The sequence below is a fragment of the Vitis riparia genome, chromosome 7, assembly GCF_004353265.1.
Source record: "Vitis riparia cultivar Riparia Gloire de Montpellier isolate 1030 chromosome 7, EGFV_Vit.rip_1.0, whole genome shotgun sequence".
NCBI lineage: Eukaryota > Viridiplantae > Streptophyta > Magnoliopsida > Vitales > Vitaceae > Vitis > Vitis riparia.
This window is the reverse complement of record NC_048437.1, coordinates 17,279,642-17,339,798: the sequence shown is the minus strand read 5'-3', so window position 1 is coordinate 17,339,798 and position 60,157 is coordinate 17,279,642. Positions and strand designations below refer to the sequence as shown.

At 37.2% G+C, this 60,157-nt stretch overlaps 2 protein-coding genes and 1 pseudogene across 3 annotated transcripts; 2 read left to right on the top strand and 1 right to left on the bottom strand.

Moving 5' to 3' along the window:
* Window positions 1–9,559: 9,559 nt before the first annotated feature.
* LOC117919004 (G-type lectin S-receptor-like serine/threonine-protein kinase CES101) lies at window positions 9,560–15,551 on the top strand. Of its 2 annotated transcripts, none has more exons than XM_034836013.1 (7): window positions 9,560–11,050; window positions 11,255–11,350; window positions 11,436–11,635; window positions 11,751–11,961; window positions 12,082–12,319; window positions 12,394–12,550; window positions 15,161–15,551. In XM_034836013.1, exons 1-7 carry the CDS (start codon window positions 9,904–9,906, stop codon window positions 15,200–15,202), a joined length of 2,091 nt encoding a protein of 696 aa, XP_034691904.1. In that variant the 5' UTR covers window positions 9,560–9,903; the 3' UTR covers window positions 15,203–15,551. The 2 variants fall into 2 exon arrangements, with proteins under 2 accessions (XP_034691904.1, XP_034691903.1); XM_034836012.1 differs by lacking the exon at window positions 15,161–15,551 and adding an exon at window positions 12,669–13,109.
* Window positions 15,552–26,452: 10,901 nt separating this feature from the next.
* Window positions 26,453–39,032, top strand: LOC117919005 (annotated as a pseudogene).
* Window positions 39,033–54,201: 15,169 nt separating this feature from the next.
* Window positions 54,202–55,650, bottom strand: LOC117918102. Its single transcript, XM_034834625.1, has 3 exons — window positions 55,061–55,650; window positions 54,514–54,985; window positions 54,202–54,408 (listed from the first exon to the last, which is right to left on the bottom strand). Exons 1-3 carry the CDS (start codon window positions 55,648–55,650, stop codon window positions 54,202–54,204), a joined length of 1,269 nt encoding a protein of 422 aa, XP_034690516.1.
* Between the last annotated feature and the right edge of the window lie 4,507 nt (window positions 55,651–60,157).

Below are 60,157 nucleotides of genomic sequence, written 5' to 3'. Positions count from 1 at the left end.
TGCGTTGTAAGGGGGGGGGGGGGGGGGGGGCATCAAACATTCACTCGACAAGCAAGAGAAACACATAGGCTGCACCGTTCTCCAACAAGATACAACAACATACATTCTTGAAGAGAAGAAGGCAGATAGAGGCAAGCAGTGGGGTTTAACATGAGAAGCAGAGGAGGGTTTTTGAAACAAATTGGAACTCTTTACGCATCCTATACAACTTATCAAATTCAAAATGGGTTTCTTCATTCGACTATGGCCAAAACCCCTTTCTCCTTCATCTGCCCATACTCCACTGAATTGCAACCTCAACTTTCCTCTGATCTTATTGGGATTATGGAACAAAGGCTGTCAACGATTGAACACAGGAGTGCTTATCTTCAAGATTTTATAAAGCGGACAACCAGAAGCCTCACCAATGGAGTATGCTAGGACTAATAAGGAGCTTCGGAAACTCAGAAGTTTAATCAAACATATAACTGAGTTGAGGAATAAACAGAAGGAGATTGATGGTTTGAAGTCGCTTATGGTCGAATGTTCAGAAGATAAAGATATGCTTAACATGGTAGCTGAGGAATTGGGTCAGGCCATAGAGGAAGAGAAAAGGCTACAGAATCTACTGCTAAAATCATTACTTCCCAAGAATGAAGCTGATGAAAGGGACTAGCAATGGTGGTGAAAACCAGCTCGTGTCGACGTCGCTATACATCGGTGGCCTAGAATCAAACGTATGATAGGTCCCAATCAGTACAAGCACAACAAACACAAAGAAAGTATCCTCTTTGGGTGAGAATGAACCACAAATTCATTAACTTCTCATCTCCCTTTCCCATTCTCTTCTTTCCAAAGTTATACATCAAAGAAACAACTGAAATGAAGCTAATGGTGTCCGAGTTTGTAGGAGACTCATTCACCCACTACCCATGAATTGCAGTCGTGCTAATAACTGCCCTAAAACAAAAGTAAACCAGCAAATATTAAACCAGCAAATACAATAAAAGGAAATGATGCTGAAGTAGGAAAAATGGGTTTGGCTTCTGAACATGGACATCAGTCCATATAGTGTGAGTTGGGCCTCGGGGTCCGACAGGATCTTCTGGGCTTATCATTGCGCACCCCATGAAGAGGATGCTTGTCCTCAAGCATCAGATGAGGAAACTAGTGGCAAAGAGTATCCGTGGACTCCCAGGTGGCTTCTTCGTGGGGTAGATGCTTCCAATGCACCAAGCTTTCTTCCATGAAGGTGTCGCCCCGCTTAATCCATCGTGTATCAGGTATCTGTTGAGGTTCAAGGGTTATGACGCCATTATCTGCAAGTGGAGGTAAGTCAAGTGGAGTGACAGCTGGAGCGCCATTGTATGGTTTAAGTAAAGAGACATGGAACATGGGGTGAATTCAAGCTGTAGGTGGCAATTGCAGGCGGCATGCTACTGCTCCGATTTTCTCCAAAATAGGATAAGGTCCATAGTAGCGGCTGGATAATTTTTTATGAGCTCGTTTGAAGACTGTTTGCTGACGATATGGACGGAGCTTTAATAAGACTTGATCACCAACTGCGAACTGGATATCTCTTCGCTTGGAGTCGGCTTGTTGCTTCATTCGGTTCATGGAAATCTCTAAATTTGTCTTGAGTTGGTGGAGCAGCTCGTCACGATGCAGGAGCGTTTGATCCACTTCATGAACTGGGGAAAGGCCCTCCGGATAGGCTGGATAAGTGGTGGAAGGCGGCCATAAAGAGCTTGGTAAGGTGTCATTTTTGTTGAGGCGTGGTAGGTGGTATTGTACCAATACTCTGCCCAAGCGAGATAAGTACTCCATTTTCGCGGCCATTGGTGAACGAAGCAGCGCAAATATTGTTCAACACAGCGGTTAACAACTTCAGTTTGGCCGTCTGTTTGTGGATGGTAAGCTGAACTGAGCATGAGTTTGGAGCCAGAGAGTTTGAAGAATTCTTGCCAGAATTTGCTGATGATGATTGGGTTGCGATCACTGATGATGGAGCGTGGCATTCCATGGAGTTTGACAACTCCCTCAATAAAGTTTTCTGCAACAACTTTGGCTATAAATGGGTGAGTTAAGGGAATAAAGTGGGCAAACTTACTGAGCCTATCGACGACCACCAGAATTGTGTCTTTGCCATGAGAAGTGGGCAGCCCTTCAATGAAGTCGAGGGTGATGTCCTCCCAAACCTGTGTAGGAATGGGTAAGGGCTGTAATAATCCCGCCGGTGCCTTGGTCTCTGGTTTAATGCGTTGACATACCTCACATTTCTGGACATACTCTTGAACAGCTTTATGCATCTTTGGCCAATAAAATTGTTGCTGCAATCTTCTATAAGTTCGAAGGATCCCCGAGTGCCCTCTAACTTTAGAATCGTGAACTTCATACAACAATTTAGCCCTTAAGGAGTGATCAGCAGGCACCACAACCTTCCTTTTGTAAAGCAGCAAACCATCATGCCAAGTCAAGTTGCCATGAGGAGGATCACCCGCCTTTTTTCCCAAAAGCTGCACATAGGAATCTGATTTAGAGGCCTCGCGGATCTGCTTCCAAATATCCGCTTCCGAAAAATGAAGAGCAGCCAATAATGGGCTTTCTTGCCGCCTAGATAAAGCATCTGCAGCAGAGTTTCACGACCTGGTCGAAAGATGATTTCATAATCGTACCCCAGTAATTTGGCCACCCATTTTTGCTGCTCCGGAGTTGCAACACGCTGATCTAAGAAAAATTTGAGGCTTCGTTGATCGGTTTTGATGTAGAATTTGCGGCCAAGTAAATATGGTCTCCACAATCGTATTGCTTCCACAATGGCTAGCATTTCCTTTGCATAGATTGACCAAGTTTGCTTAGTGATTCCCAAGGCTCGACTCATATAGGCAATTGGTCTATTCTGTTGAGTTAGAACAGCGCCAATTCCGTTTCCCGATGCATCCGTTTCAATGGTGAAAGGTTCGGTAAAGTTTGGCATGGCTAGTGTGGGTGTGGATGTCATGGCTTGTTTCAAAGCTAAGAAAGCCGCTTCTGCTTCGTCATTCCATTGAAACTTCCCTTTTTTGAGGAGGTTAGTTAATGGTCGAGCTATTAATCCATACCCTTGAACAAACTTGCGGTAGTAGCCGATGAGGCCTAAGAATCCACGGAGCTCGGTAATGTTGGAGGGTCTTGGCCAAGCAACCATTGCTTCAATTTTCTTTTCATCAACTTTGACTCCACGATGTGTAATTATGTGGCCCAAATACTCTAGCTCTTGTTTGCCGAATGCATATTTGCTCATCTTGACGTAGAATTGGTGTTGTCGAAGGATGGCTAATGTAAGTTGGACATGCTCCAAGTGCTGCTCCCATGTCGGACTGTAAATTAAAATGTCATAAAAAAACACCAAGATGAACTTCTGCAAATACGGTCGAAAAATCGAGTTCATTATTGCTTGGAATGTAGATGGTGTGTTGCATAGCCCAAATGGCATAACCAAGTACTCATAGTGGCCATTGTGAGTGCGGAAAGCAGTTTTAGGAATATCAGGGGTGCTAACTCGTATTTGGTGGTATCCTGCCTTGAGATCCAGCTTAGTAAAAAATGCAGCTCCATGTAACTCATCAAGCATATCATCTACTGTTGGAATTGGGAAACGATCCTTTACGGTGACAGCGTTTAATGCTCGGTAGTCTGTGCAGAATCGCCATGTGCCATCTTTTTTCTTCACTAGCAGTACTGGAGAAGAAAAGGGGCTAGTGCTTGGTCGAATCAACCCTGCATTGAGCATGTCTTGAACCTGATTTTCAATCTCAGTTTTTTGGAAATATGCGTACCTATATAGCCTCACATTAATAGCTTCGGTTCCGTCTTTGAGTGGTATTTTGTGATCAATTTCGCGTGCTGGTGGTAAGCTGGTAGGCGCAGCAAAGACATCTGAATATTCCTCCAGCAATGCCTGCATATCTAATGAGAGTTCCTCATTGTTCTGTTGTCTTTTGAGCTGAAAATATAAAGCAAACACAGCTTGTCGTTGTCGAAAGTCCTTAGTGAAGCCCTGCAATGTGGTGTCTTGGATCGGTGGAATTTCAATTCCCTGGAGTTTCTTAGGCTATTGCTCCCAGATGAAGTCCATGGTTCGCTTTTTCCAATCACAAACTACTGAACCTAACGTCTCTAACCACTGAATGCCTAGCACCATATCCAAACCATTTAAGGGCACAGAAAAGAAGTCGAGGTGGAACTCATTACCTTGTAAATTAACCGTGAGCTTCTCATATTTCCTTTTACAAGATAATCTTTCCCCATTGGCAACTTGGACAGTAAACGGTGTTGTGGGCTTCACGGGCAAACGAAGCGTTTCGGCTACTCGATCACTGATGAAATTATGAGTGGATCCACTATCGATTAAGGCAACCACCTCATGCGCTCCAATAATTGCCTTAATTCGCATTGTTCTCGGTACAATCCATCTAGTTAGTGCATGTAGAGTGATCTCGGGCTCCTTTCCGTTGTCATCTTCCTCAATCTTGGATATTTCCCTTGTCGTGTTTACCTCTCCCATTTCCTCTGGTGTTTCATCTTCCTGTATACAGCCCTCTAGGAGCATCAACTGTGGTGCTTGACACTTGTGTCCAGGGGTGAACCTTTCATTGCAGTTGAAACATAATCCTTGAGCTCTACGTTTCTGCATCTCATCCCATGACAGCCTTTTGATTGCCACTTGTGTGGAACCCTTGGGAGGATTGGTGTTACTTACAGGAACAAAAGCTCGCAAGGCACTTGGCCGTGCGAATCACCTCTGTCTCGCAAGCTGATCGTCCCTCATTTTCGCCAAGCTAATTGCCTCTTTCACAGATTGAGGCTTGAACATTCTTATTCCATCAGCTACCTCTGGTTTCAAGCCTCCCATGAACGTACCCACAAGAGCCTTTTGGGTCCATCCACGAACTCGATTCCCAAGTCGTTCAAATTCCCGTTGATAGTCTCGTAATGTTCCCGTCTGTCTCACTCGGGATAGTGCTTCGTCGAAGTCTTCAGAATCAGAGGGTCCAAAACGAGCCCTTACTTCATCTTCGAAGGCTTCCCACGAGATACTCCCCTGTCCTTCAACGAATGCTTTTCGAAACCACTGCCATCATTGATTCGCCTCGCCTTCGAGGTGGAATGAAGCTAGACGCACCTTTTGATCAGCAGCTATCTCTTGAAACTCGAAGAACTGGTCTACACGATTGAGCCATTCCGTCGGGTCATCTCCAGAAAATCTTGGAAATTCCAACTTTGCAATCTTGGAAGAAAATGGTCGGATGTTTTCGTCGATATCTTGGTTGGTTCGGTGGGATCCTTCTTACTGATAATTATTATGGCTAGGTGATCCTCTGCTTGAGAGGAATGCTTCAGATAGTTTTGCCATAGTTTCTTCCAGTCGTTGGATCTTGTCGGTGATTCCCACCTCCATTCGCTGCATTCGTTCTTGAACTCCTCCAAGCTTCTCCTCTAAAAGCTCGATCCGTTCCTTGTTTGTTGTCATGAACCTGCTCTGATACCAATGATAGGTCCCAATCAGTACAAGCACAACAAACACAAAGAAAGTATTCTCTTTGGGTGAGAATGAACCACAAATTCATTAACTTCTCATCTCCATTTCCCATTCTCTTCTTTCCAAAGTTATACATCAAAGAAACAACTGAAATGAAGCTAATGGTGTCCGAGTCTGTAGGAGACTCATTCACCCACTACCCATGAATTGTAGTCGTGCTAATAACTGCCCTAAAACAAAAGTAAACCAGCAAATATTAAACCAGCAAATACAATAAAAGGAAATGATGCTGAAGTAGGAAAAATGGGCTTGGCTTGTGAACATGGACATCAGTCCATATAGCGTGAGTTGGGCCTCGGGGTCCGATAGGATCTTCTGGGCTTATCAGTCACTGACTCGCATCTCTTTGATTTGTTTGGTCAACTGGGTCCGGTGGTTTCCATTTAGGTTTGCCGCGACTTGAGCACTTGAAGATCACTCAGTTATGGTTGTGTTAATCATGGCAATCCCCAAGACATCGCAAGGGCATTGGATGTGTTGAATTTCACTCCTCTCAATGGAAAGCCAACTAGGATTATGTATTCCCATTGTGACCCTAGTGTCCACAAAAGTGGAACTGGGGATATATTTATTAAGAATTTGGATAAAAGGGTTGACCACAAAGCATTGCATGACACTTTTTCCGCATTCGGTAACATCCTCTCATGTAAAGGTAGCCGCTGATGCATCTGGATCATATAGTGGGTTGTGAGGAGATTCTTTTTTTGTTTTTTTAGAAAGAAAAGTCAACATGGTAAGGATCTAATCACTTACCAAATAAGACAAGGCGGCATCTTGAGTGAATCTCCAAGTGAGTCACCATGTATGTACTTTCCATATATCGATGCGCATTAAAAAGGAAATGGAGAATTCCATAAAAATGGTGGGCTGCCATATAAATAGGAACATAGGAACGGGTAGAGGAATTTTTTTTTTAAGGAGAGGATCCAAGCATAAAGCAGAATTTTTCAGAGGGGAATAGGCGGAAAGAATTTTCACGCGGAACTTTGGAGGAGAGCAAGGGACTTCAGGCAGAGACCGGGCTATCACCTTAGTCACCAAGAGAGGATTTTCTCTTTCACTTCACAGGTTAGTTTTCCATATAATATTTTTATTTAGTCTAGATTTTTTTTAACAAATTTCAGTTTTTGATTAATTCTTTGTGTTAAAGTTTATTTTGTTTTTTAAATTCTCAATTAGTTTAGTTCTAATCCACCTTTTAATTTTAGTTTATGATTTAATTTGAATGTGTTAGTGACTTTTATTCCTTAGTTTAAGTAATTTGTGAAGTAAAGTTTATTTTTTAAAATTCCGGATTAACTTAATTTTAGTTTATGATTTAATTTGAATGTGTTAGTGACTTTAATTTACTAGTTTAAGTAATCTTGTGAGATAAAGTTTATATTTTTAATTTCGCATTAGTTTAATTTTAGTTTGAATGTATTAGTAATTTTAATCCATTAGTTAAATAATTTTATTAGATAAAGTTTATGTTTTTAAACGAGTTTTGATTTTGTTTTGTCCCATCTTTTTAGTTGATGTATTTTTATAATCTTAGTTTAGTTTATTAGATTAATTAATTTTATTGATAAAATTTATGCTTCTAATCTTGTTTTAGTTTAATTTCAATTTATTTGTTTGGTTTGTATTTTCTTTTTATATAATCTTAGTTCATTACTTTAATCAATTCTATTGATAAAGTTCATGTTTTTAACCTTGTTTTAGTTTTGTTTTAATTTATCTATTTAGTTTAGGTTTCTTTTTTAGAATTTTAGTTTATCAATTTGGTTGATCCATGTAATTAATCTCATGACTTTTAAAATTGTTTATCCTTGTTTTGATTCATGTTATCTAGTTTAAATGGTTTTAGAATTCTAGTTTATTAGTTTAATTGACCCTATGCGATTGAATTTATGTTTTTAAATATTAATCTTATTTTTTATTCATCTTTTTAGTACATGAGTTTTTAGGACTTGAGTTGTTTAAGTTGATTGGTTCCATGTCATTTTCATATTCTGAACTTGTTAATTTTATTTTTTGGTTGATCCACTTTTAGTTTATATGTTTTTCAAAGCTTTAGATAACTTGTTTAATTGATCTTAAGTTGTATTCTTTCTATCTTAAATATATAAATTTTCATTCTTGGATTGATCATAATTTAGTTCATATGTTTCTCTAAAATTTTAGTTAATTAGCTTAATTGATCTTATGTTAGTTTTTGATTATTCTTCTGTGTTCGATTCCCCATTTTTAATTCTTGATCAATATCTTCTAATTTTATTTGATCTAAAGTCATTTAGTTTATTGCTTTGATAGTTTTTTTTTTTGTTTTTTTTGTGAAGTTTAATTTTTAGAGGTCATTGGAAAATCATGAAAATTGGCTTCTACCCTCACCTTTATTAGTCTTGTTGATTACTGAGAAAATTTTACTTTGTGATTTTGTTTTATTTTGGGTTACCTATATTTGATTTTTGTGAATTGTTTGTTTGTGAATAATGTCTTTCCCTTTAAAATAAAATATTTTTCTCAAAATGTTCCTTATACAAATCTATTTTAAAAATTTATTTAGAGTCCTTAGAATCAAAAATCTCATTTTCTTAAATAATATGCAACCATTTTTTTTTTTATCGGTTTGCATTTTTCTCGGTTTTTTAATGAAAATTTTGGTTTTAAATCAAACACAAATCCAAACTTGTGGTCCCACATAAATGGGATAATTCCATGTTAGATTTGTAAATGCATCATATTAAGCTTTGATTGTCTTCCGCATGTGAACTTGATTGAATCCTCACAAAAACATATATTTTGATTGCATCCTGTTACTTGTATTAAATGCCCACGTCATTTATGTTGTAAGACCTAGTTCTCTATAGAAGCTCATAAATTCGTAATCAGCTGTATAATTATTAACCAAATACATTTTTGATGACCCTTTTCTTCTATTTGATCTTTCAATAAATACAATTTGCCAAAATATTGATCAATAGAATATAAATTATATATACTATACCCTTGTAATAACTTTAATACTCTATAATACCCTCATTAACATATAAATTTTCATTGCTTAGCTTGGAATTGAAAGACGAAAATAGATTTTTGCACAGAGACGGAGCAATATCACTTCCCCTGTGGTTTTGTTGGTTTTTAACCTTCTTAGTTGGTGGTGAGGTTATTGTTATTACCTTGTATCATTTCAATGAATTTTTATCAGAGAGTTGAAACCCGGTGCTAGACCAATTGCCTGCACGGAACATGATGACGTTGCTGTATGTGCTGCAGATGATCGTCTAACAGCATTTAAATCTTTTGAAGTTTCTCTAAGATTTTGGATTAAGGTATTATCTATCGCTTTGAATATTTGTGATATGACGCAACCCACCGTCATTAATTGTCAGACAGAAATGGAGACTTTTTATCTTTTCCAGCTATGCATCATTAATACTTGAAATCACCACGTATTTTCCTCCCTGCAACTTTCGGCCTTTCAATTATGTCGGTTTGTCTGTGTCTGTGAATTGTCTTTTCCATTTGTCCTTAAATGGAACCAACAAGTCAACAATTTCACATGCCTAGTAAATGGAGGAGATTGTACTACAAAATAATGGCCCAAGAAGCCAAATCATTGACTGATTTATGATACTTTGAAGCTTTTTATTGGGTCCAATTATTTGTAGATGTTTTGAAATGAGGGGCAATCGGCGCTTTTCATAATACCTATTTTTTTTTTTTTCAGTAACAAAAATAATAGCGGCCAAGATGGTTGAGGATATCTGACATGACAGACCCATTTGAAATCTGCTATCATGAACACCCTACGCCCTCTTTTTTCTTATTTAAGAAAAAGAAAAAGACTGAAATAGAAGTAAGAGCAGATGTGGCCCTTTTACTGTTTCTCCATTTAACTTAAAGGTTACACTGAACAAAAATAAAAAGTTTAGGATATCAGACGCGGGACTATATATTTATTTATGTTTGGAATCATTAGTTGTAGCAGCCTTGCTTCATCTACAACCTAAACATTGTGGTGGTGTTACAATGCAAAATTCACCAATCCTTCAAACTTTTTTGAGTTTTCCCTTGACAATGCTGTGATGAAAAGTCCAAGAAAGCCCAATGAAAGGAACAGAAATGCTCACCCTTCTCTCAAGTCTCAACTGCTGGTCCCCACCCAAAATCTATGCCCATACTTTCCAAGCAATATCCTTAATTAGTCTGGTAGGCGAAGAAGACTGGGCTCCAAAAGGATGCTGTGAGATATCTGGAAGATCACCCATAACATTTTCAACGTACTGTGCGGTTGAAGGCCGAAAGATAAACACAAAGCATGAAAGCATGGACATGAGAAACTTGGAATAGGAGAAATGGAAAGCAGCATGTGCCTTAGCAGTGCAATTTTGTCTCTGTGTTTGTCATGTATGTGGTTGGGAGTAGTGCCTTCCATTTCTAGTGCACAGACAGACACCATCAAACCTGGGGAAGAGCTTCAATTCTCGGAAAAATTACTGGTTTCTGCAAAAGGGACTTTTACTCTAGGCTTCTTCAGCCTGGAATCTAGCAGTTATTTAGGAATATGGTACACAACTGATGCTTCTAACAAGAAAGTTTGGGTTGCTAACAGAGACAAGCCTATATCCGGTACCGATGCAAATCTCACGCTGGATGTCGATGGCAAATTGATGATCACGCATAGCGGAGGTGATCCAATTGTCCTGAATTCCAATCAAGCAGCCAGAAACTCAACAGCTACTCTGCTTGATTCTGGAAATTTTGTTTTGGAAGAGTTCAATTCGGATGGATCTGTGAACGAGAAACTATGGGCGAGTTTCGAAAATCCTACAGACACCCTCCTGCCTGGGATGAAACTAGGCATCAACTTGAAAACCGGGCGAAACTGGTCACTTGCTTCATGGATAAGCGAACAAGTGCCTGCTCCTGGGACTTTTACTCTGGAATGGAATGGCACACAATTGGTGATGAAACGCCGAGGGGGCACCTACTGGAGCAGTGGAACCTTGAAAGATAGGAGCTTTGAGTTCATTCCTTCGTTGAACTGGAATAACATCTACAGTTTTAACAGTGTTTCGAATGCAAACGAGATTTACTTTAGCTATTCAGTTCCAGGAGTTGTTTCACACTGGGTATTGACCTGGGAAGGGGAACTTTTTGACACTAGTAGACCCGTATTTGTGCTGAACGATCAGTGCAATAGGTATGAAGAATATCCAGGGTGTGCAGTGCAAAACCTACCCACTTGCAGGACTAGAAAAGACGGATTCATGAAGCAATCGGTTCTCAGATCAGGATCACCATCATCAATGAAAGGAAATTCGAGCTTGGGCCTTAGTGATTGTCAGGCTATATGCTGGAATAATTGTTCTTGTACTGCTTATAATAGTATACACACTAACGGAACTGGATGTCGGTTTTGGAGTACAAAATTTGCACAAGCCCTCAAGGATGACGCAAATCAGGAGGAGCTCTATGTTTTATCCTCATCACGAGTTACGGGTAAGAGTCTCTCTGTATTTTTGCATTCCTGAAAGTAACCAAAGCAAAGTAGTTGATGAATCCAACATTTTTATTGAATTTACAACCCTAATAGGTGATCAAAAATTCAAAATACCATTAGAGGAGCTATATCAAGACCATAAAAGACCCTCTTTCACTCAGTTCTGCTCTAACCACAAAATTTATCAACTTCTATCTATGCAGGGAGCAGTTGGTGGATATGGGTCATTATTGCAGGAGTGGTACTTGTGGTCTTGTTACTTACGGGCTCCTTATACTATTCAAGGAGAAAATTCAGAGGTAGTATTTTATTTTAACTTTTGTTGATGATAGTAATGCCATTTGTTAATGGGTTGGATTGAACTTGTGACTTGTGGTATAACAGGGGAGAGAGAAATGGAGGAAGCTGCGCTGCTTGAATTGACAACTTCAAACAGCTTTAGTGATTCAAAAGATGTTGAACATGATGGAAAGAGGGGGGCTCATGATCTTAAACTGTTCAGTTTTGATTCTATTGTGGCTGCCACGAATAACTTTTCATCTGAAAATAAACTTGGAGAGGGTGGCTTTGGCCCGGTTTATAAGGTAAATATTATTATTTCATTAATCCATGGCATGTAATAGGAATAGGACATTCTTTGTTTTAAGTACCCCAATTAAAGCTTCCTTGTGGATTGTGGATTGTGGATTATTTTTGCAGGGGAAATTACCTGAGGGGCAAGAAATAGCAGTGAAGAGACTTTCAAGGGGCTCCAGCCAAGGATTGGTGGAGTTTAAAAATGAGATTAGACTGATCGTCAAACTCCAACACATGAATCTTGTTAGACTTTTGGGTTGCTGCATCAAGGGAGAAGAAAAGATGTTAATCTATGAGTTCATGCCCAACAAAAGCTTGGACTTCTTCCTCTTTGGTTTGAATACTTCCCTTTTTTTCTTCCTTTTATCTGCATGACTTTTCCTTATGTTCTTATCTTTTTTTTTTTGCTTGAAACAATTTACTAGCTGTGTGTTGTGTTCACCCAAATTTTCAGATCTTGCTAGAAGAAAGATATTGGACTGGAAAAGACGTCACAATATCATTGAGGGGATTGCACAAGGACTTCTTTACTTGCATAAATATTCAAGACTAAGAATTATTCATAGAGATCTAAAAGCAAGTAACATCCTACTTGATCATGACTTGAACCCGAAAATTTCTGATTTTGGCATGGCCAGAACTTTTGGGCGAAATGCATCGGAAGCAAATACAAATAGGATAGTTGGAACATAGTAAGCATGACTTTTCTTTATCCATCAGCTTTCTTTTTTTGTCTAATGTACTAAACCTTCTACCATGGATGCAGTGGTTACATGCCACCCGAGTATGCCATGGAAGGAATTTTCTCGGTGAAATCAGATGTTTATAGCTTTGGGGTCCTACTGTTGGAGATTGTGAGCGGCCAAAAGAACAAAAGCTTTCATCATAACCATGGTGCCTTTGCCATAAACCTGGCAGTATACGTAAGTCTGCTATATCTCATATTTGTCTCTACATTATTTTCAACAGCATCCGGTGTATCCTTCCAAAATTTTCATACTAACCTCACAAGTAAATCAACCCTAAATGAACTGGAAACAGGCTTGGGATCTATGGAAAGAAGGTACTAGCTTGGAGCTAGTGGATCCAATGTTGGAGGATTCCTACTCAACAACCCAAATGTTGAGATGCATTCGTATTGCTCTCTTGTGCGTACAGGAGAGCGCAACAGATAGGCCTACAATGTCAGCTATTATCTCCATGCTCACCAACGAAACTGTGCCCCTACCAAACCCAAATCTACCCGCATTTTCCACTCATCATAAAGTGTCAGAGCTAGATTCACACAAAGGCAGGCCAGAGAGTTGTTCTAGAAATGTAACTATTTCAGAGACGGAAGGTCGATAAAGAAGAGAATTTCAAGGGGTGACAGGAAACCTAGAGAACAACAGTTTTTGTCCTAACCTATCAGCAATTTGTCTAGATTGATTTGTATTGCCACCATATATTTATTAGATATAGAGTCAACTAGGTTTCCCTCAAGGTAATATTTTTCAAAGCACAACAGAAGCTGATTTGGTATCATTTGAAACATAGTTTGAACCTATAGCCTGCAGCTCTGATTTGGTATCATTTGAAACATAGTTTGACCCTTCCAAAAATGCCCACTTTGATAGCTCTCCTAGTTGGATCACCCACTTGGAAAAGTCACGTAAGCAAGGTCCAAGTCAGCTACCTACTAAAGCTGATGACAAGGCTCATGTACATGTCATCATCCAACTAGACACTTCACATGAATTGATTTTTTAAAACATATTTACCCCCAAATGTCTTCTTCTCTCTTCAACCATACCCTAACACCAAAAACCCATGTTCTTTCTTCTTCGTTCACAAGCACAACCCATCACAAGGCGGAACGATCCATAAAAAATCCGGTAGCTTCTCAATTTGCCATAACCCATCAACCCCAAACGAACCTCCAAACATGATCCCTTATTTTATTTCTCCTTCATCACCATAAGAAAGACGACATAATCATTTTCCCACCAAACATCAATTTGAAAAGAAAAGTCCAAGTGTGAGACCCCTAACAAAGCCTAGGTAGACAAATAACCCCTTTCCTTCTTCTCATTTCAACATCGACAAAGTCATTTCTTCCCTTCCTATACTTCCTCTTTTGCTTTTACGTTGAAAAAGAGAAAGAAAGCAATTGAGAGAAAGAGGGAACAAAGCAATGAAATATTGTAGTTGCATTTAACTTTTAAAGTAAGGGTTTTTCCAGATGATATATGTATTTTTTTAAATTTTATAATAACTATTTATTTTGATTTGTCATTTTGATTCTCTGAGATTTGAATATTGTCATAGTTATGTGATTTTTGGAATTTTGTGATTTAAACTTGATTTACATTGCATATTTGTACATGTTGAATGTTCATTAATATTATTCAATTTTATATTTTAATTTATTTAGGGTTTATTTGAAATGAAATATGGTTTAAAATTTGATAAATGATAGGAAAATGAGATGGTGGTAAGCTATATTGATTTTGTTTTATTTTCTGAATTGTTGTGTTTGTGTTGTATATGGTTGTTGGGAAGAATATAAAAAAGAGAAGAAAAATATGACTATTAAATGAGAAGGGAATACAATTTTTATATGGGATTCAAGATGTTTTGTTGTTTAATGTTGTTTATATGGGATTCCAAAATGAGTAGGTTGAGTTTTTTTATATAATTGTTAATTGGTGAATTTAATGCATAGGAAAAGAATTCATGTTTAGTCATGAGTAGATGAGTACAAATTTTAAAAATGATTGGGAGTAAAGTTTGAATAAATTTCTTCATAAAAGTTTTGAATTTGTAATGAATGAGGGTTGAATTGAAAAAGAAAATAAAACAAATGTAGTAAAGCAAACATGAATTTATGTTGGAATTAGGGAAAATAGTAGTGGAGCCTTAGGTGGAAATTTGATGCTCACGGCCACAAATATGAAATTTGTTTTGTTTATATGTGTGTAATGCTCACAATAGGGGTCTACCCTTGGATGAAGGTGTTGACCGTAATTCAGGTAATGACATTTGGATGAAATAATTGTTTTTGTAAGAGGTTGCAGTAAGTAATTAGAGGTTAACCCATTTGTTTGGAGGTAGGCCCTTAGTTGTAAACATTGTTGTGGTCTAATCTAGGTAGTAGAAAAAAATAAAGGAAGACCTATTGTTTCAGGGGTTGGCCCGAAGATAGGGCCATTAGCACAATTTAGCTTGAAAAGTTACAAAAACAATGTTTGGCCCATGAATTGAGAGGTTCACTTCCCAACTTATAACATAACAAATTACTACCATATAAAATAGAATAATTGCATTGCTTAATGTTAAGTATACTCTATGCAAGTCCATATTTACAACATTAATTGAAGACCATGAAATGTAAATGAAGCTCACTTGTAAAGTTCCAAAGATAAATGATGTATTAATATATGATGGTCATAAGCATGATAATCAATTTTGTTATAAGTAATTTGGTTTAGGCAATGTTATTAAAAAATTAGTTAATTGTTTCAACTTGACTAAAGGTTCATGTTTCTAAACAGGGGCTACACATGATCGAGTATCATTTAAATGGATCCAAGTAATACAATTTACTATTATCTGTAGATTGGAAGAGAGCTAGTAAGGGGTGAACATGGCAGTGTGGAATATATGGGTAGGAGACGAGAGAGTATAAGTTTAGAACGATCAATGACATATAATGATTTTGTTTCAAGGATTTGTGGGAAAATGAGCATCGATATAGTGGGACTAACATTTTCGTACACTTTCCCATTTGATCTATATGCACTTCAACCATTGAAAAATGATGAAGACTTGACAAACATGTTTCAATTTAGTGACCAATTCACACGTGTATATATGTTTAGCATCAACAATTGAAGGCGATGAAACAGTTGAGAATAGAGGGCAAAGGTAAGTTATATCAAAAGAATATCTAATCTTAAACGATTTCGTGTATTTATTTATTTATTAATATTTATGCTTATTCATTAGATGATAAGTTGATAAATAAACATATTTATAATGCAGATTGAACGAAACAATGGTAGGGTCAAACTCACTGGTCCCATATTCAACAAGGGATGTTGATATTAATTAGAATGCAATCACGAGGATTTCATCAAAGATGTGTTGAATCACATGTTGGTACACTAGAGTCGAGTCATTTTGAGAGTGCAATATTAGGTAATGGGCATACCTTCTCAACTGCAAATGACTTTTGAGATGCAATATATCTCATGTCAATAGAAAACCATTTTAGATATAAGTTTAGGAGGAATTGTCTTAAGCATATGACTGTAATATGTGTTGTTAAAGGATGCCCTTGGAAAGTAACTACTCGTGTTGTTGGGAGAACAAAAATAGTTCAGGTGCATACATTTATAAATGAACATAACCACTCTTTAGAAGATGTGTCAGTTTTTGAACCAATAGTTCGTTGTAATCGAGACACAACTATGATTGATGATGTTATTCATTCAAATCCAAATTACTTGTCTCGTCAAATATGTAAAGACTTTCATCGACAATACAGAATGCAATTGAATTATTGTCAAGCATGGAACTTGAAAGAGAAGGCTAAAGAACAAATCAATGGTGTGCCCCAATGCTCATATAAGTTGTTGCCTTGATTGTGTATAAGGCTTATTGAAACAAATCCAGGGACGATTGTTGAATATAGATGTTCGGGTGATGGTCATTTCATGCAATTGTTTGTTGCCCTTTCAATGTCAATACTTAGGTTTAAAATGAGGTGTCGGCCTATTATATCAACAGATTCATCCCACATGAGTGAGCCATACAAGGGTGCTTTATTTTTTGCTTCTTCGTATGATGCTAATAATGTCATGTTTCCACTTGCTTATTACTTATTTAGCTCCGAGAATTACAAGGATTGGCTTTGGTTCTTATAGAAATTGAAGATGGTCATAGGTAAAAAAGAGGTTATAATAATATCTAATAGGGACCAAGGAATTATCAGTAGTGTTTCAGAGATATTCGACAATCAAAATCATGCACATTGCTATCATCACATTAAAGAAAACTTAAGTAGCTTACTAACAAAGTTGAACATTAAATGGAGGAAAATAAAGGAAAATGTTTTGCAAATGTTCGATTCTATCGCCTATGCTAGGTTAGATTGTGATTATTAGGTTACAATGGATAATTTAAGGACATTTAATCATGATTTGGCAAAGTGGGTTGAAAAAAATAACCCTCAACATTGGGCAATCTCTAAATTTAAGAAGATGCGTTGGGATAAGATGACAAACAATCTAGCTGAGTCTTTCAATTCTTGGTTAAGACATGAATGACACCATAACATTTGTGTTTTCTTCATTGAGCATATGGATAAGTTAGGATCTCTCTTAGTCGAGCACAAAAATGGACTTGTAAAATGGAATGGGTGCATTAGTCCTAAAACAGAAGAAAATATTGCATTGAACATTGCAAAAGGTGAAAATTATATCACTTATTTACACTTGGGTAGTTCGATGAAAGTATCCAATGGAAAAGCATTCTTAGAAGTGGACTTAATGGAGCGAACTTGCACATACAAAGCATGGCAAATGTCTGGAATTCCATGTGATCACGCTTGTGCAGCTATACGGCGAATGGGGTTCGATGTATCTGATTATGTTGATGACTAGTATAGGTACAATTTGCAAGATAATATATACTTTGGAAGCATGCATACTTTGGTAACGCATAAGATGCCAATGATTGATGAAGATGGAACCGTTCGTGATGCCTTGGGTCATACTTATCCCTTTCTTAATCTTCAAACCACAAAACAACCTCCTAGAAAACCTAAGAAACATCAAATCGAGTCTCAATTCATGTAAAAAAAAAAAAATGGTTCATTGTTCTCGTTGTAATGAGCTTGGGCATAATCGTGCGACATGCACCAACCCATTGTCATAACTATTTAATTAAACTTCATAATTTAACATCGACTTTATATTAGTGTGTAATAATTTGGTAATCTTCGTTGTTGTTTCTCAAATTATAAGCAATGACTAATTTATTGGATTTGTAGTGTTCGGTGTACACATATTGTGATTGTATGTTGTTCTTTAATATTATGGGATATGTTACATGATAATATAATTGTAATAACAAAATGTGTACCTTGGTGATGATTGTTCGAAGATGCCATTAAAGTCACATAGATTCACATGGCGTTCTTGGCAAAAAAACAGATTGTTAACTAGTGGACATAATCGTGGTCAACCTTTACATGTATGGGTTGTCGCTTTTTGGTTGATGACCCTTAATCATATTATTTAGTTTTGTGTGAAGTGGTCAGTAGCCAACCCTTAGGTCATAGGCGACTATCATTTTTCTTATTTAAAATTGGCTTTGTGTTATGTGAGGAGTCGATAAAAGGGAGGTTGACTCATTGACACCATGGGAAGGCATTCGAACGTTTACACTATACACTTAGAATTAATGGAATTTCTTTTATACCATAACATTAGTTTGGTATGTTATGTGCAGAAGTCACTCTAGGGGCGCACCCTCCATTTCAGAGGCATGCCTATATGTGAATGACATTATATTACCCTACTATATGCAGAAGGCAAAGTAGGGGCGCACCCTTTGTTGCATAGGCATGGGCATGGGTATGATAACATTATTTTGGTATGTTATATGTAGTACACAAACTAGAAGCACACCCTTGAATTTAGAGGCATGCCTATTGGTCAAACCATTATATTGGTAGGATATGTGCAGTAGTCAACCTAATGGCACAACCTGCATGGAAGACGCATGAATGTGGGTGAAAAACTTGATTTTGTTAAGCTATGTGCAGTAGGAAAAAGATAGGCATGACTCTTTATCGGAGGCATGCCTTCAAGATGACTAGATTTGAGGTGTGGGTTGGGCAATAAGGCAAATGGAAGCTTGTCGATAGCTTGAAAGGTTGGCCCTTAACATTCATATGAAATCAACGACCACCAAAGGAATAAATGAACAAAAGTTATGCATTATCAAATGTTTAGTAGAGACCATATGTTCTAATGTTTAGCACAGTAATGTCATACCATCTAGTGTTAATGAAGTTTAGTTGTATTTTTTATAATCTAAATAAGGCATTAATCATAATGACAATAGGTATGAATGTGACAATTGTTATAGTTAATTAATTTTGGCAAGGTTAGTTACAAACACTGTTGTAAGCAATTAAATACCTAATGGGGTCCAAAAAGGGGATTAAAATAATTTATGCTTATTTTATAAATGATGTAAGTCTTTTTGTAAGGAATAAACGTATTATTGCACATATTAACGTACGCACACACACGCACACACACACACACATATATATAAATGTATTAAAGTAAGAGGGCATGAGGTCTCGAATTGATGTTAAAAAAATGTACAATACTTTATTAAAGTTAATAAGGAACGGATTGATCTTAAAGATATATGAAACATTGTGGATGATGTTACGAGGGTTTGAAACTCCGTTAGATGGTGGTGAATGACTTCCCATCAATTCCTATGGGTTTTCGGTAGCATGAGGCCTTGAAATACCAAATTTTCTTACAAATGTACCAAATTTTATAAAATAAAAAAATGTACCAAAAGTTGTAAATGATGTAGCAAAATTTGTCAAGGATGTACCAAGGGTTTAAAAGTTTGTTCAATAGTAGTGAACAACCTTTCATTAATTAACACAGATCCCTAAATGAAATAATGGACCATAGGTGATAAGATGGGTGTTTCAGTGGCAATAAGATTAGATGTACCAAATTTTATAAGGGGTCTCGACAACAATAGGAGCGGATGTACCAAATTTTATGAAGAATGTATCAAATTTTGTAAAAGATGTACCAAGGGTTCCAACGTGCATTTAGATGTGGGGATCAACCCCTAAGCACTTTCTTATGGGTTCTCAAATGAAATTATAGACCCTAGGTGATAAGATGGGGGTCCCATAAGCAATAGGATGAGATATACCAAATTTTATAAATGATGTACCAAATTTTGTGAAGAATGTACAAAGGGTTCCAAAGTGCACTCAGAGGTGGGGATGACCCCCAATCACATCCTTATGGATTCCCAAATGAAATTATGAACCATCTATGTCCAAATAGGGGTCTTGAAAGCAATAGGATTGGATGTACCAAATTTTGTGAAGCATGTACCAGATTTTGTAAAAGATGTACCAAGGGTTCCAAAGTGCATTTCGAGGTGGGGATCAACCACCAATCACTTCTTTATGGGTTCCCAAATGAAATTATGGACCCTAGGTGATAAGATGGGGGTCCCGAAAGAAATAGGATGAGATGTACCAAATTTTACAAAGGATGCACCAAATTTTGTAAAAAATGTACCAAATTTTGTGAAGAATGTACAAAGGGTTTCAAAGTGTGTTCCGAGGTGGGGATCAACCCCTAATCACTTTCTTATGGGTTCCAAAATGAAATTATGGACCATAAGTTATAAGATGGGGGTCCCGACAACAATAGGATCGGATGTACTAAATTTTGTAAAGGATGTACCAAATTTTCCAAAGCATGTTTTGAGGTGGGGATCGGCCACGAATTACTTCCTTATGGGTTCCCAAATGAAATTATGGAACCTAGGTGATAAGATGGGGGTCTCGAAAGCAATAGGATGGGATGTACCAAATTTTACAAAGGATGTACCAAATTTTATGAAGGATGTACCAAGGGTTCCAAGGTGCGTTCTTAGGTGGGTATTGACCCCCAATCACTTTCTTATGGGTTCCAAAATGAAATTATGGACCATACGTGATAAGATGGGGGTCCCAACAACAATAAGATCGGATGTACCTTAGATTTTTTTAATCGTGTTCCTTAGTAACTTGATGAAAGTTACGTACATTTTTTTAACGTTAATTCGAGACCTCATGGCCTCTTACTTTAATCTATCTATTCTTATGAGAAATTGACATACATCTATTGTTTTACACACACACAAATATATTCCTTACAAAAAGACGTACTTCATTTATAAAATAAGCATAAATTATTTTAATCCCTTATGTCGATCTCGTTAGGTATTTAATTGCTTACATAAATATTTGTAACTAACCCTACCAAAACTAATTACCTATAACAATAGTCTTATTCACACCTATAGCCATCGGATATTAATGCCTCATGTAAATTATGAACAATTCAACTCAACTTCAATAACACTTGATGCTATGACATTTATGTGCTAAACATTGGAACATATGGTCTCCACCAAACATCAGATAATGCATTACTTTTATTTATTTATATGGTGGCCACTTATTTGATATGAACGTCAAGGACCAACATTTCTAGCTTTGGGTATGCCTCCATTTGTCTTACTGCCCAATCCACATATCAAATCTAATCACTTTAAAGGCATGTCATAGACAGAAGAGGCATGCCTATCTTTTCTACTGCACATAGCATAACAAATTTAAGTTTTCACCCACATTCATGCATCTTGCATGAAGAGTGCACCCTTAGTTTGACTATTGCACATAGTCTACCAATATAATGCCTTCACTAATAAGCATGCCTCTTAAATAAATGGTGTACCCCTAGTTTACATGTTGTATATAGCATACCAAAATAATGTTATCATACCCATGGCATGCCTTTGCAACAAAGGGTGTGGCCCTGGTTTGCCTTCTGCATATAGCATACCAGTATAATGCCTTCACACATAGGCATGCCTCTGAAATGAAGGGTGTGCCCTTAGATTGACTTCTAAATATACCATACTAAACTAATGTTATTATTATTTTTAAAACAAATTCCATTGCTTCTAAGGGTACAATGTCCACGTTCGAATGCCTTCCTATTAAACAATGGGTCAACCTTCCTTTTACCAATTGCCCACATAACACAAAACCAATTTTAAATAAGAAAAACAATGAGACTACTTATGAACTAAAGGGCCGGCCCTTATTTTTGCTATTGACCACTTCAAACAAAACTAATAATATGATCAAGGGTTATCAACCAAAAAACGGAAACCCCTGCATGTATAGGTCAACCACTATTATGCCCACTGGTTAACAATCTGTTTTTTTTTTTTTTTTTTTTTTTATATATGAGAAACTCTTAGATGAAGTTTTTCGCTTGATTCCAACTATTGTGCTAGTGCATTTGTTTTCTAAAGATCCTAAGTGCAGCTACCAGTGCTTCGTTGGTCACTTCTCTTAAGCTTTTCAATTAGCTTACTCTTTTCCTTGATAGTAGCCTTAAGCGCTTCAAGGCTAACACCCTCGGTTTCATGGACATAGTTTGCCTCCACCTTTGCAGCTCATTTACTTAAAAGTGTCCTAACAATGAAACTCTTGTTGAATCCTTCAGCATCAATGGTTGTGATAATGGACATTTGTATATAAAGGAATCCATTGTTTTGGAAGAAGGTGTGAGTTGCATGAGTAAGGGCATTGCGCATTCGCATAATGAATGCCACTTGCAAGTTTTAAAGTAAAAATTAAAACAAAATGACCTAATTAATTTGTAGTCAATGCATTTATCATGGATTTAGATAAGAAGCTGCATGGAACAAGAAGATTAATTACAGTCATTGCTTATGGCTATGTCATTGGCAGTTGAGAAGGTATGCCCACTACCTAATATTGCACTCTCAAAATGACTCGACTCTAGTGGACCAACATATGATTCAACACATCTTTGATAAAATTCTTGTGATTGCAATCTAATATCATCATCCTTTGTTAAATATGAGACTATTGAGTTAGACCCAACAATTGTTTTGTTCAATTTGCATTAAAAATATGTTTATTTATCAACCTATCATATAATGAATGAACTTTTTTTTCCTCAATGATTTTCAATTCTAAAGAGCTTCCATTTTTATTATATAAAAAAAATTACTAATTTAAAATTTTTCTAAAACAGTTTCCATATTGAAAACAATTTTTCGATCAGGTTTCCCAATCCCCTAACCAAACATTTTTTCAATGTCATTTCCATTTATTTTCTTAAACAACCCTTTGCCAAACAACCCTATAATTTTGGGTCCTATAAGCCCAAAGCCCTACAAATCAAAACCCACCAAGGTCACACTCTCCAATACAATTCCTCATTTCACCAAGTGAAAAATCAACCCAATTCAATACCCACCATCTAGATCAACCCAATTAACACTTCAAAAACATTAAAAAATCAAGCCAAACCCAAAAAAATGCTCATTAATCACACCACAACCCAAATGATCAAATAAAACCCTCATCAAATCCTACACTAACTTTGCACCAAGAAAACAAAACCACACGAAACACAAAACCCTAGTACAAGATCAACTACTCCAATCAAATTCACATCCAACAATCCACAAACATGGCCAAAAACTGAAATTCACAAGCCAAATAATTGCGAGTCAGACCTGAAAATCAAGAATTGTACTTGTAACTTGACTTGTCTGAAAAATCCCAACTCCGAAGCCACCCAAGGTGCGTGGGATAAGCAAAATGGGTGCACAGGATTACGGAGGTAGACCCCCTTTATGGATTGTTTAGGGTTTTGATGGATTGTGGCTATGAACAAAGGAGAAAGAGTGTGGGTTTTTGGAGTTAGGGTTTGGTTGAAGAGAGAAGAAGGCATTTGAGGGTAAATCTCACTATCCGTTTTGTTATTTTTTGGCAAATATTTTTAAAAAAATCATTCCACGTGGATTGTCTAGTTGGATGGTGGCATGGACATGAGCCATATCATTAGCTTAAGTGGGCAACTGACTTGGACCGTGCTCACATGGCTTTTCCAAATAGTTGATCCAATTGGAAGAGGTGTTAAAGTGTAGGAAGGCGTTTTTGGAAGGATCTCAACATCATTATTACAGTGTATGGAAGGGTATTTATTTTCCCCAAAACCCAGTAACCTTCAAAAGTAAAAAGTAAAATTCCCAAAAAGCAAATTTTTGCCCCTTGATGTATGGTTACATAAATTTCCCATTTTTTCCTCCATAACATATTATAATAGATTGTACATGTTTATCTTAGCCATGGTAGGTCATTTATGTTCAATTGTTCATTCTCATTATTTGGAAGGCATAGGATAGACTATGCCATAGGTTGGCATTAAACAGATGATCAAAAATATGTTATATGCCATACGTAGAGAAAAACACTCCAAACGACCAAAGTAGAAAGTGGAGATAGTTTATGACTGATCCTCGCTCAATTTGCACATAACACCACCAGTTAACCAAACTTCATCCTCCATGCTTCAAGTAATCCATAACCAAGTTCTTCTTAGGAGACATAGGTCATTTATGGAGACATAGGTCTTCAAATCCGATGATGAGAAATGTCCACCTCCTCCTAAAGTGCAAGATTTTACCATGGTTTTAAAAACCATATCGGACTAGTCGGTCATGGTTCCAATCCGGTCCAGTCAATTGGGTCGAAAAGTGGTCGGACCAGAATTGGACCGGTTAAACCGGTGGTCCGATTGGGAACCGTCTGGTTCAAAATTTTTTTCCACTGTCGTCGATTCCCGTCGACGGGATCCCCACCCTCCTTGCAAAGCCAGCGTTGGAAAAGCTCTTATTGCCAACTGGAACCCCCCACCACCCCTTTCTTCCCTGCTGGAACCCTTTTTTGCTTGTCGAAATCCCTCCCACCCGGCACTGGAAACCCTACCCCCAAAACCCTATTGGAACCATTTTTTGCCTACTCCTCTTCTCTCTTTTTCTAGATTTTTTTTTTCACCTCATCTCATTGTTATTATATATATATATATATATATATATATATATATATTATTTTATGATGTTTAAAACTTATTATTTTAATTTTAATTAATGAAAACATTACAATTTTCAATAAATTCTTGATTTTAAAATAAGTTTTTCATTTAAAAATGAATTTTAAACTTTTAAAATTAAAATTAAAATTATGATTTTAATTTAAATTTCTAATTTGAAACTAATTTTTTGATTTTCAAATAAAAATTTAATTTTTAAACAATATATATTATTATTTTTATTTTTATAATTATTTTAAATTTTAATAATTTATAAATTATATATTTATGAAATCACCAGTTCGATCGTAGTTTGACCGCTGGTCCGATCAATGAACCTTAAACCGATAACTTTTCCGGTTCAATTACAGGTTCGATTCTAAAAACATTCGATTTTACTGAGAATCATCCCTTTCTGGAGGCCATCTCCACCACCTCATCTGCGCCGACATAGAAATTCAAATCATGAAAGGCTGAAAGCCCCATGATATGGGTTCCAACATCCTCCCCCTATAAAACTTGCACCCATCCATAAAAGCTTATATATTCAAGCGGCACCTATTTCCACATCACCATGATGCTAATGTTTACTCTTTTGCCCATTTCCAGCCAAAAAGGAGATAACCTATATAAGGAACCCCTCATCAGCCACTCCTTATGCTCTTCCATAGCCCTCTCCCCGCATGGTTTGAAGTATTTGCCTTGACCATGGCCATGATCAATCCAATATCAAATTTGAGAATTCTACAATTGATAATGACTCGGTTTCAAGTCCAATAACAACTACTTAATTCAGCCAACTCACAACTCTACTACTCAAATTCAATTAATTACAATTATAATGAATGCCTAAAGATGCCTTTATTAGTGGTCCCAATAGTGTGTGTGCACCATGTGCCCAGGAGGGGCAAATGCCCCCCTGAAATTTAGGAATATATATATATATATATATAAGGGTGGGGTGGATTCTATGGAGGCTTTTGCAGATGTATGTAAAACTACAAGACCTTAAAACCTGTATAATACTGATCTAAGTATCGAAGGCAAGCTTGTTTTGTGCCTAAGAAAAAGCATGGCGTCCTCTCTGTCCTTTCCAGGTAACTCCTTCACCCAGTCAAAACCCTTTATGCAATCTAAAAGGTTCAGTTGATCATATACTGTCAACACATGCATGGGATATTCAAATTATTATTTATGCTAAGGTCTAGTTGTCCATTTTTGGACAGCTATGTTCATATACAGAGAGAAAGAAAGGGAAATAAAAATGAAGCCTATTGAACATCCTTCATCCAATTTTGTTAACTAACTCTTAATTTATAAATTTTCAATATGTCCATTTTCAATATTCATCCAATTTTTCCACAAATAATTTTAATTGAAAATTAAAAAAATTAACTAACTCTTAATTTATAAATTTTGTTATCGATTTATTTTTTTACAATATTTAGTTTATTTTAATTTTTTTTTCCTTCACCTCCTCGGTTTATCACTTTATATTACAAAATAAAATAAATTCTAATTTCTTTTTGTAGAAATTTTGTATTTTTTAAAATTATTCAATATTTTTTCATTTTTATAAAAGAATTCATCATATTATATAATTGGATATTGTAAAAAATTAAAACTTTTGTTTTGCATTGGATTTTTCTTTTTTCTTTTTTGGAATGGGAGTTGACTGATTGGTAACCCACATAGCAAGTTTTTTTTTTTTCTTTATATTCACAACCCTAACATGTGGCAAAATGTCATTGGTGGAGGATTGGAGGTATGGTATTGAAAAGCATATATGGGTACCAAAGCATAACCCAAAAATGAATAGACACATTTGGCAGCCATCGCGGGATAAAAACAAAAAAATTACCTTACCCAATAAAATGGTACATGTTTAATAATTTATTTCAATTTGGACCATAATTCTCATTCGTACTATATATTTGGAATCATCAATTGTAGCAGCCTGGCTTCATCTACAACCTAAACAGACAATGCCTAAACATGGTGATGATGTTACAATGCAAAATTCACCAATCCTTCTTCGAACTTTTTTGAGTTTTCCCTCGACAATGCTCTGATGAAAAGTCCAAAAGGAACAGAAATGCTCACCCTTCTCTCAAGTCTCATCTGCTGGTCCCCACCCAAAATATGGCCCCAAAATGCTTTCCAAAGAAAGGCTGAAAATTCTCCCCAGCCTGCCTGAAATCAATCTCAATAGAGTGGTTGATAAAAGAAGTGGACAAAGGAGAAGTATGCCCATAATTTCCAAGCAATATCCATAATTAGACTGGTAAGCGAAGAAGACTGGACTCCAAAAGGATGCTGTGAGATATCTGGAAGATCACCCATGACATTTTCAACGTACTGTGAAGTTGAAGGCAAAGATAAACACAAAGCATGAAAGCACGGACATGAGAAACTTGGAATAGCAGAAATGGAAAGCAGCATGTGCCTTAGCAGTGCAATTTTGTCTCTGTGTTTGTCATGTATGTGGTTGGGAGTAGTGCCTTCCATTTCTGGTGCACAGACAGACACCATCAAACCTGGGGAAGAGCTTCAATTCTCGGAAAAATTACTGGTTTCTGCAAAAGGGACTTTTACTCTAGGCTTCTTCAGCCTGGAATCTGGCAGTTATTTAGGAATATGGTACACAACTGATGATTATCACAAGAAAGTTTGGGTTGCTAACAGAGACAAGGCTATATCCGGCACCGATGCCAATCTCACGCTGGATGCCGATGGCAAATTGATGATCACGCATAGTGGGGGTGATCCAATTGTCCTGAATTCCAATCAAGCAGCCAGAAACTCAACAGCTACTCTGCTTGATTCTGGAAATTTTGTTTTGGAAGAGTTCAATTCGGATGGATCTGTGAAGGAGAAACTATTGGAAAGTTTCGATAATCCTACAGACACCCTCCTGCCTGGGATGAAACTAGGCATCAACTTGAAAACCGGGCGAAGCTGGTCACTTGCTTCATGGATAGGCGAAAAAGTGCCTGCTGCTGGGACTTTTACTCTGGAATGGAATGGCACACAATTGGTGATGAAACGCCGAGGGGGCACCTACTGGAGCAGTGGAACCTTGAAAGATAGGAGCTTTGAGTTCATTCCTTCGTTGATGAGCTCTGACACTTTCAATAACATCTACAGTTTTAACAGTGTTTCGAATGCAAACGAGATTTACTTTAGCTATTCAGTTCCAGAAGGAGTTGTTTCACACTGGGTATTGACCTGGGAAGGGGAACTTTTTGACACTAGTAGACCCGTATTTGTGCTGAACGGTCAGTGCGATAGGTATGAAGAATATCCAGGGTGTGCAGTGCAAAACCCACCCACTTGCAGGACTAGAAAAGACGGATTCATGAAGCAATCGGTTCTCATATCAGGATCACCATCATCAATGAAAGGAAATTCGAGCTTGGGCCTTAGTGATTGTCAGGCTATATGCTGGAATAATTGTTCTTGTACTGCTTATAATAGTATAGACACTAACGGAACTGGATGTCTATTTTGGAGTACAAAATTTGCACAAGCCCTCAAGGATGACGCAAATCAGGAGGAGCTCTATGTTTTATCCTCATCACGAGTTACGGGTAAGAGTCTGTATTTTTGCATTCCTGAAAGTAACCAAAGCAAAGTAGTTGATGAATCCAACATTTTTATTGAATTTACAACCAAAGCAAAAATTCAAAATACCATTAGAGGAGCTATATCAGGACCATAAAAGACCCTCTTTCACTCGGTTCTGCTCTAACCACAAAATTTATCAACTTCTATCTATGCAGGGAGCGTTTGGTGGATATGGGTCACTATTGCAGGAGTGGTACTTGTGGTCTTGTTACTTTCGGGCTCCTTATACTATTTAAGGAGAAAATTCAGAGGTAGTATTTTATTTTAACTTTTGTTGATGATAGTAATGCCATTTGTTAATGGGTTGGATAATTGAACTTGTGACTTGTGGTATAACAGGGGAGAGAGAAATGGAGGAAGCTACGCTGCATGAATTGGCAACTTCAAACAGCTTTAGTGATTCAAAAGATGTTGACCATGATAGAACGAGGGGGGCTCATGGTCTTAAACTGTTCAGTTTTGATTCTATTGTGGCTGCCTCGAATAACTTTTCATCTGAAAATAAACTTGGAGAGGGTGGTTTTGGCCCGGTTTATAAGGTAAATATTATTATTTCATTAATCCATGGCATGTAATAGGAATAGGATATTCTTTGTTTGAAGTACCCCAAGTAAAGCTTCCTTGTGGATTGTGGATTATTTTTGTAGGGGAAATTACTTGAGGGGCAAGAAATAGCAGCGAAGAGACTTTCAAGGGGCTCCAGCCAAGGATTGGTGGAGTTCAAAAATGAGATTAGACTGATCGCCAAACTCCAACACATGAATCTTGTTAGACTTCTGGGTTGCTGCATCAAGGGAGAGGAAAAGATGTTAATCTATGAGTTCATGCCCAACAAAAGCTTGGACTTCTTCCTCTTTGGTTTGAATACTTCCCTTTTTTTCTTCCTTTTATCTGCTTAACTTTTCCTTTTGTTCTTATCTTTTTTTGCTTGAAACAATTTACTAGCTGTGTGTTGTGTTCACCCATATTTTCAGATCCTGATAGAAGAAAGATATTGGACTGGAAAAGACGTCACAATATCATTGAGGGGATTGCACAAGGACTTATTTACTTGCATAAATATTCAAGATTAAGAATTATTCATAGAGCACTACTACAAAAAATGTAATTTATTACGCTTTTTTTCTTGACGCTAATATAAAGTGCCATTATTTATTCTCAAAAATGGGTATTAATGATGCTTGCATTATCTTGGCGCTTTAATGGGAGAAATAATGACGTTTTTAAATAATGGCGTTTTTTTAAGCGTCATTGTACAATGAATTTCAAATAATGACGCTTTTTTAAGTGCCATTGTAGGAGAACCTCAACCTTGGCGCTTTTAAAAGCGTCATTGTACAATGCATTTCAAATAATGACGCTTTTTTAAGTGCCATTGTAGGAGAACCTCAACCTTGGCGCTTTTAAAAGCATCATTTTCTGTTCATTTTATAATTACTCACATTTTTCAATTAAAAAAAAAGAGATAAATGTAATAAAGCCTTTTCCATACCCGATGCCCACACTCAAGTTTCATTACCAAGTTTGTCTCTAACTGAACCAGCAAGCTCCAACCAATTTCGATTGAGAAAATGAAGTTCTTACTCCAAATCAAGAAGATAGCATTCATGGATGTTCCACCGATTTGACTATTTGGGTGCTGGATTGAGAGAAAGGAAATGAATGGAGATATGAGAGAAAGCTAGGGTTTTTTTAGATTCGTAGGTTAGGAGAGGCAAGAGGCAGCAAAGGCAGGTGCCTTCGGTTGAAGAGGTAAGCAAGGAGGAAAGGTCGAAGAACCAGAGGAACAGAGGAAAGAAAAGAAGGGAGAAGAAAAAACCCAAAAGAGAGAGTTGTCGGGTACGAGCCCATATGTTCTCGTTTTCCCATGGATTCACATTCTTCACTATTGATTTCTGGGATTTGAGTGTGAATGCTTGTAAATTTGTTGTGGTTTTTGTTTATTATTAGTTATTTTCTTGGTTTGCATCTCCGATAAAAAGATACTATACCTCTATTTTTAGGCTCAGTTGTGTCTCTCCTCTGTTTTTGTTCTCTGGTTCTTATGTTCTCTGGAAGGTTTGGAAATGGTTCTGGTGTTGTTCCATTTGTGTACAATGGTTCATGCCGAAAGGAGCTTGCTTTCCATGGAGTTGTAGGTACTGCCTATAACTTGTTTGATGAAATGCTATTTCGAGATATGGGCTCTTGGAATGCATAGAAAGTTTTTCAACAATTTTTATTAAGGGATGTAGTGTCATGGAACTCAATAATTGCTGCCTATGAGCAGAATCATGTGGCTTTCGAATTAAATAAAAAAAATTTCTTCAGGAGGCGCTGCCCCCTTCAACCCCCGCGAGCTGACCGAGCAGCTCGACCCCAACATCCGAGCGAAGTGCAACATTTACTACTAATTTAAGCTTCACAATCTGACATAGGCTTCATTGCTTATGTTACAAAAGATGCTATTCAACTTCATTTTTAAATGGGTTACACAACATGTTATCTAATTAATAATAACGTCATGTTTGGTTCATCTATTCAATAAACTAATTGAGATTTGACACCCCACTTATGACCACAAACTAGAATGGTCACCCCCAACATAAGTAGAACACATGTCAAGGTGCGGCTTAGCTCTACTTTAGCCTTACTTGGGAAATCTACCCAAGTCTAAGCCTAAAAACAAAATGAAAAAAATATCATGATATTATATTAATACAAATTATATGTATCTATATTGATTATCTAATTAATCAAGACTCTAAAAAATGAGTAACTTTGATAAATCATTTTGGGGGTTGGAGATGAACCAATTTTAACATGAACTTTATGTAGTGGGTCTTTAATGGATTTAGCCAAGTTTGTGAACTTAGGCCTAAATGTGATGCTTACAAACAATATTTTCCTATTCTCACCATTGCAATTGATATGAATAATTTATAATACATAACTAGATGTAATATTTTAATAAGTATTTATGTTTTAGTTTTAATCAACTATGCATGCATGAAACCTTAGAATTCCCATTCAAGTATCATTGTGAGACAGAAGTTTCTCTTATTACATACTAAGACAATAAGTTGTCAAAATGTGAAATGTGGGTATATTTAAGCCAGTTTCAAGTTGACAACTACTAAATTTGTCTTCCATGTGATAAAGATCTTTTCTCTGCAAATGATGTTTGAATTGTCCAGTTGGACAGTATAGGAAAACATGATATCTATGAAGTTAATTGCTTGTTCTTAATTCAATTTTTAGAAAATTTGGTAGCCTTTCTTCTTGTTCTCTGGGTGCATATTTGGACAAGGTCACATATTGTGACTTATCCATTTTGTGTACTTGGAGAACTATAGGGAAATGCTGCCAAAATTTCTTTAAAATGAATTTAAGTATATTGGCAATTGACACATAGGGATTATGTATTCCTATATGGGATAGGAACCACCACTAATTAAGGATGTTGGAGATGTTAGAATGCCTAAATCATGTATAAATCACTTGCTTCTATTCATTCGAATCTTAGTTCCATTCGTTAATTGTTTTAGTTCATGGTATCATTGTCTCATGTGGTTATGTGTTTTTAAAATTTTCAAACTTGGTGTATTCAATAATATAAGAGAAGACTAAAAGTTAGATCTTGCTTTTCATTCCTATTCATGAATAAAGCAAACATCATGAATGAACTAAGATCCATTTTTTATGCTAATATTGAATAACCTAATATACTAATTATGTTTCTTGTCATATTGCTTATTGTTATATGACTTGCACATTGTCATTTTTTGGATTGGTCTAAGTTTTGTGACAATGTGGGAAATTTTAATTTGGTAGATTATATATTTTAAGCCTATTAATAGGATTTTATTAATAACTTTAGTTGTTGGTGGTATCTAGGAGTTGTGTTTATCTCTTGTACATCAAATGGATCGTTCTTGGATGTCAAAGGATAGGAGATCAAAGGATTATGCAGATGGGGTAGAAAGCTTTATTGCATTTTCATTACAATATTCCACATATAAAAACTCCATTAAATGTCCATGCCTTTAGTGTGGTAATATGATATTCCACACTCCTCAAAAAATTAGAGAACATTTATTCTTCTATGGAATTGATTAGAGTTACCATACATGGTATTGGCATGGAGACGCTGCTCCAAGTGGACCACTAACTAGTAGGGCAGAATGGCATCATACAGTTGAATTTAACGATGTGGATAGTACAATAGAAATGGTTCAAGTTGCATATGATGATCGTAAGAATGACCCAAAATTGTTTGAAACATTACTTGAAGATGCTCAAAAACCTTTATATCCTAATTGTAGAAACTTTACAAAGTTATCTGCATTGGTCAAATTATACAACCTGAAAGCACGATATGGATGGTCTGATAAAAGCTTTTCAGAGCTTTTAAGTATTCTTGGAGATATGTTGCCTCTAAACAATAAGTTGCCTCTGTCTATGTATGAAGCCAAAAAAAAATTGAATACATTGGGAATGGAATATGAGAAAATACATGCATGTCCCAATGATTGCATATTGTATAGAAATGAGTTGAAGGATGCAACTTCTTGTCCTACTTGTGGAACTTCAAGGTGGAAGTTAGATGGAACAGGTACTAAAAAGAGGAAGGGAGTCCCTGCAAAAGTAATGTGGTATTTTCCTCCTATTCCAAGATTTAGAAGATTGTTTCAGTCCCCAAAAATTGCAAAAGACCTCATATGGCATGCTCAAGAAAGAGAATTTGATGGTAAAATGCGTCATCCATCTGACTCCCCATCATGGAAGCTAGTTGATCACAATGGCCTGATTTTGCTTCAGAACCTAGAAACCTTAGACTTGCCATTTCAGCAGATGGTATAAATCCTCATAGTTCAATGAGCAGTAGACATAGTTGTTGGCCTATTATAATGGTCATTTACAACCTTCCTCCTTGGTTGTTCATGAAAAGGAAGTTTATGATGCTATCTTTATTAATATCAGGTCCACGACAACCTGGAAATGACATTGATGTTTATTTAGCACCATTATTGGATGACTTAAAAATGTTGTGGGATGTAGGGGTTGAATGTTATGATGTGCATCAGCAAGAGGTCTTTACATTAAGAGCTGTTCTACTATGGACAATCAATGATTTTCCTGCATATGGAAACTTATCTGGTTGTGTAGTTAAAGGATATTTTGCATGTCCCATATGTGGGGAAGATACATTCTCTCACAGATTGAAGCATGGAAAAAGAACTCATATACAGGTCATAGAAGATTTCTTCCTTGCAACCATCCTTTTAGGAAACAAAAGAAGGCATTTAATGGTAAACAAGAGTTTAGCTCACCTCCGCAACCATTGAGTGGAGAGGAAATCCTAAGGAAAATTGATGTCATTTCTAATTCATGGGGAAAAAATAAAAACTCCCGAGGCAAGTTGAATGTCAATACTACAAATTGTTGGAAAAAGAAGTCCATATTCTTTGATCTTGAGTATTGGAAATACCTACATGTTCGTCATAGCTTGGATGTAATGCACATAGAGAAGAATGTTTGTGAAAGCATCATTGGTACCTTACTCAACATTCCAGGTAAGACGAAAGATGGACTTAATTCTGCCTAGACCTGCTAGAGATGGGCTTAAGGTGTGAATTGGGGCCAAGGTTTGAATCAAATCGAACTTATCTCCCACCTGCATGTTATACGTTATCTAAAGTGGAGAAAAAGGTTTTTGCCAAACTTTATCACAATTAAAGGTTCCTGAAGGTTATTGCTCTAACATGAGAAACCTTGTGTCAATGGAAGACTTGAAGCTTTATGGTCTTAAATCGCATGACTATCATACATTAATGCAACAGTTATTGCTAATGTCATGATTACGATCCCTTTTGCCAAAGCATGTAAGGCATGCTATTTGCAGATTGAGTTTTTTTTTCAATGCTCTGTGTAGCAAAGTGGTTGATGTGTCTGCACTGGATAAGTTACAAAATGATTTGGTGGTGACATTATGCTTGCTTGAGAAGTACTTTCCACCTTCCTTCTTTGATATCATGCTTCATCTTACTGTACATCTTGTAAGGGAGGTGAGACTTTGTGGACCAGTTTACCTAAGGTGGATGTACCCATTTGAAAGATTCATGAAAGTTTTGAAAGGGTATGTACGAAACCGTAATCGGCCCGAAGGTTGTATCGCTGAATGCTATATTGCAGAGGAAGCTATTGAATTTTGTACAGAGTATTTATCAAATGTAGATGCGATTGGGATTCCTATTAGTGCAAACATTGACCAAAAATTTGGGGCACCAATACCTGGAGGTCAAGTTGTGACAATTGATTCCAATTTGTAGTTACATGCACATCATTATGTTTTAGAGAATACAACTATTGTTCAACCTTATATTGAGTATGAACCACTAACACTTAATATTTGTGTCTGATACTTAAAATAACTTTAAGACATTAACTTTGAATTTCTTATAAATAATTACATAGAGAGCACATGGAATGGTTGAAATTGAAAAATCCTCGTCAATCAAAAAGACAAAAGTGGCTCCGGATGAACACCTGCGGACTTTTACTTATTGGTTGAGAAAAAAGGTATTGGAATGGTGTTAAAATGTGAAGTATTCTTTTTACTAATGTTTAACATACATAATAACTATTATTTATAATTACAGATTGAAGCTGCAATTGGTAATAATGAACCTATATTTGAAACCCTTAAGTGGATAGCTCATGGTCCTAGCCATTATGTCTCTAAATATCATGGATATGTCATTAATGGGTGTCGATACCATACCAAGGAACAAGACGACTTATGAGCTACCCAAAATAGTGGAGTTAGTATTGTAGCTTCAACAATGCAAATCGCAAGTGCAAAGGATCAAAATCCAGTGTTTGGTGAGCTTTGTTTCTATGGCATTATTACCGAGATCTGGGACCTTGATTATACCATGTTTAGGATACCGGTTTTCAAGTGTGATTGGGTTGGTAATAAAAATGGCATAAAAGTTGATGATCTTGGCTTTACATTAGTTGACTTTAGCAAAATTGCTCATAAATCAGATCCTTTCATTTTGGCATCCCAAGCTAAGCAAGTATTTTATGTGCAAGACCAACTTGATCCAAGATGGTTGGTTGTTTTGTCAACTCCTCAAAAAGATTTCTTGGATATGGAAGGAGGTGAAGACTTTGTTGACAATTCGATTGAACACCATCCCTTTATGGGGCATTGCCACAAATTGAAGCGTTTGATGTAATGGATGACTCAGATGCAACATGTATGCGAGGCGATTGTGAGGGGATTTGGATTGAGAACAAATCCTCTATGTTGCTGTATTTTAATGCTAATGTATGAATAAAGGCCATGGAATGGGTTGCAACAGCCACAAAATAGGTCATTTTTATCCTTTCTTTATTTTTTTGCACAAATATTGACCATTCTTTAACATACCCAATAACATATTTACTAAAACCTTTTCCCTAAATTGTGCATGGAAGATACTAAATTAGTTATGTTTGTGAGTAAAAAAATTATGAAATTTTTATTATCAATATGCATGTTGTGTTTTCCAAACTTAATGTAACACAAACCGATAGTCCAAAAGCTTTCATAAGTTCTTATGGACTTGATGAACTTGTTGAAACCACGTGCTCCTTCCATGTTGATTCTTATAGGAAATTCCTACTGCAAATTTAGCTTTCTTATACAAAGGCCTTGGGTTGCTTAAAATAAATGAAATGTTAAACAAAGCGGGACAAAAAAAAGTTTAAATGAAGTGTTATCCTTGTTATATGATGAACAATTCTAAAAAGATTTATTGAATTCATGATCTATTGCATTTCATTGTGCAATGATTATGGATTTGTTTCTTTGAAAAGTTATGTTTTACAATTATTCTTTGACTAGGTTATATGCAATATAATTTTAACTAATCTTTATCATTTTTTATTTTTTTTGTTACAAGAATGGAGACAAAGGAAGGAGAAAAACCCATAAAAAGGAAGTACAAAGAGATGACACGGAAGCATATGATTATAAAAAACAGAAGCAAGGGGGTTAAGTTGCCGGTTAAGTACAATCTTGATGGCATTTTCATAGGAGAATCAGCAGTTCATCTAATAAGCTACTTAGGCATGTTAGCACGCACTATGGTGCCAATAAGATATAAAACTTGGCATGTTGTACCTAAACAGTTGAAGGATAAGTTATGGGACAACATTGAGGTAACCATTTCTTATTTAAATCACTTTGATGCAAAATGTCTATCATTCTTAACCTCTTGAAATTACTAAAGTTTGGTATTAATGTGCAGACTGCTTTTTCATTAAATCGTAAAAGCAGGAGGAATTGTATGTTAACAATGGGAAAATGCTTTCGGTCCTTTAAGAACTTGCTAACAGTGAAGTACATTCTTCCTTTCGAAGACCAACCGGAGCTCCTCAAAAGACCACCAATTCAATATACTTTTATTGAGGATGAAGATTGGACAATATTTGTCAAAGATAGATTGTCTGACAACTTTAAGGTATAATTAAGACTCTTTACATACCTCTTATTCACATTCATTAATTATAAAATTTTAATTTATAGGAATATCGAGAAATTAAAAATAGGAAGTTAGTTTAAGACTTCTTACAAATAAGCCTATGGAAGAAAATAACACCTCTTACTAATTGGTTGTTAAATTGTTTATTATATATTCTTCAGGTTGTACAAAAAGGCATAGGTCATTCTATTAACAACGTCACTACTGCTCTTGATGAAGGACACCCACAAACAATTCAAAATATATCATCAAAAGAATTTTGAGGTAACATGTTGTGGTTATTGTAAGTTTTATGAATCAATTCCATGTTTAGAGATCATTTCATGCAAGTTCCATATTTAGATAATAGATATCCTCATATTATTAAATGTTGATGTACTAATACAATAAGAAGAACATAGATATTTTAACACAATTTTATAATTTTACATAAATATGTTAATTTACAATTTTATAATTTTCGGACTTCTAGTTTTTTTTGTTTTTTTTTTCATTCCTTAGTTCCTTCTCATGCAAAACATCTAATGTCTTGTACAACCTATAAGAAGAATGAGAAGATGTTAATGGTTGAAGTTTCATAAATAAGATAAAAATCATACCAAAATAGTCAATGAGATAAAAACTTTTTTTTTCTGTTTTTTTTTTTTCAATAGAATAAGAGTTCTAAAATATTTAGAAATTTGGTGTAATAAAATTATTGGAGTTTGTTGAGTTCTTTTGATATTTTGAAATTTATTGCAATGGAAGAAAGATATTTTGGAAATTTAAAAATTGCATATACACATTTCATTTACAAAGTTGCTTCTTAACTATTTGTTAATACTAATAAATATGTAACCCTCTCAATTATTTTGCAGATTGAGCATCTAGAAAGTGAGTTACAACCATCCTTTTGCACTTGGAAGAAAAATGATGTAAAACTAGATGTAGTGAAGGTTATGAACAATTCAAAGTTGAAGAAGAAGTTGTAAAATTGTTGGTTTTAGTTGTTGATTATGTATGATGTTTATGGATAAATTGTAATAGTGAAAAATGAAGACCATATTTGATACTTTTTGTCAATGGAGATTCTTAAATTAAGTTTTCATTATTAATTTAATTGTTGATAGAAAATTATAAAATAGGGCATAATTAGGACATTTTAATTTATGGGCTATTAAAATTTTATATGAGATAAGATGACGCTTTTTTAAAGCGTCATGCTTCACTTGAATAAACAGAAGATGACACTTCTCAAAAGCGTCAAGGTTGATGTTAAAAAAACATGGCATTTTTTTTTTAGTGTCAAGGTGTAAAATGCTATACGATGACACTTATTATGAGTGTCAATGTTGCTCCTACAAATAAAAAAGCTACAAGATGACACTTATATTGAGTGTCAATGTTGCTTCTACTTATACAATGACGCTTTATTAAGTGTCAACGTTGCTCCTACAAATAAAAAGTTATAAGATGACACTTATATTGAGTGTCAATGTTGCTTCTACCTATACAATGACGCTTCATTGAGTGTCAATATTGACATGAATGAAATTATTAACATATGATGACACTTATAAAGCGTCAATGTTTCAAATAATGACACTTACTATGAGCGTCATGGTTGACGTGCAAAGAAGATGACGCTTCTAAAAAGTGTCAACGTATGCGATTTAAAAATATGATAGTCTAATATATGACGCTTTTAAAAAGCGTCATCTTATATCTATCTTGACACTTAAAAAGCGTCATCTTTTGACATTTTCCTTGTAGTGGAGATCTAAAAGCAAGTAACATCCTACTTGATCATGACTTGAACCCGAAAATTTCTGATTTTGGTATGGCCAGAATTTTTGGGCGAAATGCGTCAGAAGCAAATACAAATAGGATTGTTGGAACATAGTAAGCATGACTTTTCTTTATCTATCAGATTTCTTTTTCAGTCTAATGTACTAAACCTTCTACTGTGGATGCAGTGGTTACATGCCACCCGAGTATGCCATGGAAGGAATTTTCTCAGTGAAATCAGATGTTTATAGCTTTGGGGTCCTACTGTTGGAGATTGTGAGCGGCCGGAAGAACAAAAGCTTTCATCATAACCACGGTGCCTTTGCCATAAACCTGGCAGGATACGTAAGTCTGCTATATCTCATATTTGTCTCTACATTATTATCAACAACACCCGGTGTATCCTTCCAAAATTTTCATACTAACCTCGTAAGTAAATCAACCCTAAAATGAACTGGAAACAGGCTTGGGAGCTATGGAAAGAAGGTACTAGCTTGGAGCTAGTGGATCCAATGCTGGAGATTCCTACTCAACAACCCAAATGTTGAGATGCATTCATATTGCTCTCTTGTGTGTACAGGAGAGTGCAGAAGATAGGCCTACAATGTCAGCTGTTATCTCCATGCTCACCAACAAAACTATGCCCTTACCAAACCCAAATCTGCCCGCATTTGCCACTCATCACAAAGTGTCAGAGCTAGATTCACACAAAGGCAGGCCAGAGAGCTATTCTGGAAATGTAACTATTTCAGAGATGGAAGGTCGGTAAAGAAGAGAATTTCAGGGGGGGAAAGGGAACTTAGAGAACAGCAGTTTTTGTCCTAACCTATCAACAATTTGTCTAGATTGATTTGTATTGCCATCATATATTTATTAGTTATAGAATCAAGTAGGTTTCCCTCAAGGTAATCTTTTTCAGAGCACAACAGAAGCTGATTTGGTATCATTTGAAACATGGTTTGAACCTATAGCCTGTGGCTCTATTTGCCTTTTTTTTCCTCCATAACATATTATAAGAGATTGTATATGTTTATCTTAAACATGGTAGGTCATTTATGTTCAATTATTCATTCTCATTATTTGGAAGGCATAGGATGGACTATGCCATACGTTGGCATCAAACAGATGATCAAAACAATGTTCTATGCCATACGCTAAGAAAAACACTCCAGATGACCAAAGTAGAGAGTGGAGATAGTGTATGACTGTGGACCCGCATTTTTCACGTGCGTCCTCACTCGATCGGCGAGACTCACTTTTTATTTGTGAAAAATAAATTTTGGAAAAAGTCGATGTCGCCACTTATTTTATTTTTATTTTAAAGAGAAAATAAAACAAGAAAGAAAAACCCTAAAACGTGACTCCATAATTTTTGGAAAAAGCATGTCTTTGAAAAACCCGAGTCTTGGTCCCGGGATTAGGTTACCTATTGGGAAGGTATCTCTAAAAGGTAGCACCCCTCTAAGCCTTATAAAGGTCTCTACTGACTAAGTTGAGGGAAATGTGGCAATTAAATGGTTGATCATGGATAGCTAAGTAAGGTAAGGGTTTTAAAAAAAAATAGTATGTTAAGCAAGAAAGTCTGATCATAGGAGAGAGTCAAAGTGCGTACCTGAACGGCTCCTCAAGCGCTATCATGAAACATAAAAGTTAGTATAGACATACATCACACAACATGTGTTTTTGTCAAAGATAATCATACAAGCATCAAATATATATCAAGGCAATCAAACAGGATAGCAAGCATGAGCATAGTACGCAATGACAATCATATTCACGGGGTTTAGAAAGTGGGTATTAGGGAACGTACCTGGATATCATATATAACTCATAGCGTGCTTCCGCAGGATAGGGAGAGGTTAGATAATAAATAATATAAAGCAAAAATCCTAACATGCACATCTAATTAATATAACAAAAAATGATTGAAGTACACTAAATTACCGGTCATCACACATGTTTTGCATAGAATTTTTAAAAAAGATAAACACGATTTCAATAAGTAGCAACGGTGGTACTAAAAAAAGAATTTTTAAAAAAGATTTTTTTTTTTTTATGTAGGGGTTTCACCAATTCCCCACTTGATATATACGAATTTAGCCCAGAATTATCTCATTTATGTGAGACCATGAGCTTTGATTCATGTCTGATTTAAAACCAAGATTTTCATTAAAAACCGAGAAAGATGCAAATCGATAAAAAAAAATGGTTGCATATTATTTTAAGAAAATGAGATTTTTATTAAGAATTCTAAATGAATTTTTTTAAAAATAAAATTTCTTAAAGGGGTCTTCAGAGAAAAAGGTTTTGATTTTAAAATAAAAGGAATTAATTTTTAAAATAATAAAACATAGAAAACAAAATACCAATCAAAATAAAAGGAAGCGAAAATCACAAAATAAAGATTTAGAAAATCATGTCAATTAAAGTGGTGAGGGTAAGACCAACCTTCATGAGTTTCCAGTGGCCTTCAAAAAAATAAGAATTTAACCACCAATCACTAAGGCATCAAATTTATGACTTCCTAATCAAACAAACTAATAAAATATTACCCAAGACTAACATTTAGATTTCAAGAGACACGTGAATTAAAATAAAAATGACCAATCAAAGATTAAAGCCAACGAACTTAGCATATGGAGATAATAATATGGAATCAATTAAGGTAAATTAGCATTTTAACAAAATATGATAAATCAGAGACCAAAGTTCAACAATCTTGAAGGTATGAAAACAATGACATGCAATTAATTGGATTGATTATCTAAAATTCCTAAAGCTCATACTAAATGTCAATAGATCAAAGCCAAAATTACCATACTTGAAACGTGAAAATAATTACACGTGATTGACTTAATTAATTAAACAAAATTATAATCAACTGCAAAATTGGATATAAACAGATTAAATTCAAAGTTAATGAAATCAAAAACACACAAACACATTCAATACTAAAAATAATTAATACTATATTAAATTAAGGACATCATCATCATCTAATAAGATTGGCTAAACTATCAAATTGAAATCACAAATATATTTAAACTAAAGCAAATAAATAAATTAACAAAATAAAATTAAACTAAGATCGAAATTAAAAATATGGAATTTGTTTAAGAGGGTTAATCAAACAATTGAATTAAAATCATGAACGCATTCAGATTATAAAATAAATTAAAATCAAACTAAATTGAAATTAAATTCTACTTAATAAAATTATTGGAATATTAAAAACTCAAACTTTATTTGATATAATCATTTAAACTAAAGAATTAAGATCCACGAATGCCTTTAAGTTAAAAATGAATTAAAATTAAATTAATTGGAATTAAAAACACAAACTTTATTTAGCGCGATTATTTAAACTAAAAAAGAATTAAAATCAAACTAATTAGAATCACTGACACATTCAAATTAAATCTCATAAACTAAAACTAAGTTAATCTGAAATTAAAAAAAGTAAACTTTATCTAACAGATTGTTTAAACTAAGGAATTGAAATCGTTAACGCATTCAAATTAAATTATAAACTAGAACTAAATTAATCCAAAAAAAATTAAACTTTATCTCTTAAATTACTTAAACTAAGGAATTAAAATCACAAACATATTTAAACTAATAGCTAAATTAAAATTAAACTAATTTGGGATTTTAAAAATATGAACTTTATCTATCAGGAATACTTAAACTAATGACTTAACATCTCAAACACATCTAAACATATAGGACAGATTAAAACGAACCAAATTGAAATTAAAAATAAGAACTTTTCTAATAGGAATAATTAAACTAACGAATTAAAATCACAAACATATGGGATAGATTAAAATTGAACTAAATTGAAATTAAAAATAAGAACTTTTCTAATAGGAACAATTAAACTAACGAATTAAAACAACAAACACTAAACATAAAAGGTAGATTAACAGTGAACTAAATCAAAATTAAAAACAACTTTTTTAATAGAAATAATTAAACTAATGAATTAATATCACAAACACATCTAAACAAAAAAAATATATTAAAATTGAACTAAATCAAAATTAAAAATAAGGACTTTTATAACATAAACAATTAAATTAAAGAAAACTACAAACACATCTAAACACAAAAGATAAATTAAAACTAAATCGAATTGGAATTAAAAAAAAAAAGGAACTTTATCTAATGGCATAAATTAAACTAAAGAATTAAAACCACAAACACATCCAAACTAAAAAAGAAAAATAAATTAAAACTAAATCGAAATTAAAACAAGAAATTTATTATATAGGATTAATTAAATCAAAGAACTAAAATCATTAAAACACTCAAGACTAAAATGATGAATCAAAATGAAATCAAAAATAAATTTGAAAGCGTACACTTACCTATAAACAGTTATTTGTGGAGATTTTTTGGGCTGCTCCTCTCTTTTTTATGGTTATGTGTCGACTCCTCAAAGTTCTTCGCTCGTCCTCTCAAAACAATTACTCCTGTGTCTTCTCTACCCTCCAAAAGAAGAGTCCCTGTGTGAAAATTCTTTCCGCCTCCTCACCTTCGAAAAAAAAAATTTGTTTTATGCTTGATTCTCTCCTTTATTTATAAGGCAACCTACTCCTTATGGAATATCTTATTTCCATTTTTTCCTATGTGCGCGTGGATATGGGAAGTCCATTATGTGTGGCTCACTTGGAGATTTTCCCAAGGATGCAACCGTATCTTGTTTGGTAAGTGATCAAATCCCCTTTAATCTTCTTTCCATATGCTCCCGAATGTTCCTCAGTCGTGATCTGCCCACTTTCTATATGCAGCCCGGATTCCTTCCAAGTTTCCCTATTTAGCCGTGATCTCCACTTCTTGATGGCTCCAAGTCTCATGCAAAATTAAAAATAAAGTTGAAATAAGAAATCATGTAATTAGAAATAGAATAAAATAAAATAGAAAATCAAATCACATAGCCACAAAAATCCAAAATGTCAATTCATGGAATTAAAGAATAAATGAATAAGTGAGTAAATAAACAAATAAATTGATAAGGGTATAAAAATAAATGTCAGACGTATGTAATTAGAAAAAAATCAAGAAATTAAAGTAATGCAATGGATTATAATAATTTAAATGTCAAACTATAGACCCTCAATTTTGTCTCTCGACACTGACATTTATCCTTTGGGTGTCACCTGAACCCATCATTCTCATATGGCACCACTAGGGCCCCTTTTGGGCTTAGTCGGTGTCCGAGCCTCGTGTGGGCTTGTCTGTGGTCCATTGTGGTGCGTATGTGGTTCATTTTGGAGGGTCATCGTGGCCATTTTCCTAGTCGTTCACATCACCCTATAGAAAGGAAGTGGGGTCATCCCGATGTTTTAGCTTAGTTGGAGTTTATAGGGGCATGTTGAGGTTCGGAGCACTCGGGATTGTTTTGATCATATCTCCCTTTTCCGAACTCGGAATTGCGCACCATTTTTTTCATGGATTCCTCACTCTTCCAGGAACATTCTGTCAAATTTTCAAAATTTTTTGCAACCGGTTCGACCGGTTGACATCCGGTTCAGCCAGTTTAGCCGGTTCATCTAGTCAGCCGGTGTAGAACACTGATTTTTGGTAATTATTTTGATCATATCTCCCTTTTCCGAACTTGGAATTGCGCACCATTTTTTTTCATGGATTTCTCACTCTTCCAAGAACATTCTGTCAAATTTTCAAATTTTTTTTTGCAACCTGTTCGACCGGTTGGCATCCGGTTCAGCTGGTTCATCGAGTCAGCCGGTGTAAAACACTGATTTTGGTAATTTTGGGACCCAAATCCTACATGGCTCAAGCCCATAAGCTCCAGATCGGTTTTGGGCAATGTTGTGGGCCTATTTTGGGCCTTGGTTTGGGTTCCTTGTAGCCCACCACGAATCCATATGGATTCTTGGTGGTGAAGCAAGTTGAAAACTGAAGGGAGTGAGCTGGACTCGTAAGTGCAAGAGAAATAATGGGGGGTGTGTTTTCCATGCTGATGGAGGGGATTTCAGTGCTGAAGGGGAAGGAACCCAGGAGGCTCAAATGCTGAGAGGGGTATGAGTATAAAAGGGGAGAAGATAAGAAAAGAAGAAAAAAGGAGGGCACTTTGGAGAGGGGATATTTTGCTGGTGAGAAAAACAGAAGGTCAGGGCACTTTCTAAGTTAAGAGTGTGGGGGAAAGCTTCAGCACTGTGGTTATTTTGAAGAGGAGAACTACAACATCTCATTTTTTGGAGGTCATCATCGGCATACACAGATCATATTTGGTGGAGATTCTGAGGTAAGTAGGCTGAATTTTTTTTTTTTACCTGCAGTCTATCTTCATTTTCTTCATATGCGTTTTCTCCTTCCGCATCATCTTTTATTTCCTTTGATATGAAGATTGTATTGCTTGGGTATGGGAAATAAAGGCCACACATGATTGTTGTTGATTGGTTATGAATGGTTTAGAAACTTTCTGACCAAATTTAGGATTTTTCATCAACCGGCTAAACCGGTTCAACCGGTTCAGCGCCATAGCTGGCTACCTCTATCAGCCATGAGGAACCCTTGACCTTTCTTTGTTCGATTCTCACTCATCCGGGCTCGGAATTGAGAACTGTTTCTTTTGTTTGGTTCCTTATTCAGTTAGAAGCTTCTTGGCCAAATTTGAGATTTTTTATCAACCGTCTAAACTGGCTGGGAACCGGTTCAACCGGTTCAGCACCATAGCTGGCTGCCTCTGTCAGCCATGAGGAACCCCTGACTTTTCTTTGTCCGGTTCTCACTCATCCGGGCTCGGAATTGAGAACCATTTTTTTTTGTTTCCTTATCTAGTTAGAAGCTTCCTGCCCAAATTTGGGATTTTTTATCAACCGTCTGAACCGGCTGGGAACCAGTTCAACCGGTTCAGCACCATAGCTGGCTGCCTCTGTCAGCCATGAGGAACCCCTGACTTTTCTTTGTCCAGTTCTCACTCATCCAGGCTCGGAATGGAGAACCGTTTCTTTTGTTTATTTCCTTATTCAGTTAGAAACTTCCTAGCCAAATTTGGGATTTTTTATCAACCATCTGAACCAGTTGGGAATCGGTTCAACCGGTTCAGCGCCATAGCTGGCTGCCTCTGTCAGCCATGAGGAACCCCTAACCTTTCTTTGTCCGGTTCTCACTCATCCAGGCTCGGAATTGAGAAAAGTTTCTTTTGTTTGTTTCCTTATTCAGTTAGAAGCTTCCTGCCCAAATTTGGGATTTTTTATCAACCGTTTGGACCGGCTGGGAACCGGTTCAACCGGTTCAGCACCATAGCTGGCTGCCTCTGTCAGCCATGAGGAACCCCTGACCTTTCTTTGTCCGGTTCTCACTCATCCGGGTTCGAAATTGAGAACCGTTTCTTTTGTTTGTTTCCTTATGCAGTTAGAAACTTTCTGGCCAAATTTAGGATTTTTTATCAACCGTCTAAACTGGTTGGGAACCGGTGCAATCGGTTCAGCACCATAGCTAGCTGCCTCTGTCAGCCATGAAGAACCCCTGACCTTTCTTTGTCTAGTTCTCACTCATCCGGGCTCAGAAATGAGAACCATTTCTTTTGTTTGAATCCTCACTCATTTAGGATTTTTCTAGAAAAATTTGGGAATCCTTCTCAATAGGTTGTACCAGTTGAGAACTAGTTCAACCTGTTCTACTGGAGGACTTTAGGTAGCCCTCGATTTTGGCATTTTTTGAGCCCCTATCCATTGGGGCTCAAACCCATTTGCTATAGGGCACTTGTGAGCCATCTTGAAGGTTTAAGTCAGTGTTTGATTTCAGTTAGTATGGGCAATTTTGAAGTTATGGGTGGTGTGGTCTAGATGAGTCTAGTTCGATTTGTATGACATTTGGGGAATCCCTTACCTCATTTCAACCAGCTATCTTCCTTTTTGGCACAAGCTTTGATGCTTGATTTTGAATACATGTTGCGTGACTGACTCACCCTCTGCTATAGCACATGGATAGGGAGCACAGGTATGCATCGTTGGTTTTGATTGTTGAATCATATGCATGCATGGTGCTTAATCCTGAATGTTTGTTATGTGTTTATCTGCGTTTGGCTGACCTTTTATGCAGCGCATGGCTGGGGACCACAGGTACGCACCCATTGTTTTGGTTGGTTGAATTCATATGCATGCTGATTACTACTCAAAAAGTGCTATTTGATAGCTTCTAATTAATCCTTTTTAACACTTTTGAGTAGTAGTTAGTGCCTTTTAACCCAATTAGCATGTTAAGGCCCCTTTCAATCAATTCTAATCAAATTGTGTGAGTTTTGGTGTTTTTGTTAGTATTTTGATCACCAAAGCATTATGAGATTGAGGAGAGTTATATGGAATCCTTGGCAAGCAATGGGAAGCTTAGAGGAATGAAGAATCAAAGCCTTGAAGCACTTTTGCCATAAACGAGTCTGGAATGCAAGGGGAAGCAAAGAGAAATCAGTCATGGAGCATTCTTGATGACAGTCACTGCAGCCACTTTTGGAGCACTTATTGAAGTCCAAATTATGCATACAATATGTCATTTGAAAGCTTAGGAAGTCAACAATCCAATGCCTTAAACCGTATGCAATTTGGACCTAAAATGAGGAAGTTACAGCCTTTGGAAGACAACTGCTCCAAGCTGAAGGAAGGCTTCAGAAAAGTGCTGCGAAATCCCCCTTTTGTTGCGGAATGGTTTCGTAGCCTTTTTGTACAGTGCTATGGATTTCCCCTGAAGCTTCACGCCGCGATGGAAGCCAAACACCACAAGATGGAAGTCCACTTTGCAAAGGTGTTGAATCAGCTGGTTGCTATGAAGAAATTTCGCAGCTCTTCTTGTGCACCTGCGAAATTTCGCAGACCTCACTTTTCACCTACGAAGTGGTCCTTAGTGCTTCCCGATATTTGTAACCGACACTTGGAGATATTTTTCATTAGATTTTTGTTGCCTAAATGCCCAAATTCTCCTTGTAAGTCACCAATGATAGGATTTCTTAGTTTTTAAGCTAGGAATTTGGCAAAAATATCTTGGTAATAGCTGTAATTGTAATTTTGGTTTAAAAGAGAGCCCGAGGAGCCTATTCTGAGGGTGTTAGGTGATGACCCTTTTGTAAAAGTTTCAAAGGAAGAAATACAGGGAGCTTGAGCTCTGCTTTACCTTCTCACTTTGCTTGTATTTTTTACTTACTAGGTTATGCACTCTCTGAGGAGCTTTCCCCAGAGAATGAGTAGCTAAACCTTTTAGTTTCTTGGAGTTAAGGTTGTCGGGAAAGGTTCCAAGTGCAAGAATCAGAAGCTTTGTGGTTTCAGCTATGAATGAAGAGTAAGTGTGTCCCATGAATGGTTTCTACGTTTTTAGTTAACTTAAAACGCCTTAGAGTCACTTGGGCCAACACTTGGTAAGGCAAGTGATCTCTAACCATGGAGATGCACTAGTTTACCCCCTTGCGAGCCTCTGGTAGGTGACTTGAAGGTAGGATTTTCTAGAATAGCCAACACTTGGTAAGCTTTTGGACTCTTAGGAGACATCCATTAGTTACCTCTTGTGAGCTTTTGACGGGTAATCCAAGGTTAAAGATCACCTTGAATGGTAAAGGCTAGTGAGAGGCTCAAACCATTGCAAGTTGCATCAGTGAGAGAATTAAAGCTGAAATCTAATTGAGGGATGCATTTGTGCAGCACCTGTTAGAGAATTGACTTTATGTTAATTCTCTAATGTGAGGAAATGAACCAACTGACCGGAGCTATGCTTTTGCATGAGGAACCTCCCCTGTATACCTGAATCTCCAAGGAATGCTTTTCTTCTTAAGTTATTTTCATCACTTGTTGTGTTGTTAATCTAAGTCCATACCTTTTTCAACCAAAGTTTGTGTTTTATTTCTTAAGCTAATCTTGAAATGAAACAACACCAATTCACTTTGAATTGGTATCATTTCCAACTTGAGTACCCTTCCCAGTGGAACGATCCTAGAGCCACTATGCTATAGTAGCTTTGTATTTGCTACCCTAGTTCATGGTGTTATAGGTTATAAATATTGTTGATTACTCTCGCCATCAAGGAGCACCAGCTGGACACGAATCAGCTGAGACACCAATTAGGCATGAATCACATGCCAAATACCAATTAGGATTTTGTGATTCATGACATCTATTTAGCCTAGGGTTTCATCTTTGACCCATATGCTCCCACATACCCAATTCATTAGTAGAGACTGAGTTCCGGGCCTAGAGGGGTGCTACCTCGCATGAGGTACCTTCCCAATGGGTAACCTGATCCCCGGACCCAGAATCTAGTTTTCGCAGACCGCTTTTTCCATACTAGGATCATTAGGGGTTTTTGTTCTTACTTAATTTTCCCCATTTAAAAAAAAAAAAAAAAAAGTAAGTGGCGACTCCATACAACACCGTTCCTCACCGGGGGCGGGTTTTTCAAAACTGGAAAACTCAACTTTTTCATTCTTTCTTTTCATTTAAAAGCGAGTCGCGCCGGTCTGGGTGAGGGTCCACACAAACTCAAACCCTCAAAAATAAAAAATAAAAATTCATTTCATGCAATAAATAGTCAAGCCAATACTCATCCTATCTCGGAAAATGAAGTAACCAAAATCAAGAACACGTCTAAGTGGGCTATGCCAAAAGAAGTGTCTAAGTAATCTATTCTGAAATATTGTCTAAGTAACCTAGGGTGAATGTGTGCAAGCTAGAAGGTGCCATGTGCATCTAAATGGGCCTAAGGTGATGCCTAATGGGCCAAGTGTATCTAAATGGGTCTAGGGTGCCTAAGTGGCCCTAAGTCTAAATTAGGGCTGCCAAGAGTCACAACGGGGTTAGATAAATCCCTCAACCAAAGTCTCCGAGGTGGCTTAAAAAAAGGTAAGTAGTATGAGTAGCTATGGGCCACCAAGGAACTCCTGTAAAGTATCAAACAAGTATCTAATAGGACATGTGATAAGAGGACAAAATTGAGGGTCTACAAATATGCCCCTCTTTGGTAGAGATCACGAGTGTAAGGAATGTGAGTAAAAATACGAATAATGAGTGGAATGAAGTGAACTATACCAAAGAACTAAAGAAGGACCAGAGATTTTGTCTCAGCATATGGCGAGAGTGAGGTCGAAACACAGGGCTGCAACGACAAGGATGGAACTACTCTATGTTGGGGAAATGATAGTAAAAAGATAAAGGTATGTGACGAGTAACACAAAAATGGAAAGATGTGAAAATGATGACTCAAAGTCATGGATGAGATGAATGACTCTAGGTCATGGATAAGATGAACGACTCTGGGTCAAACATAGGATAAACGACTTCGGATCGAAAATAGGATAAACAAATCTGGGTTGTAAATAGGATAAACGACTCTAGGTCATGAGCTTAGGGCTATAAATGCTAAGAATGACTCTGGGTCATAGATGAAGTGAATGACTCCGGGTCATGAGCTCAGGGCTCTAAATGGATAGTTGATCAGGATGCTTTTTGGCTCATGGTGCCGGGTTAAGGCCACTCACAAGTGGCTAGAATGATGAAAATGAAACATCTCAGGGATGTGAAGGATGCAAATGACTCTAGGTCGTGAGCTCAGGGCTCAAGATGTCATGAATGACTTTGGGTCATGGTGTAATGGGTAATTCAGGGTTATGATGAATAACTCAAGGCTATGGATGGAATGAATGACTCTGGGTCATGATGCAATGAGTAACTCAGGGTTACGATGATAGCTCAGGGCTATGTGAACAGCTCAGGGCTGTGAGCTTCGAGCTCTATGACTGATCGGTTAAAAGGAGAGTGCGATATGCAAACTCCAGGTCAAACCACTCATGGGCGACTAAATAATGTAGGCTCAGCTTAGGGTTGGAAAGACCCCGGGTCTATAGGAAACGATAGCTCAGGGCTACCAGGCTCAGGGCCTAAGGGAAGAAAGATAGCTCGAGGCTATAAGACTTAGGGTCTAGAAGGAATGGATAGCTTAAGGCTACGAGGCTCAGGGCCTAGAAAGAAAGGATAGCTCAAGGCTATAAGACTCAGGGCCTAGAAGGAAATGATAAAGAATGCCAACTCGAAATTGGATAGGAAGTAAATGGGCTTAAAGCCGTATACTCAATGTGACAAGAGTCGGACTACTGAGCTCAAGAAGGGAAATATGCCCCAGTATCCAGGGTGCTCACACTACTGAAACAACCAGTAAATCAATCATTCGCTAAAATCAATGGGTCAAAAACTGATGCATCATGACAAGCCTCTGAAAAGTCTAAACTGAAGGAGCCCTCTATATCTGGAAAGCTGCTCTGTCAGTGAATCTCAAAATGTAAATCTCAAAGTATGTATATTGTGGCTCATCTAAAAGCAAATCTCAAAGCGCACAAAATACTGTTCATCTGGATAACCCAATCTGCAAGATAACAATGACGAAAACTAATCTATCCCATGAACATCTAGCTAAAGGATCTACCCATGCTCCTTGGGAGAAACCTGGTGTGATCCATCTCTATCTCAACAAATCCCTAGAAGGGGGGAGGGGGAAGGTCCCGATAAAGTCAATAGTCAAAAGCTTCAGACTAGCACTTAATCTAAAACCAAGCTGGCCACTATCTCAATCTCAAGGATACTCAAAGAAAATGGGGAAATATGCCCCAGTATAAGATTTGATGTCAAAGTCATGAGATAAACAACCGACACTAATCATCCATCCTCATACCACTAGCTAAACAAATCTCGTAAAGGAGAGGGGAATATGTCCCAGTATGGATATCTGATGTCAAAGTCATGAGATAAACAACTAACAATGATCATCCATCTATGTACCGCTGCTCAAACACAATCTCATCAAGGAGAGGGGATATGCCTCAGTATGCTATCTGATGTATAATAAAGAATTTGTCAAAATCAATCAAACATCTCTATAACCATAGATAGGAATAGTCATACCGTCCAATAACAACTAGGAAACCTGGAGAAAATGGGAAATATGCCCCAGTATGGATGTCTAATGCACGACAAAAGGATGAATCCGATATCATCAATGAACTGTCTCCAAACTCAACAATAATCTGCTAAGAAATCAGAATGAAGTATCAACCAATGACTCAAGGAAGACACTCTAAATCTGATCTCAAATGAATAACCAAAATGATGAGGAATATGATAATCTCGAGAGTAGAAGCATGTCTCTGATGAATCCCTAACTAAATCTGATGGGAATCTGGTGACCTCAAAACGGGGAAATATACCCCAATATATAAGATCTATACACTGCACTGAAAACTGCTTCCAACTCAAAAATGATCCACTAGTCTATTTTAAAAATACTCCACAAATGGAACCTAGAATCATAAAAACTGTCAATAAGCTCAATAATGCTCCACTAGAACTGATATCATCTCAACATACCCTACTAGGGATCTCTGATCGGTGAAAAAAGCCTAGACTCAAAGAAAGTGCTCATGGGAATATGCCCCAGTATGGATATTTGATGTCGACAAAAGGATGAATCCAATATCATCAATGAACTGTCTCCAAACTCAAAAATTCATCAAACATCAATATGTCAAGCAAGAGAGAGACCAAATGCTTCCAAAAGTATTTTCCATAAAAGAGAACATGGTAACGACTATACTTCAACCAGACTACAAAAGCCTGTCCAAGTGAAGAATGTAAAAGATAACGCCTGATCTCATGGCCTCATGGTGGTCTTAAGACACGGAATGTAACGTAGGTTAGGGTGATAGGTTGAAAGAAATGAAGGAAAACTAGGCTCAAATACCCAATGATCAAACCCATACCCTCGTGTATAAGATGTAATGCATAGAAAAAATCTCATGAGCCATGGATCTAAAGGTAACCAAAGGAAATGTCAATGGCGAAATGAGAGAAAGGATGAGTGGTCAAACCATCAATGAAACATGTGAATGATGTGAAGAAAGTATCGGATAAAAAACGTGTATCAATATGTAGGGAATAGATAAAAGGTGGAACAATGATCTGGAAAGAGGCGATGAGATACAAAAGAAGGCAATGAGAAAGTGGAATGAATGATGATCAACTCATATTAGTACAATAAAGGAAAGTCATATCACCAATGATGGAATGGTGGATAAGACAATGATCTGGAGACCCTAGTAAAAGGTCACTCATCTTTCATACCTAACACATATTTACCATGACCCGAGAAACATAGGATACCATAGAACTCTCACATGAACCCTCGACACTCCAAATGCATGACAAGAGTGGCTCAAGGAGTGAAAACTCATGAAAATCTCATAGGAACCCACAATGACAAATATATCCAATAAACAGACCTCAAAAGTTGACATAAGTGCCTAATAGAGCAAGATGCCATATACAAACATATCATTGTGCTTTTTCTCTTTTTTTTTTTGTTTTTTTTTTTTTTGTTTTTTTGAATGCGCATGTTCTGATCATCAATAAATCGAACTCCAATGGGAAAGATACAAAGAGTGAACAAACTCTCTCTGACCACTGATGAATACATGAACCCCAACTCATGAGACAACCTCTCAAACTAAAATCTCCGAATCAATGCCAAATGATGGGATGGATGGAGTGATATGACTGCCCTCTTTTGCACCAAGATGTGAAGAATCATCAACCCAAGAAAGAGAAGAGATAAGATGAATCAAATAATGATAAACACAAGAAAGATAATGAAAATGTGATGATAGTAAAATAGAATAAAATGGGTGATAAGGGGATGGTAATGAGAATGAGAAGATAGGCCTATAAGTCTAAAGCTCATGAGACTTTCTTAGCAAAGCATGCATATACATCAAAGGGCCCCAACCCGGGTGTAGAAATGGTAATCAAGGCTATAAGAAAGAAATAAGGCTATAACATACCACGTGGGGCTCAATGGGCTAGCAACGGTTTAATACATTGATAAAGGTGATAAGTTGTAAGGCTGACCAAAATGATGGCCACCCATCCTGCGACCATAATCTCAAACATAATACTTCTTCAGTTGATCCACATTGGTAGGCTCTGAAAACTGGTTTCCATCTAAGTCAGTCAACCATGCAGCCCCTTCTGGACTCTCGAATAACATAAGGCCCACTCTAACTAGGTCTGAATTTTCCTCTAGGGTCTCCAATCAAACCTCTGAGAATCCTCAAAACTAAGTCCCCTTTTTGTAATGGTCTAAGCTTAACCCGTTTCCTGAAGGCACAATCCATCTTCCTCTGATAGGCCTGAATATGATTGGTTGCTCTCAATCTCTTCTCATCTAAAAGATTAAGCTGGTCAAACCGAGCCTAAGCCCACTCTGTCTCAGAAATCTACTGCTCAAGGGCTACTCTCAAAGGACCCATCTCTGACTTAACCGATAAAACAACCTCCATACCATACACTAGAGAGTAAGGTGTAGCTCCTGTAGAGGTGCGAAAAGAGGTATGGTATGCCCATAATGCAAAGTGAAGTTTCTTTTACCAATCTTGAGAAGTTTCAACCATCGTCCTTAAAATCCTCTTAATATTCTTATTTGTAGCCTCTATTGCCCCGTTGGTCTGTGGCCTATATGCTGAAGATCTATGATGTCGGATGCCATACTTTTGCAACAAAGTAGCTACCTTAGCTTGGAACCTCTATTTGAAATCAACTCATGGGGAACCCCATAACGGCAAATGATGTGTGACCTAATGAAACTGGCAACCCTAGTAGATGTCAACCTCACGTATGATGCGGCTTCCACCCACTTGGTGAAATAATCTATGGCAACTAGGATGAACTCATGACCCCTGGAAGATTTTAGTGAAACCTTCCCAATAATATCGATACCCCATACTGAAAATGGCCATGGCGAGGTCAAAGCGTGTAACTCTGATGGCGGTGCATGAATGAGATCACCATGAATCTGACACTTTAGGCATTTCCGAACGAACTGACAACAATCTGTCTCCATAGTCAACCAGAAATAACCCGTCCTCATAATTTTACGGGCTAACATGTGTCATTCCATATGCGAACCACAAACTCCTGCATGAACCTCTCTCATCACTCGATTTGCAGAGGCTAGATCTAAACATAATAGAAGCATACCATCAGCTGATCGCCTGTATAAGGTATCTCCACAAATCACAAATCTAGTGGCCAAATGATTCAGTGCTCTCCCATCCTTGGCAGTGGCTACCTTAGGGTATGTGCCAGATCTAAGAAACTGATAAATGTCGTGATACCAAGGTAGATCATCCTGAACCTCTGTTTCTCCAATCAAACAACAGTAGGCGGGTGCAAATCTCAACTCAATCAGCAATGGACGTACAACTACATCAATCGGAATGTCCACAGAAGAAGCTAGGGTAGCTAAGGTGTCGGCAAATCGGTTCTGTGCTCTAGGTAGATGAACATATCTCAAGTCATCAAATCTCGTAACCAACAACTCCAAATAAGCGTGATATGACCTAAGCTTTACATTCCTAGTCTTCCAGTCTCCTTGAATCTGTCTGAGTACCAGATTGGAGTCACCAAATACCTCCATTTGTCTAATGCCAAGCTCCAATGCAGTCTCTAAACCAAGGATACAAGCCTCATACTCAACTATATTATTCGTGATAAGATGTCGATCAGAGAATGTCAAACGAACAGACCTCAGAATGTGATCATTCTGAGGGGATACCAATAGAACACCTATCCCATACCCTGACTGATTGGCTGTACCATCGAAGTACATGCACCATCCTAATAAGCTGGTCATAGCAACAAACTCCTCATCTGGAAAATGATCATCAACTGGTCTATCCTCAGATATCGATAGTGAGGCTAGGTGATCAGCGATAATACTTCCCTTAATAGACTTCTAAGAAACATACTGGATATCAAACTCTGTCAAAAGTACGAGCCATCTCATCAGTCTACCAGTCAATGCAGGTCTATCAAATAAGTATCTCAATAGATCTAGGCAGGATATCAAATGCACTGAGTACTCTATCATGTAATGCTTCAATTTCCTGGTAGCCCAAACTAGTGCTAAGCATAGGCGCCCAATCATAACATACTTCATCTCATACTCCAATATCCTCTTACTCAGATAGTAAATAGCTCGTTCCTTCCCTGAGTCATCAATCTGAGCTAACACACATCCTAAGGCCATGTCTAAAACTGACAAATATAGAAAAAGTAGACGTCCTGGCGTAGAAGGCACTAAAACAAGAGGAGAAAGCAAATACTCCTTAATCTTCTCAAATGCAAGCTGACAATCATCATTACAAATTGTTGGTTGGTTCTTCCTTAAAAGACGAAAGATGGGCTCACATATGTCTGTCAATCTGGCTATGAAACGACTGATGTACTGTAATTTGCCCAAAAAACCTTTAATCTCTTTCTCAGTCTTTGGTGCAGGCATGTTAAGTATGACTTTGATTTTATCCGGGTCGACCTCTATGCCCCGCTCACTAACCATATGTCCCAATAATTTCCCAAAAGTCACTCCAAAGGTGCACTTCTTGGGATTTAACCTCAATCTAAACTTTTGGATCTTCTTAAAGAATCTCTCTAGGGCTCCTAGGTGATCTTCTCTGCCTTGGGATTTCATAATCATATCATCCACATAAACTTCAACGTCCCTATGCATCATGTCATGAAACAAAGTAGTAGCGACCCTATGATAAGTGGCTCCTATGTTCTTTAACCCAAATGACATAACCTTGTAACAGTAGGTACCCCACTCAGTAATAAAGGCTGTCTTCTCCATATCCTCTGGAGCCATCAAAATCTAATTATACCCTGAAAACCAATCCATGAAAGACAACATCGAATGGCCTGTAGTGCTATCAACTAACAAATCAATATATGGGAGATGGAAGTCGTATTTAGGGTTCGCTTTATTAAGATCTCTAAAGTCTACACAAACTCTAACTTTGCCATCCTTTTAGGGAACAGGGACAACATTAGCCAACCACTCTGGATACTCAACCACTTATATGAATCCGACACTAAGCTGTTTCTAAATCTCCTCTTTCACCTGCAGACTCCAACGTGGATGTAACTGTCTCAATTTCTGCTTAACCGGTCTGACATGTGGTAGAATAGGTAAGTGGTGTTGAACTATAGAGGGATCAAGACTAGGCATGTCCTCATAAAATCATGCAAAGACATCCAATTATGACCTGAGTAAATGAATAAGTCTATCTCTCTCATCTGTAGATAGGGGTGAACCAATCTTCAGCTCTCTAGGCTGATCCTTTGTGCCAAAATCAATAGTCTCAACATCCTCTGTAACAGGTGAAACTCTCTTATCCACAGGATCGGAGTCATGATCAGAAGAGTCCCTATTTGGATCGGGCCGTGCAACCTCATCATCTATATCAAATATCTGTGAAGTGGGTGAGTGGGGTGCAGATATAGAGGTACTATCACAAGAGGTAGGCGAATACTAAAAAATACTCAAATCCATAAATGAAGCAACATAAACATCGTCAGAGCGGGAGACAAATCCTAATAAAACATCAAAAGAAAGAGGCGGGTCCATAAGGTCGGATGCTCCCTCAACTGGGCTAATAGTGCCCTCAAACAAACTACTATTGTCCTCTAGAAGCAATGGAACAGGAATAATCTTTGTCCCCTCAAGAACCTCAATGGTAGACACCCCAAACATATCAAATGGTGGAAAGGGCTGAAGCTGAACAATGCTGGTAATTTGGCTCACGGTCATCATGTCCATCTCATCTCGGTACTCATCATGAGGTACAACTCCATCAATCATCTCAGTAGGATCAACAATCACTCCATTATCAGTGATCTTCTCTGGAAAGCATAGAGATAACATGCTAGCTCGATCTAGAAACGTAGGAGTAATCGCCATAGAAACAGAAGTGTCAGGAGCCCCATCACTCAACTGTAACTGGTGAAATAGATGCTGAAGCTCAATCTCTCTATATGTATGAACTACACTGTGAATCTCCTCTATATGGGGTCGAATCTCTGATCCTCTGACAAAGTAGTCGGCCAAACTCATCCTATAGGGTCGAATAGGATAATCAAATGATGTGTAGGATAAACGGGCCCTCACTCTCTCCTTGTGCAGCCGCACCATGTAACGGTAATTGGCCTCGATAGGAATGAACCCAAGTCCAAATGTCATATCATGGTTAATGGCAGCTATAAACTTGCTGGGTCCTTGCTGACGTCGTCCTAACCCCATGCCAGGTAGAAAATTCATGCCCCTCATCATATCAAGAACCACTGTGCTGCTGTGCTGATCAAAAGACATAGCTACAGAATCTCTGCAAAAATCCTCGATCTCAAGAGTTTGTATCTCATCAAAAGTAAACCCAGTAAGAAATAGGTCATCCTCACTATGACTGATTTGAAGTACTGGCTCAGAAGAGGCAAACATTTCTCTAGTAGACTGTACCGTGATGACCTGCCCATCATGAATGAACTTTACCTTCTAATGAAGGGAAGAAGGAATAGCTCCAGCTCTATGAATCCATGGTTGGCCTAGTAGTAGGTTAAAGGATGTAAGAATCCTCAAAACCTGGAACAAAGTAGAGAATGTGGCCGGACCAATATGCAAATCAATCACCAAGGTACTCATAACCTCTCTCTTAGTGCTATCATATGCTCTGACTGTCTGAGTAGAATGACCAAAATTTGAAGGTGCAAAACCAAGGGTTACAGCAGTGGCTAAAGGGTAGATGTTCAGGGCTGAGCCATTGTCCAGCAGGACAGATGGGACTCTATGGCTTGAACAACCAACTATGATATATAGAGAACGTACATGGTCTGAACCCTCAGGTGGCAAGTCATCATCTAAAAACACAATGCAAGTGGCCCTGCCGGCCGTCATCATATGAATCAATCTCTCTGGAATGGTGGTAGTCTCTACCCTGATCTGACTCAAGGCTCAAATCAAAGCATCTCTATGAGTACTGGATGATGCTAATAAACTCCAAATAGAAATACGGGCCTGAGTGCTCTGTAGCTATCTCAAAACTTCATCATCCTTTCTCCTAACCTCCTCATGAGAGCTTGCACCCTCAAATGGTCTGACTGCTGGTGGTTGTGGTTGAGCTATCCTCCCACTAAAAGTCACAATTTGTATCTCCCTCCCCTCTGAATCATCATCCTCTGGCCATAAAGTGAACGAGACAAAAGTATCCTGACATCCAATAATCAATGGTGTAGGATGAGTCAATTGGAATGGTGCCTCGTTTGGGATCAAATTGAATGGTGTAGGGGCTTGAGGACCCAATGAAACCCCATCAATCTCATAACTATCATGCAAAACAATCGGCTCGGGTAATCCATCATCCCAACTTAACATATGTATACCGTCATCCTCTATAAGGTCTATGTGATGAATATCTCCTAGAGATGGAGGCACTGCGTGTGTAGAATGGGCAGGAAGAGGGTTAGTGGTCACACTTGGCTGCCCCAAGTTAACCAAACCCTGGTCTATCAAATCCTGAATAGCATGTCTCAAAGCGTTGCAATGATCTGTGTCATGTCCTGGTCCCTAATGATAAGAATAGTGTAAGTCAAATCTGAAATGAGGTAGTATTGGCTGAGGTACTGGCTTGGGTGCCAACAGAGTCAATAATCCACCCTCTATGAGCTTCTAAAAAGCTCGACTCAAAGGCATACCCAATTGAGTGAACTAACGTGATGACCTCTGCACATAAGTGGTAGTCTGCGGAGCTCGAGGTTGGGTGTATGGGGCAAGAGGTCTTTCTGTGACATGTGCGGCAAAAATAGGCTGTGAGACTGGATGTAGGTAAGTAGGAGTCAAAATCCTCCCAAGTAATAACTCCGTCTGAAGCCCTCATCTGTCTTAACCTCTACTCAAGTCTATCCATACGTGTATGTGGGTCCTTTAAGGTCGAGATAGGCAATGTGATAGGAGACGGGGCAACCTCGGTCTGACTATGCAGAGTGAAAGGTATAACCTATGGTACTGACTGACTGGGTGAAGGAGGCGGCGGTACTGTGGTATCGAACTGGGCACTCTCCTAAACTGAGACCTACTAAGTCTGCTGTCCATCTATCCTCTGACCAAGGTTAGCTATAGCCTCCTGGATAGAAGCCATGGCTGCGGCAAACTGGTCAAGGTAACTATCTATGAGTCCATATCCCTCTGATCTGACTGGTCTAATACTCTAGTCAATCTATCTCCAAATCTAATCCATAAAGGTGAATCCAGATCAGTCAAGGTAAACCCTCCTACAAATATGGAAACACTGGATAAGGTGCGGTACGAATGTGACTCTATAGGAATCAACTGACAAGTGTGTAGAAGTAAAGCCCAAATATACTCAATTTGATACCCATATCTGATCACACCAAAATGAGACTACAGAAGGGATAACCGAACCCAATCGTGACCAAGGCAGCTCTAAAGGTCCACAGATGCACCCACATGTAGGAATGAAATCTTAATTGGGTTTAGGTTAACTTACAAGGTTGAGGTGGCTCTATAGGATAAAATGGGTGGGTTAAAGGATCCCTAGCAGAAGCGATCATACCCTCCGGTGGTATGCAACCCTCTGCATGCCTCTAAGGAGACGGGGTGCTTCCATGCAAAGTGGTCATCACCTCCACACATGCACTTCCTTGCGTTCCCAGGGGGTTTCTTAATGGTGAAGGCTTTCCCATCTCTCAACACTCAAGGATAATCTAAAGTGCATAATGAAGGTTGTGGGTGCATCCGAAAAACCTAAGATCTAAAGTGAGATAGTGAACGAAGACAAGCAATCATACGAACATGCAAGAGAAAGATTTGTCATGCAACAAGCAGTCATGCGAAACAAATAAATATCAAACAATCAAAGTCCTATCTAGCATATGTGAGAGTGAATCATGCTGAAGTGAGCAAGCAATCAAGTGATCATTCAAGGCAATCAAACATGTTAAGATAGTAGACTAATCAAGCAAGCAAACCAAATCACCTTGCCTAAAAAAAGAGGTAC

Excerpts from the sequence above, each read along its gene's own strand:
- LOC117919004 (XM_034836012.1), top strand. The coding sequence starts at position 9,904 with ATGGAAAGCAGCATGTGCCTTAGCAGTGCAATTTTGTCTCTGTGTTTG. Across the intron at positions 11,962-12,081 it reads CTTGGACTTCTTCCTCTTTG|ATCTTGCTAGAAGAAAGATA; the intron begins GTTTGAATACTT and ends CCAAATTTTCAG. Across the intron at positions 12,551-12,668 it reads CCATAAACCTGGCAGTATAC|GCTTGGGATCTATGGAAAGA; the intron begins GTAAGTCTGCTA and ends AACTGGAAACAG.
- LOC117918102 (XM_034834625.1), bottom strand. The coding sequence starts at position 55,650 with ATGGTTAGTGAGCGGGGCATAGAGGTCGACCCGGATAAAATCAAAGTC. Across the intron at positions 54,986-55,060 it reads TTGACAGAGTTTGATATCCA|ACCAGTTGATGATCATTTTC; the intron begins GTATGTTTCTTA and ends ATCTGAGGATAG. Across the intron at positions 54,409-54,513 it reads ACATTCCGATTGATGTAGTT|TTTCTTAGATCTGGCACATA; the intron begins GTACGTCCATTG and ends GACATTTATCAG.